The sequence below is a fragment of the Micropterus salmoides genome, unplaced genomic scaffold (assembly GCF_014851395.1).
Source record: "Micropterus salmoides isolate LMB-PRFRI ecotype aquatic unplaced genomic scaffold, ASM1485139v1 Ms_hic_scaffold_11, whole genome shotgun sequence".
In the NCBI taxonomy this organism is placed as follows: Eukaryota; Metazoa; Chordata; class Actinopteri; order Centrarchiformes; family Centrarchidae; genus Micropterus; species Micropterus salmoides.
In genome coordinates, this window is record NW_024040152.1 from 18,188,440 (window position 1) to 18,249,387 (window position 60,948).

Here is a 60,948-nt window from a genome sequence, read left to right on the forward strand (position 1 = left end):
ATACTGTACCTACACATGCACTGATAAAGACACACATATTCAAACACACTACTCCTGGTCTCTCACAACTACCTGTTTTCAAAGAAAATAGAGCACTGCAGTGGCATCTGTGTGTATGCATGAGAGCTTGGTTGTGTTGGTGTGTGCGTAGGTATGGGGGGAAGGGGTTGTTTGCGTTGAAGAGGATTCGAGGCAGATTCAGGTTTGGTCTCCAGAGGTTCCAGCATGTTTGTGTTTCTCTTTGTAGCTGTGAAACGGAAGCTGCAATAAACACTGGTCTTTCTACTTTGTAACATCATAAAGTGCGTTTGTTTGTTTGTTTGTTTGTGTGTTTATACAAGCACTGTCCTCATTTTCTCTTGCTTCGTTGCGGAAAGGCAGCAAAATCAATCATCTGCAGTGACGCAAATTAAATCAATTCCTTTGCTAAATTTTTCATGGTGTATGGTGAAGCGTTCACCTCCTACTACTGTATTAACAAATCTGAGAGCCACTTATCCCATTGTATTCCAGGAAATGATAAAAGATGTTATTGTTTCCTGGTTTTAACTCAAACATGTCTCTTCATGAAAAGATCAAGTTGGTAATCTCCCCCCTCCTGTTACTGCTCTGTCTTGCTTTAGTCAACCAAATCCTTCCTTAAGGCGCCGAAACTTCCTGGCTCTGTTTCGCCGTGATCCTGAAGACATCTTTTAACAGATTCCTTACTTCCACTCCTCTCTCACCTGTTTTCCTGCAAGAAGTCCATTCTGCAGGGTCCAGACAGCATTTTAAGGCCTTTCACCACAGCAGCTCCAGGGACCAGTCTGAAGAACACACAGCAAGGACTTTTAGTTGCTACTGTTTCTGTCTACAAATACACAGACGGGGAAGGAAGGGTCTCAAAATGGTGAGAATCAATGTTTCCACTTCAACTGAACAGACACGCGGCGGGCTGTTCTGCCAAGGGAGCTTCAACCCTGCAAATCTTTTTTTCATTTCTTTTGGATTCAGTTGAGAGTTTTGATGTCTCATGCTCTAAGTGGTATTTAGGAGCACTTTTCCAAAAAAGACATCCAGCATTCGGAGAAAGTGCCACCAACTGTTGCAAAACGATTGCCGGCATTAAACCAAAGATTCGTCTGCAGAAAAGTTAGCTTTTTCAGGTTGTTGCTGAGGTCCACCAGCACCTTGTAATCAAACTATCAGCATCGACAGAGAAGAGGAAACAATAGAAAAAGGTAGTTAAGTCTGTTCAATTAACTCTTATCTTATCTCATACATATTCATATTACAACAAAGGGAGAATGTTGAGCAATTCAGAAATTATGATGAAGGTGTGAACAGAACTGAGCTGATTACACTCCTTGTAAGAGTAACCTGCAAAAAAGTGCTGATTATGCACACTGTTGGGGGTAATGCTTTACAAAATAAGGTGTTACTGTAACAACATTACTTTTTTGCGAGTGGAGTACATACTATTCCAGTGTCAGTATACTGTACAGTAATTTCTGATTTGAGTCTGATTCTGATTGGGTTTTCATTTTCTAAAAGTTGTAATTTTATATTTTTATATTGTTTAATTTTGCATTATTTGTTTATTCCACTATGTTTCATTTTATTTTGTCATTGAAATTGTCATTTGTTACATTTCATTTAAACGTGATTTGTTTTGTTTTGATTTATAGTGTTGATTTTCTCTGCCTTCAACATATATCAGGTATCCAAAATTCAAGTGAACACAGCAGTCCAACCATTTGAAACAAAAATACCATTAAGCTGTTCATTAATTTTATAACGAGCAAAGAGCAATGTGTAATTCATAACTTTTTAACAGCATAAGAGTGCTAGCAATGTCTATGGATTATAATGTAAAACTGTATGTTACTACACAATACACAAAATCCAGAACAGTAACTGAGGAACATGGCAAGAATAATAGAATAATTAGAAAAATGTAAGCTAGGCAACATTAGAGAAACTAGAAAGAGACAGGCAGATTTTGAAAGTATCCAACTGAAAAAAACCTCTCCCCAAAGCAACTTCCCCAAAACACACGTTCATAAGCAAGGGCTGAGTGTGTGCAGGCAGACAGGTGGATAAATAGACAGGCAGACAGGCAGGTAGGCCAACCAGTCATTTCATTCGGACCCAATGCTCAGGCCGCTGTGCTTATTACAGTTCTGCAACAGCCACAGCCATTTTTGTGTCAGAGCATTCGATTTATTGATTGCTTTCGGGATGTAAAGAGACTTTAATCAGATAGAACAAAAAATGTTTCTAAAATAAATGGCTTTCCCTTGGTTTAGTAGCAACCTATTTTAAATAAGTTGGAATCAGGGATTACATTGTGACATGATAAATTGCTTAAAATTGTAAGATACAATGTTCCTATCTGTGAATCTGCATACTGATCACTTACTTCAGTGGTTCTCAACCTGGGGGTTGGGACCCGTCCAAGGAATCACAAGATAACTTGAGGGTTTTGAGATGATTCAAAGACAAAACATAATTCCACAACACAAAATAAGGTAATCTTTCTGTCTAATTCCTTTTTGTCTTGTGAGAAACTGGATACTTGAACCTCTTCAGGCCTCTAAAAGTTATTCAAATGAATCATTCCGAGAGGATATTATCATTCTCTGGTTGAACTGCCCAAAAGTCAATGACATATGCAACATGTGAAGAAGGGTTGCAGGTGATGATGAAGGACTGGGAACCACCAACTTACTTGATATTGATGTAGCAAGTGATAGCACTTAATCAAAAATTATACTCACTAGTGCACCAAAAAATAGCTTTTGTATTATACTGTGTACATATTAGTTAATATTTTTGTGTCTCCACAAATAAAGTAGTGCATCACTGTGAGTTGTTATTAAGAAAGAATCACATTTTGTAGTTACTTTACACAAGGGGTAACACAAATATTAACTGATATGTACATAATAAAGTAGTACTGGTTAATAACTGTTCACACGCAACTTAATTCTTACTTCAGAGTTTATTGTGAGTAACTTGGTGATTATCATAGATTCACAGATGAAGAGTAAATCAAATTTTCTATTTTGTAGGCAATCTAGCAGTTTCTTCTCAACCAAGCGGGAAGCTTCCAGGCAACGATCAGATGCGAACGTAGAAGTCCCTTAAACCTGCATTCTATCGAACGGCCGGCAGGGGGCGACTCTTCTGGTTACAAAAAGATGTCCGGCATTATTAGAAATAATGGCAAAATGACCCTAATTCTCAGCTGATTTATTACCTCAGTAAAGACTTTCCTGATAAGTTTATGGTCTCAGTCACTAGTTTCATGTCTTCTTCAATACAAAATGATGTTCATTCAGTACATTATGGTCCCATTTATTTTAAAATAGACCATAAAGCAGAGTATGCTTCAGGATGGGATTATCTATGATTGACATGTCGTTACCATGGCGACCTGTCAGGCTAGAGATGACTCGTACTCTCGGCACTGTGTAAATTTAACCAGCGACATTGAAAAACTTTGTTAGGATGTGGCTGTTCACTTTCTCTGGTGAATACATTTAGTTTTAAGACTGTTGTTCGCTAGACAAAGTTATCATCCCTGTTAAAATGACAGTTAACGTGAATTACAGTTGAACCTAGCTAAGCAAGCTAGCTAGCTCCACACACGGCCGTTAGCTCAACTGTCTCATCCAAATATAGTCACGTCTGGTGCCGCTAGTTGCAAAAACTCAACATGACGGCGCCCTATCGGCCAAACTTGAGGCTTCAAAACGGCAGTCCACAAAACAATGGGTGACATCACGATGACTATGTCCATTTCTTATATACAGTCTATGTTCTCAACATATATTCCTCGATTCACCATCAAGTACTAAGTAATTAGCTGTTACTTCCTGATTTGTTCCCTAGTAACTACTGAGGATTTTGTGTACCTATGTTACAATTCTGTTAAGGCTGACACAATAGCAGACATGGAAAACAACAGGCGTTGTAAGCGATCTGTTGGTGAGAAATCCTTGAGCAAAGAAAAAACACACATCAGCAAAAAGGCACTAGGCAATCACAAAAACACAAGAGAATTCACTGGAGGAAGTTTGGTAGAATGTATCATTGAAGGGATGATGGTGACGAGTAGCAGCTGAACTGGCATATTTAAGCAGAAAGTAGATGAGATGACTGGTTCCAGGTGAGTAGCTCAGCCAGGTGCACAGAATGGTAAGCGGCGCCCACACACACACACACACACACACACATACACATTCACAAGGACACACAGTGGATGAGGGGAAAACAGGGAGACATAGAGATGACACTGAAATCACAGCCAAAGCTGTGACAATCTAACTGTTATAGATCCTAACATCAAACCCATCAAACATACAAACGTGGGCAGCTGCTGCGTGGCTCATCATGTATTACATTACATTTATTCATTTAGCTGACGTTTTTTATCCGAAGCGACTTACAATTGCTATATATGTCAGAGCTCGCACGCCCCTGGAGTAACTAGGGGTTAAGTGTTTTGCTCAGGGACACATTAGTGGTTGTGTCACAGTGGCAATTGAACCCAGGTCTCTCACACCAAAGACATGTGTTGTATCCACATTCAAGACACATGATCATGTTTGAGCTGCACACACAATTTCCTTTTTTTACATTTTCTCCAAGTGTGTTGTATTGCAATGTGATGTACCTGAGCTCCCCAAGGCAAAGGGCCACAGCTGTGAGGTCTGCGGCTGCTGTACACCACCCTGTAGCCAGACTGGAGCAGACGCAGGCCTAGAGAGCGCCCTAAAGTCCCCTATCCCGAAGATACACAGGAGCTCTGGCACAGGGGCAGCTGCTTTGCCCAGGGGATGCAGTGACACACTCTCTGGCTTCATCTCGTCTGACATGCCACTCACCACTGTCATGTCACACACTGAGTTTGGATGGTCATTGTTGCCTACTTTATAGTTATATTGCTGTGGAATGATCTGTCACTGACCTACACATAGCCTCACCCTCTTTGTCTTTGAGTGTGCACAACAGCATGTGATTTTTAACCTGTTTCTAGCCGCTGAGTCCATGGGAGGGTGGGGGGGTCATGTGTATTTTGTCTTTTTGTCACTGTGTCATCACTCCACCCACCAATCTCACAGTGTATTTATATGTTTTATTATTGCCTGTGCTTTACAGAGATTGACTGATAAACCAAGACTTTGAAGTGTAAATCTTATTAATGAGGAACCATCTGTGCTCTGCGGACATAACATTAACTTCTGATTCACATTGTTTAACATTCTACCTTTTCTTAGAAGCACACTTAGACTGCTTTAGAAGCAAAATCTAGATCAGGCAGAATTTGACTTTCACATTTCACAGGGGGAAAAAACTTATTCTGCTGCTTTCCAGGGCTGCCGTATTCTATTTCTTCTGTTTCCACACTAGACATGGTGCCATGTGGGAGATCCTGCCCCACAGATTCATTATCATTTCAAAACCCACTGTTCCGACCAAACGACTGGAAAGAGAATTTGTGCAAATTTAGTGTTCATGTCCCCATGGATAAAACATCTGCAAAGTTGTGACATGAACAGACTCAACAGAGCAGAAATGAAGCTTGGCACATATGTAAGTGTTTTGTGTGTGGCTCTTTTACTTTGTATGAATGCATGGTTTTGCTTGCAAATGTTCATTTGTGTATGTGTGTGAACATGCATGTTTGTGAGAGAGAGAGAGAGAGAGAGCGTGTGTGTGTGTGTGTGTGTGTGTGTGTGTGTGTGTGCTGAAATGGGTCAAGATGATCAGACCTGAACAGAGTCTCAGCTGTGATCCACAGCACCCGGGGAGTCGGCTCTGCAGACAGGGCGACTACCTGGCTGTAGAAATGACACATAGCATCACATCAACTTTAGTGACTATTTGCACAAAAATACGCTCCTCACCATAAAAGCAGCCTCATTGAAATCACAATGTGCAAATACACAGCCAGCGATATTTATGGCAGACAAGGAGTGCGATACCTCAGGAGCTTTTACAGTCAAGTCCATAACTAAAGCATTAATGTCTACCTGGGGGGATATCACAGCAAAATAAGAAATCATTTTATGCCTAACCTTTAAGGCATCCATTCACTTGTAGCACTGTTAGAATAGACCTGATAGCAGATCCACTCCGATGACTCATTTACTAGCTCTGCCTCTGGGACATCTTTCTTTTCTTTTCCTCTCCTCTTCCTTCTCTCTCTCTCTCTCTCTCTCTCTCTGTCTTCTTCATATCTCCACTCTCCATAGAGCATCACCCTTTCTTTCTTTCACTGTCTATACTCTCTCTCTCCCCTTCCAATCTTTCTCTAAATGAACAGCTATTGAATTAATTATGGACCTTTAAGTGAAGCTGGCTGTAATGGTGTCTTCCAAGGCCATGTCATCTGTTTGTCTGTTTAATAGAACAAGGTAAAATAATAAATACAATTTTTCTCAAGGTCATCAACATGACATGAAATGACACGTGTCAAACACTGGGGGCAGCACACAATGGCTAGTCTGCCAGAAATGCACCCAAAACAAATTGTGGGCTGATAGGATTCATTCCATCATATTGGTTTCATTAAAGACGCCTACAGAAAACAGTCAACAATGTCTTGACACCGTCTTATGTCCTCTGCCTCACGTCTATTAAGTGCATGCTTTGTGTCCTTTAAATCCCTTGAGCGCATGCAACTTTGCCAGAAACAATGCAAACTTTCCAGAATGCAAAGATGATACATTGAATGTCTACTACTGACACAATGACCATCACAAATATTATCAGTATTTGGTTTGGTATGATGACATTTTTAAACCTGCATTAATTCATGTTTTAGCTACTAAGGGGACAATAAGCTTTAAAGACAACATTTACATATTACTACTCTATAAAGTTGTTATGGTGAACATGTTAGGAAACACTGGCTTAATTGTGAATTGATTAGGCACAAAGCAACATTAGCATTCAATTGAAGTTTCTATGCCCCTGACAAATCCAATATTTACTCTCCATTTATCTCTTTTTTGCCCTCCACGCTTCACCGCTAGCAAGTGCCTAGCGAGAACCAAAGCTGTAAACCTGTTAAAAGGTGCTAAAACGTAGAGTTAGGTGATAATTTCCTGTTGACCCCCTTTCACATTACACATGGTCAAAAAAAAAAGCTTTAAAGATAAGAACTTTAACTGTAACCCATACATGTCAAACCAAACTAACTTTGACATGGAGCTTGTTAAGGCCGCTGCACTGCATTGGATGAGGCAATGCTTGAAGGACTAAATTCAGTGCAAAACTTTTACCAGTTCTTCCCTGTTTCACAAGCTATGCCTAATCAGCTAGTGTGTAGCCCACATGTGTCTCCAAATGTGACACACACATACGCACACACGTCTGATAGGTTCTTCAAGACCTTCCACAAAAGTCCAGAGAGGATTGGAAACCATGTGAGTATTTTGTGCTTATCTGAAAACATCTTGTGACATTTAACAGTGATCCGCTCTGGGACATGTAAACATCATACACATGCTGAACTGCCATTTTAAAAATGCCAGGGTGGAGTTGCTCACGTGAAAAACTGAGCCCAAATGTTGGCAGCTTTGTATGTGGTCAGCCTGCAGTGCATTGCTGAAAATACTTGCATTCAATAGAGAACAGAAATGAAGAAATCTCATTTGCAACTCTCACTGACAACACTGCAGTGCATGCACTGTGAAGTGCTATGGTGCTGAGGGTCAGTTCCTGAGGGGAACCATTTGGGAGTTTCCAGCTGTCAGAAGGTACACAGAATCATATGAGACCCAGTTATTAAAGATAGCTTTGAGATACAGCATGCATGTTGTATGTAGTCCCATGCTGCTATAATGCACAAAGAACAGCCTGCAGGATAGATGATTTCTGAGGGATTTCTGTCATATGATGGCTCCTACTGTAATGCATTAGGTATGAGGTTCAGATTGAGGTTCTGACTGAGCTCAGGTTTTGAGGTTGTTGAAAAACCAGACAGAGAGAAAGACAGGAAGGCACAGAGAAATATGCTGTATATACAATGAGACACAAAGACAGAAACAAAGAGAAAATAGCAGAGAGAGAGTAGGACACAGACAGAGAGACAGAAGGAGAGATGCAACTTAGGAAAGCAGAAATTATGCCTCAGTAGAACAAAGATGCTTGTTATAACCAGAGTTTCCCACAAGTATTCCCAGAAATATTCTATAAATATTCCATTACCAGCTTTCCAGACAGGCACACTTGGGATGTTCATTATGAAACATTTAAAATAGGTTTAAGGAGAATCAAAAACAGTTTGGATGAAAGTGTAGCCTATTTCTGCAGATGTTCATCTTGAAATTGCTGCTTTAGGGTTGATGAGATAAATGAATTGTTCATATGCCTGTGTATAGTATGTGCACATGCATTTCACAATGTTCTGGGATCTATTATGTGACTTTCCGTGTGTCATTGTGTATGCTTGGAGTAACATTATCATCATGTCCCCAGCAGGCCTACATACCGTATAGAAACATCTCCAAACACAGAGAGCCTCATCCTCTATCTCGGCTTTAACAGGATGAGCATTGACTGCATGTTTGAAGTTCAGAATCTTATCTGGCAAGCCAAGCGGCAGAAATCAGAGGGGGGGGGGGGCTGCATGAAACTGCAGATTTAGAGATTTTCCTCTCTCGTCCAACGCACATTGCTGCTGAATTATATGGCCTTGCTTATTTCAGAATTCAGCCTTTTCAACAACAGAAGGGACTGTGGTGCTTTGAAAATGTCTCCACAAAGACAACGCTTGCATGGGATTGTCTTATCCTCTCCTTGGACAACAAGCTTTGATAATCTTTTTGCCTCAACTAACTTTTTCCTCCCCCCTTCGACCCCCATCACTCTTTGTATGATCTAAGATGGATGAAACTGAACAGAGCCATTTCGGTTGCCATGCTGTGAGGGTTGAGATTGAAATCTGATGTATCTGTGTCATTCTATATAATCATATCTTTGACAAACAGCTGTGGTCTGCAAATAGCATGCATCCACACAACTCCTCCCTTAGTGACTGTAGGGAAATCGGCAGCCCATTATGAGGCTGAAATAGGCCTTAAGAATTTTTCGCCTCATCTCCTCAGCCTTACCTCCAGTCGAGTGAAAGAGCTGACAAGGTAGGAAAAAGCTGACATAGAAGTCTAATTCTATAAGGATGAAAACCTCATACTCATCAGAGGTGCAGTTTCCCTGCTCTGTATTTTTACAGCAGGAAGGATGAGGGAAGAAGAGAGTGGGCTAGGCAGCATGCAATTTGCACAAATTTAACGAGCAGTATGGTGATTAAATATGGTGATTAGGTAAACTGTTGTTTCTATGTACATTTTTACACCAAATCTATAGTTAACAAGAGAGTACAATTCTCCTAACAAGGAAGGATGCCATTTGTTCTCATTCCCCTTCAAACTGTTTTCAGGGATACAATGCCCAAATGAGGCTTCTCACATAGACTCATGATTGGTGAAAAATAATTATGAGCCTGCAGCAGGCCTAGATCAGTAACGTGGTAACTAAGTTTAATTTATGCCTGTCATGTCAGCCTAGTTGTCTATCTACTTGTCTCCCTGTCTTGCGTGTATATCTGTTTATTATAAACTGAACTATTTATGTAAGTTAAAATCTCTCGTTTTAATACCATTATATATTTAATGGTCATTTGATTTACATTTAGTGATTACCTCTCTGTGTAGTTGTTTTCATTGTTAGTGGCAGAGTCCACCATTCCCAAGCTTGATTTAAATTGCCTTCACGCAGTGTATAATCCGGCAATAACAGCCTCACTGTTTACTGTTCACTTTCTTTAGAGATGTATTAAGATATAGCTAATGCAAACAGATCATTCGACTGCCACTGGTTCACATTAAAAGTGTTCAAATGGGGAAACACTGGGTGGCTTTTATTGTGATGCAGCCACAGGAAATACTATCAGCCACAGCACTTTGTGCTGACCACAGGTGTTTATCAAAATGCATCTGCAAACCTACATTTATTAATATTAAATAATAATGATATATAGGCTAATATATTTTTGGATCAGTTTTAAATATTTCAGGTAATTCAAGTAATGCAACAAGAAGGAGCAGCCACATTGAGCTGTTAGATAAAGAGCTGCAGGTGACAGGCTGCACAGCTCATGCTATTGTGAGGGAAACTACTTGTGCAGTGTGTAGCATGAAATCAGTTTGTTGCAATTATTACTGACTGAATGCTTTATTAACAAAACATGAATTTGTTTCCTGTGCTGTAAACAGACACACCAGTTTCTCCTCTGTTATATTTCCTTCAAAGCTGCTCAAGGAGTGTCAAGGTTGTAGCAAAATCACTGATTACAACTAAAAACAAAATGTATTAACAATTAACAACACTTTTATTTACAACTTATCAACATGTTTTTTTAGTGTTACCAGAAATGTAGGTAAATCTGAATCCAGTGATTGTAATTGTAGCAATTCAATTATGGCTTTGCCTGGAAATGCCATTTGTCCCTACCATCCTTACTAAGTTGTACGCCCTTGTGCGATATGAAATATGCATGTGAACATCAGTTCAAACTGTGGGTTGTTTTACATGAGTAACTGTCATTTTGGTGTTGATATTATCAAGGCAGACATCTCTCTCCATACACCCATGGAACTATGTTTTGTGGTGATTTCCTACAAACCACAACAAAGTTAGTTTGAAAGATGTTGCATTTTCACCTTGTGGTGTGGTGCCACCTCAGTTTGAATATAAACCAAGCTAAAACAGTAAACTACACGGAATTTAAATAAAACTCTAATAAAACTTATGTTCAATATGAAAATGTATTTGTTTGTCAGTCTGTCTTTATATTTACTGACAGTGCATCTGTCACTCTGCCTGCCTGTTTATCTGTCAGTTAGTTTGTCTGTGCGTCTGGCCTACTGTCTTATCTCTCTGTCGCCAGTGGATGTGGCAATTCAGAGAGAAACACAATTTTCAGCGATATGCTTTGAATTTAAGTGCATTGTGATGTTAATGTAAGAGCTTTGTTACTTAAATTTCTCTGTAATTGCAAAAAAAAGAAGAAATTTCTAGTAATTCAGAACCATCCAGCGTTTCCAGGTCTCGTGCTTCCCTCGAGAAAATACAACCATACATACTGTCAGCACTGATAAGACATACCAGTCTTTTGGTGTATTCTGCTGTCTCATGTAGGTTTTTAATAGAGAAAGAGAATTATTCATTGTCTTCTACAGTACACTAATCTGTTACGTCTGTAAAACCATACTTCTGTTTGCCATTCTATGTGTTTCTATTATGTTCTATTGTGCTGAACATTCCTGCACTTTCATTGAACAATGTGTTTCAAAATAGCAGATGGCTTGCTAGAAGCGATAAGAAACAGACATTTACCAGATAAATGAATAAATAAAAATGATGAGGTGTAATATGTAATATTCATATACTGCCAAGATGCCTAGAACACAACTGTGTTTTCCTCTCTCTCTGTCTAACTGTGAGATTCTTCTGTTGTGAAGCATTTCACCTGCAGTACATACACACATACCATTTTAATGGAAAATATGTCTTTACAAAATTGGTATTGAGTGTGTGCAGTAGTATACAATGCTTGCAAAATTGAAGTGATAATCAGTTGTTATACAGTACAGTACATTTCTAATTAACCCTTCCATTGTGTTGGTCGAATTGGATCAAGTTTCCTCTCTGAGTAATGTAGTTATTTTAAGCTGTGTCATAAGGTTTCATGATTTTGTCCACACAGGGCATCTGGACACACAAAATGCATATTGATATGTCCATCCATCCATCCATCGTCAACTGCTTATCCTGCGTACAGGATGGCGGGTGATTTAACACAAAATTATGATAATATACTGATCAGCCATAATATTATGACCACTGACAGGTGAAGTGAATTATCTTGTTAACATGGCACATGTCAGTGTGTATTTGAGTGACTTTGACAAGGGCCAAATTGTTATGGCTAGACGACTGGGTCAGAGCATCTCCAAAACTGCAGTTTTTGTGGGGTGTACAGTGGTCTACAATGGTCACTCAGTACCTATCAAAAATAGTAATAGGAAGAAAAAGCAGTGAACCGGCAACAGGTTTATGGGTGGTCAAGACTAACTGACGCACTTGGGGAGCAAAGGCTGTCCCGTTTGGTTCGACCCAATAGGTGAGATACTGTGTGTCAAATTGCTAAAAACGTTGATGCTGGTCCTGATATGTAGGCAGAACTGGACCACAGAGCAATAGAAGAAGGCAGCCTGGTCTGATGAACCACGTTTTCTTGTGTGTGTGTGTGTGTGTGTGTGTGTGTGTGTCGTACCTGAGAAACACGTGGCACCAGGATGCATTATGGGAATAAGGCAAGCCGGTGAAGGCAATGTGATGCTTTGGGCAATGTTCTGCAGGGAAACCTTGGGTCCTGCCACTAATGTGGATGTTACTTTGACTTATACCACCCGCCTAAGCATTGCTGCAGACCATGTACACCCTTTCATGGCAACGGTATTCCCTGATACTCAGTGGACTCTTTCAGCAGGATCCTGCGCCCTGCTTCAAATAAATGGTTACGAAATGGTTTAAAACAACAAGTTCAATTTGTTGACTTGGCCTCCAAAGTCCTCAGATCTCAATCCAATTGAGCATCTGTGAGATGTGCTGGACAAACAAGTCCAATCCATGGAGGCCTCATCTCGCAGCTTACAGGACTTCATTGATCTGCTGCTGAAATCTTAGTGCCAGATACCACAGCACACCTTCCACATCTAGTGGAGTCCATGCCTCGATGGGTCAGAGCTGTTTTGGTGGCAAAAGGGGGACCTACCAAATATTAGGCAGGTGGTCATAATTTTATGGCTGATCTGTGAATGTACTATTAGGGATGTATAATCACCTGTAATTAGGTGATCATTTTGGACCGGGAACCCAAAATGAATCAACATGAAATGAACACAACAAGAGGGTTAAATTACTATAGACTTATATTTGGTCAGACTTACAATAAATACTTGAGAAACAGCTGTTTGAAATTGAGCTGGTTTTCCGTGTTTCAGTGTGTGTGTGTGTGTGATTGTGTGTACAAAATATATTTTGAGAGAGGCACAAATAATTAATGACTTGTGGCAATCATGTATTAGAGAATTCAAGCATGAATGATGTGTGTAGAAGTGTATGCGTGCATGTGTGGGTTGATGAGGGTTTGTGTGTCATGAGTCGACGTCCTTGCTCGGAAGCTAGGTGAAAAATGCAGTGCATGCAAACCTGAAATGGCAGGTGTCGGCAAGAACAGGTGAAAATCACACACTGGATGATGCATTGTGCCTGTGTGTGTGTGTGTGCCTGTGTTTGTATGAGATGGAGATAGTTAGACAGAGAGAGATAGACTGTACAGGATGCAGGGAAAATATTATCTGACAAAGGATGGCAAAAAATTCTTGGTGTGCACACTAGTTTATATTAGATTCTATTTCCTCCAAATATATCCACTATGATGTCCTATGATGTGCTATGAAATGACTCTAAATGCTAAAATATTCCATTTGATAAAATTTACCCCATTTAGAAGGGCAATGTAGATGGAAAAGGAGGAGGAGAGGGAGACATGCAGTTTAAATTAGCATGAATTGCAGATTATGCATGTGTGCAGGAACATGTGTGTGTAAGACAGAGAGAAGAGAGAAGAGAGAGAGAGAGAGACAGATAGACAGACAGACAGACATAGCACAAAGAGGAGGAGAGACAGTTTATACAGTATGCACAGGGTAACTGCTGTGTGACCATGCTGAGGGCAGTGAACTCTGACCTGTCAAGGGTCATGAATGGCATTTTTCTGATTGGCTTGCAGAAGAGAAAATGTATAATTATTCTTGTTCATGACCTTCATATTTAGCAGAAAAAATTTGAGGCGCACATTTACAGACACAGGCAGAAACACACACAGTATTGTCACAAACACGCTCCAGTGTTTTCTCAATTTTGAAACCAAGTATTTGGCACCATTCTAAGAGCTTCCTTTTTCTAAACATGTTTTTAATATACCTTGCCACAGAATAGTTCCTGACTTTTGATTGAGAAAAAAAACACTCAGAGAAGAGCCTTTATAGCATTGAACTGGCAACCTTCTGGTAACAAGCTTGCTTCACTAACCTTTAGGCCACCACTATCTAACAAACTTTGTGTGTGATTGTGTGCATGTGTAAAAGGGATCACTTGGTATAAAACTATTTCTTACATTAAGTGATCCATTTCCTAAGAATGTTTTTCCCCACAGCATGTGGTTCATGACATGTTTGTCAATGTGTGTGTGTATGGGTTACTAAGGACACTAATCCCTCTGGCTTTGTCCAGATCACGTATTCTGTCAGGTAGCCTTGGAGATTCAAAGAAATAGCCTATGGAACGTCTTTGTGTCAGCAGAGGAGTGTAATTAGTCTCTGACTTCCTGAGCTATAGATTGACATTTAAGTGTCACTCCTCTTTCTTGGTGTGTTTGTGTGTGTGTGTGTGTGTGTGTGTCAATGCACAAATTTGTGTGTGTTATGAGGATTCAGAACTAGCAGTTGTATTTTGCTCATACTGCCTGTATATATATTTACACACACACACTGTACTAAAGCCTCAGGATGTGATTTCCCCCCCTATCATGTCTGTGGCTGGCTGTAATCTTACTAGATAAGTTATGACAGAAACTATGACATGATATCATATCATCATGGCTGGCAGACCCCTAACAGAGACCGCCTGACTCTACTCGATACTAAATGGATGAGTAAATATGTATTGTGCAGTGTATCTTATCATAATGTATGGTGATGTTTTGTATTGAGCAGAGTTGCATTGTTCCGCATCATATTGTATTGTATGGTAATATTTTGTGTTGTTTGTGGTAATGCACTCTGCATTTTGGAAGATCGTTTTGTATTGTGTGTATTTCATTGTGTCTGTCCTGAGGTAAATTTACCTGACTGCAGCTGACATGTCCGGAGGACCTGAGGACTGTCTGTAAATGTTAAGGTTAGAGAGACGCAGTATTCCTTTATGTACATGTGCATTCCTTCCCTTATAATGTGTGTGTTATTGCATGTGTGTGTGTGTGCTTGTATGTGCGTGTGCATGCTTTCTCAGCGTTAATGCCATGGAGGAATGTGTGAAAGCTGTCAGAGAACATCAGGTTCCTAAAATAGACACTCCCCATGGGAAAGAAAGGGGAAGAGAGAGAGAGATTGTGGAGTAGGTACTCACATTTGCAAGACAGAAAGACGGTGACAATGATTAATTATAGATTAGAGATTACAGTAAACAGTCAAGCAAATACATGCACACAAACACACATTTACTCCAACACACACATGTAAACAGATACATTCACACATCAGTAAACACTCTCTGAAAAGCCTCTTGTCATGGTACTCGAGAGGAAGACCATATGCCAAACGTACAGCAGCGTCTTCTCATCATTTGAATAAAATATAAACGAGACTTTACAAAGTAGTCAAAATATTGAAATGAAGAGTGAAGTAATAAAAGTCCTCTATAAAAGATGTTACAATGTGTATGCCATTGAAATAACAAAGTAATGTGCAGAGGAAAAAAGACCCAAGGGCATCTACATAACCTCCAATACTTCAGAAGTCTAAGTGCACTAAACTGTGGATAACAAAGATTTTCTTTTTCTAAAAAATGGCATTTACTGGGTTATTTACAGCCCACCAATCCACCTTACTCTGTATTCCTCAACCCCATAGAGGAAATATTGTCCTCTTGGAAATGGAAAGTTTACAACCATGCGATCAGATGTCTCTCTTGGATGCAGTGAATGCTGGCTGTCCGGACATATCTTGCAGATGATTGTCAGGGATGGATCAGGCATGCAAAAAGATTGTTATTGCAAAAGAGGACATATGGTGTGATGTGGATGAGAACTTGACCAAATGCAGAAGACAGGGTTGACAAGCACTGTTGTATTTCTATATCTGTAGGTATCCTATACATGTATAATGAATCTATACACATTTGTTATTAATTGCATTACTGGAAGCCTACTGAAGCATATTGCAGCATTTTGTATTCATTTCTGTAGGAAAAACTCAACAAGTCCTCCAACCCAAATGACAAAACAGGTCATTTGAATGGACAAATGACCTATTTTGTCCCAAAAGAAACACAAACAACTGTTTCCCGTACCAATCCAGTGACAGGCCACCGGACCTTAACTAGCCTACGTTACTTAAGTCATGTGACATTAAACATGTGGTTAACATTGTGAAACGGTTGCAGTTTGGTTAGGTTTCGGCAACAAAATTACAAAACTACTTGGTTAGGTTTAGGAAAACATCATGGTTTGGGTTCAAATAAGTACATTATGTAAGTCATGTGACAGATACGACGTGACTTCACACATGTGACAGAACTCACGTTAATCATGTGACTGAAGACACATAACTCAAGTGACAGAAATCAATAATAGCATTTAACTTAAAATTCAAAATAACTGACCATTAGTTTCACATAGGACTCAAACACTGTTCTCCTGTGTGAAAGCCCTGAGTTTGCCCCATCCATCCATCTGCTTACACATAATTTCTCACTGTAATAAATCAGCCTACTTCCTCCTTTGCTAACGTCATATGGTTACTAGAGGTCACTGCCACAATAAACGTAAATATGTCGTAAGTGCTGAACAAACAACCTATTTGGTCGTGTTTTCTAGGGAGGACAGGCTGGAACTACTACAAGGCAGTACAAATTCATGCAGTAAAGAAGTACTATTCTTTTTGTTGTAATGGACTTTGGATTATGTAAAATAAAATAAAGGGCACACAGAGAGCAAAGACCTCCGCCAAGACCAATGGTCCAGTCTTCTATGATATGCAAATCTGCAAGCACAAGCACTACATGTGTCTGGATATATTTCCAGAACTATTAGAATTACAGTTAAATATGGTTGTATGTCTTTATCTCAGCATATGATATACTTTGCACAAGTTGGAGAATTCAGAATTCTCGATCAATCCATCAACCCATCAATCACATGCCTGATTGGCTATTCCTTACATACTTGTTGCATTTGATCCATCAGTGATGATTCACTCCAAAATTGAATGGGTTCTTCCTAGGAACAAGCAACAACCTTCCACCAAGTTTCATGAAAACCAGGATATATTTCTGTAATCCTGCTGACAGACAAAGAAACAAACAACTATGTGAAAACATAACCTCCTTGGAGGAAGTAATAAAAAGCTACTTCAGAGTGATGCATATTGTCTATGTTACTGTTGGCAGACAAATATTGTCAGTGTTAAGATACAAGAGTTGATCCTGAGATGTGTATGATGTGTTTTGGTTGCATTAGTGCAGTTTTGTTGTGAGATAAACTGTTGTGCTGGGCTTCATTTTGGTAAAGAGAACTTTGTGAAAATTGCTAGAGTTGTGTTATCCAGTGTATCACATAATTATGCATTACATTCCCATCTCTATGTGAATTTTTTTCTTCTGATCCTGAGATATTCAATTTATTGCATAAGCTAAACATGACAAAACGTTCCTGTGACAGCACCATCGACAGCACAGTTCACAGATGTTGAGTGCAGTTCTGTTTTTATGGTATGCAAATGCATTGCAGACTTTTCAGATTGTATCTGCACATTAACTGCTATAACAAGCAATGACCATGTGACATTGATAAACATACATATGAGCTTGAAGTTCACTGTGATGGATTAGACAACTCAATTTTCGTATGTCTGCTTGTTGATTTTTGCATTATACAAAAATATAAATAGGAAAAATACATCCAAAAATCTAAAACACAACAGCATGGTTTGCAAAGTGATAAGCTGTGATGTAAAGTACGCATGATTTGAAATGAAAAACCGCTGGTATGGTCCTTTAAGACGATCAGCTTAAACGGACCTCACTAAGGCAATTCTTCTTTTACAGGGGCACAGTGAATAAGCTGCAGTGGCTCGTGGGTCAAGGAAAATACCAAACCATTGAGAGTGATTCATGACATGGTGACACATTTCATAATGCTTTCCTTCAGTGTATCCTTGCAACAGAGGTTTTGTTGTCTATAGATTATATTTTGAAGGTGCATTCAACATTCTTCATGTGTCCCTCTTGTGGGTTTTTTCCTCCATGCTGCTATTTGCCTTTATTCTCACACCCAACTTATACCTTCTGCCTGTAAAAAAAAACTACAATGAATTTTAATTTCCTAAAGTAAGTATATAGTATGCAAAAGAGTCATTGTGTAGGTAAAGGGTGAGATGGAGGAGAGACAAGAGTTAAGAGACGCTTTAAAGATGACAAAGAGAGATCAATCCTCTACTGCAATATTAGACAGAAATAGGAAAGAGTGTGTGTGTGTGTGTGTGTGTGTGTGTGTGTGTGTGTGTGTGTGTGTGTGTGTGTGTGTGTGTGTGTGTGAAAGAGAGTAGAGAAAGAGAGGGGGCTCAATGATCAAATCATCATACTCTTCTGCCAGGCAGTTGATGAGGGAATGTAAGCCCTTGCTATCTTGGTTTTTCCATACCAACCCTCTGCTTTCCATGCAGGAGTGGTGGATAATTAAAAGATAGAGCAATAGTGCGGGAGAGCAAGAGGGCCACTGTCACCTCGTCTCTGCTCTGACATAATTAAAATAGAGACTTTATGAAATCATTCACAGGATTCCTCCAAATGCAGTTTTTTTCCACCATGCTCATTCCATCAACAAAAATCTTTTTTACACACCATGACTGCTTAACAACAAAGAAAATAGGACCCGTTAAAGACAGTGGATATTTTATGGGTGCAATCATGGGAGCCTTTTAATTGCTTCAAGCTGAGAATAGAGAGGTTCGCTGTGTTATTGTAGTTTCAATATAATCACAGCAAACTCCTCCAGGGAGAAGTTACCCTGGTTATTTATTGTACTGCTGTAATGTTGGCTATAATTTGTATTTCTATTACTTTTGAAAAGATAACTGTGCATGTCTGCATGCTTGGTTGTGTAATTGTGTAAATACGATTCTTGTCTGGCTTAGGCATATATGGTTATTGAGGGTTCACTTTCAATATTGCTGTCTTATCGACTGTGCTGTCATGGAACTGGAAGTTCTTTTTAGTTTTTTTTTTTTTTTCAGGTGAGTTTTTTCTGTAAGATGTTCCATTAAAGTCTCTTTTGCATTTTGTGCTTCTGTATAAGACTCCTTTGCAGTGCCAAAGCAATTTGAAATCCCACCACAATAAATATGTTTAAATTAGAAAAAGGTTACTTATTGTTTAAAGATGTATGTTATTGTACAGTATGTCAACATTAATTCAACTAGACTGATCAAGAGAGAAGTTCCACAGTAATTCTGTGGGAGGAAAACCCATGTTTTACAATATGAGTAATTATTTATTACAATAGGATTCCTTGTTTAGGTGTGAGGACTGGTTTTAAAGATTCCTGCATTTTACGATATTTTGAGGAAAACTTGCAGAGCTACGTCAGCTCTACCATGGGAACAGATTAAGCTCTTCATTGCTGCTTTTTTGGTCTCCCTCTTTCTTCCTTTAAACCCATTGACCACCCCTGATCACCTCGTCCACCTCTCTTCGGCCTCAGAGATAGACAGATCGATTTTGTCTGAAACTCAGCTCTCCCCATGTCTTTTTGAGTACCTTCACATGTCCTTCCCCATCCTGTCATCCTGCTACCATTCCCAGAGTACCCCTTTATAATCCCTCTGTCTCTCATTCGCTCACTCTGCTCATTTTCACTCTCTTTCTCTCTCTTTCAGTGTACAGCCTCTGCTAGCCTTAGGATGTGTGTGTGTGTGTGTGTGTATGTGTGTGTGTGTGTGCGCGCGTAAGAGAGAGAGAAAGAGAGAGTACTTCTAGAGATTTTCTAAATCCCAGGTAAGAGCAGAGCTTTTCCGCGGGAGAATTTCATTTCAACACCTCTCATCTTGCAGAGAGAGCGGGCGGATAGGAGTCTCCCAGTTATGAATCCAATAACCATTGTGTGTGTGTGTGTGTGGGGGGGGGGGGGGTCCCTGTTTATAGGATTGGAGGTTACTCCCATAAACTCAAACTGAAGGTCAAAGAGAAAAAGAAAGACAGAGACAGGTGTGAGAGAAATAGAGCAGGGGGAGTAAGGCTTTTGCGTGTATATGTGTGTGTGTGTGTGTGTGTGTGTGTGTGTGTATTGATGACGGGGTCAAAGAGTGAGTGTGCGGGGGACTGTAGAGTCAAGGTGGCATCATGACACACAGGCACATACTCACTGTCTATATGTTAATAGGCTTGTATTGACATATAAGCATGCATGCTCTTACACACAAACGCACGCTGTAGCTGAGTGGGGAAGAGTGTATTGAGTTAGAGAGCTGAGGTCAGCTCTAAATCATTACAGGTCACCATGGCAGGCCTGGCTACCAGATTAGATTAAAGTCTAGCTGATAGACCCAGCAAAGCGCAAAACACACAAACACACACACTTGTGCATGGAATAAACACAAAAGTGGATACCCCGGCACATTAATCACTGTGAGCCTGGGTGTAATGTGGTGTGATGTAGCTTTGGTTTCTTGTACAGAAAGAGAAGCAGCGTCCTGACCCCTGAACAGTAAACAGCCATACAACAGATAAAAGCCGTCCCATTGGAACAGACTTTTGGGAAACCAGCCTATTAGGAAGTTAAACAGACAGATTAGATTAAAGCAGCCTGAGACGGGTCACTGTCCTGGTCCTCTGGCTCCAGAAGCTCTCACCACCAGGACGACACACACCAGGACTCAGCCACGGATACTCGCCTGTGCTTAATTCTCTATAAAATGCGACTCTTTTCTTGAGATTAAAAGGTGTTTGTGTGTTTATGCCTGCGCAGTTGGATGGAAGAGAGGACAAAATGTATAGAGGAACAGCGGCTGTTTGTCTGCATGGCATCTCTGCTTTCAAGCACAAGAAAAACACTATAAAGCTCCCTTGGTGGGCTATATGTTACTTCAAGCAAAGGCGGCTCCCAATCTCTGAGTCTGTTTTTAAAAGAACAATAGAGAGAAAGAGGAAGATCTCCCCTTCCCCTGTTTCCTCCCCACTATCTCTTTCTGCCCCGGCTGCTTGCGTATCTTTCTTTTTTGGGTGATGTATGTCCGACCTTCAGTGGTGAATTTGCCGTTTGCTGCCAAGTGGATCTTTAACTGCTTCCATGATTCACATGACCTCACTTCCTCTGACCCTGCTAGGCACTGCTCAGCATGGCTGGCAGCCAAGAGCAGAGGGGCACAGAGCCAGGCCAGATAAGGGTTTCTCCAAATGAGCCTGGACCACTATGATAGCTCTCCTCCCTTCTATCTCCTCTCCTCTCCTCTCCTCTCCTCCACGATTATCGATGTAGGGTGGTGGAGCCTCTGCTCTCCATAACACCATATTTAATCTTAACTGTCATTGCTTTGAAGTACAGTAACTATAGACGAGAGGACTCTTGAGGGTGCTCCTGTGTTTGACTAAAATTAGCTGAGCACAGTGTATTTCCCATTGTCCTGTGGGACGAACCGGAGACACCATCAACAGACCTTATCTATTATTTACACAGCACCACTGATATTACAATAAATAAGCAAACTGCCGTTCCAAACAACTTTCTGCTGTCACAAACAAGATAAACCTATTCATATACTTTCTGGAACCCAGACACATCAGGACCTTTTGATCCAGTGAATAGTATTTTGAAAAAGACTTCACAATGCCAAACAAGAATGGGGTTGATGAGGGTAGTAAAAGTTCATGGCACACATGCAGTCACAGACAAAAACAAATAATAATAGAAGGAAAGAAATGTACAAAACAGGCCCTGATGGATACACACACTTGAGATTGACGTCATTCATTCTGGTGTTGTGTATTCCTGTATGGGCGCTAACTCTGAGGGCCATTACTTTCATCTGCAGCACAATATGCTGATTAGCTTCCAGGGTGCAAGCCAAGGGAAGGAAGAGGGCTGCAGAGGGGGCAGGTGGAGGGATTTTGAGATATTTAAAATGAATTTCTGTCAAAGTGCATTAAAACCACTTCTTGAATTTCTTCCCCACTGGAATTTGGCAGTGGGACTTGGAGCAAATGCATGCAAATACAGATACAAACACACACAGACAAACTGAAAGAGAAATATACAAAGACTTGTAAATACACACTTTATCCGCATATGTATGAGGGAGAGTTGCAGTCTCATTAATAGTGTTAGCACAGCAGCGCACCTTCATGATCCCTATCTTTCTCTGTACATCTGCCTCTGACACCATTTCACTTTAACTGCAGGGCCAGCAGGGTTCACTTCAGGACAGAGAACAACTCATACACTGTCCATATATCAAAGACATATCAGACCACTTTACCAGAGGGTGACTAATTGACCACCGCCCAGGAGATCAAGTCCACATCCAAAGGCAGGTTGTCAGCTCTGACAGACCCAAGTCTGGCCCTCATCCCATATTTTACCCTGCGCGCCTCTCTGCTTTATGCTGAACAGAGCCATATTCAGAGATGAGCTACTCCACTCCTATTCTTCTGGGTTCTGTCTCAATGGACCCTTCTGGACAGATTTGTCCAGCTTCTTATTTCCTATTTACCTCCCGTTATGCAGTGAGCTTGCACCTACTCTGCTCAACCATGAAACCAAAACTAAATATAAATCATCCCTTCTCTTACTCTGTCATTCTTATAGCCCCTCCACATTCTCTCATTTGTTCTCTTTATTTTTCCTTCCAAACCCCCAAACCCCCCTCTGTCTTTCATATTCTTTGTTTTTTGCACTACACCTTACACAAACACACAACTCTAATAAATTGTGGCACTGGTAATTACATAGAACCCACCGGTAAATTTCACTTCCATTTACATTTAGATTACAGAATATTTCATTCCTATCAATCTGCAGTGCAAGACCAATGTGTGCATGGCTTCGCCCATATGCAGACACAACTATTGGTATGGCATTTTCATATTCTCACTGCTGCATGCACGGACACACACGAGAACAGGCAAAGGGGTGACACCCAAAAATACACATACACAAACTGTGCAAGCACGTGGAAGGGCACACGTACAAGTAGGTAGACATACACACACATGGCACGCATTCATGCTCACACAGACACGCACACACACACAGACACACACACACTGAGCAATAAATCTCAATGTTCACCAGCACACATGGACAAATGCACATATTAGGGCAGTATATTCTAATTTCAATGCCCACATAAATATGTGCACACACACAAACACACACAGAGGAACTCATAGCTGATGGTATATTAAAGTCAAATGATTGATCAGGTATGTTGTGTCCATAAACTGAATGTTGTTTTGAAAGAGCCCCAATTTACCTTGAACTGTGCAATATTTATCTGATGAAAGAAAGCATCCTCACCCACCCGCTCTGTGGGACTCTGTGGGACTCTGTGGGACTCTGTGGGACTCTGTGGGACTCTGTGGGACTCTGTGGTTTTCTTTGTGTGAGCGGTAAAAAAATTTTTTTTTGTTTTGAATATTTATCTGCTTCCACACTTTCACCTCATCTTTTGCATACTATTTACATGTGAATGCTGTGGTGTGTCTTTGGAGGTAACATAATCCTGTCCCACACACAGACACGCCACACGTTTATTTTCACACACACAAACCACTTCTGGATCATAATACATTCAGATGCAATCTCATCCACTGCGCATAAAAGACAGCAATATGCGGCCAAAAACCTAACTGTAATATTTCAACGGTTTATAAGGAGAGATGAGAGGGAAAAAGAGCCAGAGGCAGCAGCTGAGGAAAACAGATACCACCAAGATCTTGCCTTCTCTCTCTCTCTCTCCTTCTCTCTTTTTCTTTCTGTCTGTCTCCCCATCTGTCTATCGCTCTGACTCTCCCACCCACCCACTCCCCTCCTCTCAGTATTACTGCATCATTTCCAACAGTAATGAGTGCACCAGGAGCAGGGAGATAGCAAGGGAGCGGGGAGGTACTTCAGGGAATTAGAGTGTTTAAAATATACACAACGGTTTTCCTCTTGTGAATGATCAGTGCAAATAGTCCCCCTCCTTTCTGCACATACACCCAGTATAACCAGAAGGTACTGAATCCCACTGCACCACATACCTGCATATTATGTGCTTTCTGATCCCTGACATTATTAGCAAATACAAATACTTTTTGCAATCAGTATCAAGGAGCGAGTATGTTCGTACCACTGTTTTTTGCATTACCTGATTGTTCAGGATGCACTCATTACTGCTGCTGTTTCACTCTCAGTGGCACTCCAGGACACAAAAAATACATTACCTAGCAGTGCTTAAGTGTATGAGACATTAACTAAAGCTTTTGCCAGAAGATAGTATGGAGGTAATTTCCTGCGTAAAATTGGTTTCCTTTTTCTTGTGCGAGGCAAGTGTATTCCCAGGTGGTAAAGTGGCAGGGAGAAAGCATAAAGAGAATGTTTCCATCACTGACACAGGACGCGTGCAAGTGTCTGTAGGTGTTCATATATGTATGTGTAGGTGTCTGGGTGTGGACATGAGTGCGCTGATGTTCTCTCCACCTAGACAGGTTTATTGCCATTAGGGAGTTGTGCTGATATGATCTGTTGAGGTTCAGCCCGGTGGTTGCAGGAGGATATTGGAGCGACGGGGTGATGTTAGAGTTTAGACTGCAGAGCAGCAGGAAACCGACAGGCTCATGATGCTGGCCATTGGGACAGATCAGCATCAGTACAGTGTAAACAGCCACACACTTTTACACACGTATAAATACACACTGTTGACCCTCAGGGTTGCAATGAACTGGCAAAAGATCCTGGACAGCTTAACAGAAAGTACATCACTGGAGAGAGTGGAGTCCAATAAACAGAGGAAAACTGCTGTACTCAGAGCATGCAGACCTACAGGCTCGTGCAAACATACATGATCAGCACAACAGGGCTGTAGCCAGCATTTTAGAAATACTGAAGTCTAAGTACCTCCTTTCCTCAGGAAATCTTGCTCAGACACTAAAACTTAAATCACAACTTTTTAATTGTAATTTTTCAGTGATCTCTTCAGTTATATTGTCTGAAAACTTTATTTCCCCACGTAAAAGCATCTGTCCTGAGAAAACCATGTATGGCCAACTTTCCAAGGGTTAAGAAAAACAGTCCTGATTTCAGCTTGGCGACAATACATTTATCAGATTTAATGAATTTCTAAATGTCCCAGAGATGGAGCTACAAGGCGTTCACTGGACAGCGATCCTGCACAGTGTCTGGAACACATGTCTGCTAGGGAAATGTATTTATTTATTTATTGTATTAGATACATTTAGTTAAGAAAATACAGGAATCAACCTGTATAATGCCCACCAATGTAGAATGTAAACTCGCCCCAGGTTCCTAAAACCCACAAGATTCACAGAAAAATATGACAAGACCCCTGTGTCCTCAAAAGTAGCTGCGGACATGAAACATATTAATACAAAATAGTATATAGGTAGAAACTATATTTCTTACAGACTTCCCTTTTTAAATTCATACCAATCACAGAGATAAGAGGTAATAAAAATGATGATTTCATGATAACACTTTGAGATTACTGAGATGTGATATGTGCAAGAAGCCTGTAACTTAACATCTGAAAGATGTCCCTAAAGGTTTTGTGCACTTAGCACTTAACTGGGAGTTCTAGGCCAATATCTGCTTCACAAAGAATTCAGAAAACTCAAATTTTAATAAAAGTAGATCTATAAACTAAGAAACCCAAGGTTAGATTTTTCTGTATCTTAAAATATGTGTTCTCCTGTTCTATATTATGTTTATTCAGTCACTAGAAACAGGCTTACTAAAAAGAGGGGATGTTGTTGAGGTCCCTTCAGAAGAGCTCAACCTACTAAAAGACCTAAGATCTAAGAACAGGCACATACAAACACACGCATGGTCTCTGGACACACTGTGACACATGTTTTCTCTATATATGTTTCTCTCTGTCTCACAACATCACACACAGCCATGGTACACTCCACCGACCATTAAAGCAGAGGGGAAATCCATCACAGGGGAACACCTGTCCACAGACTCCTGAGAAACCAGAGTGGGTCACCATAATAGTTTAAAGCAACATGTAAAGTGCCTCTCATGTACGAGGGCATGCAGATAACAGCACCATCATACATTCTCTCAGTCATAACAGATCAAAACCAAAATTCAATGTTGCTTTGAATAGCATAGCTCTGAGGCTAATTCATGTAGTGATGCAGGCATCAAAAAGGGCCATGGTTTGAGAGGGCTGCAAAGTGGCAGGAACCTGGCCCTGAGGACTGGACAGAAACTTGGCAAAGTGTAGGAAAATGCTGCAGAATGAGAGAACGAGTAGGTTGCAGAGGAGCAACAGTTTTATAAAGAGTAGGAGGTTGTCGAGCATAATATGTTTGCAAAAGCTGCAAGAGCACAGGGATCAGCTGTGTTTGTATTAGAAGTGTTTGGAAGTTCAATTGCCTCAGAAGCAGTAATAGAAACCAAAAAGTTTTTTTTTGCAAGGTGTCCTTCGGGTGTTTGTTGAATAAAAGAAAGATTGATAAAATATGATAAAAAGAAAGTTTGGTTAGGGTTCCTTTTTTTATGTGCATCAAAACAACAGCTGCACCTTAGTTTTCTGTTATTTTGATTTAGTCACTGGAGGAAGATATTTAAAGAACCTAAAGCTGAATTGATAGCTGCATTAAATCTAAAGACTGTTGATGTGGGAGGGTAGCCTATCCCAGTCAGGCATTTTCTGTTGCACATATCTCATCTACAGTGACAGGTGTTCTGCCTTAAATAAAGCTCTTGAACTTGATAACAAAATGAAAGCTAAGTTGATGGATATATCTCTTTGCGGTTGCACACATCAAGTTAAAAGCAGCAGAAAGAAGCAATGTGGACTCTACCCACGCTGTGACTTGTCCCCCTGTGTCCTTTTACCTCGTGTTTACATCTAGAACCCAGAGCTGTCTGTAGCTTTCAGTGTTGACGTTGAGCACAAAAGGCACCCTAATCCCGGGCTGAATATGCATGACTCGCCGCGCAGTGCTGTGGGTGCTCGCAGTTTAATAGTTTCAGCACCGCGTTGGTGAACAGCGCCATACGCCGTTGAGACAGACTGAGGCTCAGCTGCAGCCAGTTCCGAGCTGCTCTTTGACGGCACCCGGCGCAGTTTGACAGGCCGAGCCCGGAGAAAGAGCCTTTTATCTGTAATCAAATCGTTACCCCCAAGGTTGCAACTGATAGAGATTTCCTCTCCCCTGACCATACCGAGACCTTGTAAAAGCATGGCGCTTTTAATCTGACGCCCTCCAAAGGAAAAGAGAGAGGGACAGAAGACACGAGGGAGGGTGAGAGAGATTGACATAAACACGTTGTCGGTGGCTCATTTACAGATATTCTCAAAGCATGCATAGTGACATACTTCTTATAGGCTAAATAAAGTTTATCCCCTTTCCTTGTTCCATTCGCATAACAAAACCAGAAAAGAGAAAAAGAAACGGAAAGAAAGGAGAAATGGGAGACAGGAGTCTGGTCCAGCGCAGCCCTCGAGAAGAGAGGCAGACACACACTCATAGAGGGAGAGAGAGAGAGAGAGAGTCTTCCTTGAGAAAGAGTCTGAACCACTTCTGCCTGTCTGCGGTGGAGCCAGATAATAAGTAGCCTACAGGAGTGCTCCGGGTGATTTCCCGTCCCACGCCGTACCGCGGAATTTCATTCGCATTACGGGTGATTTTAAACCCGGTTACAATCAATAGAGATTAGAAGGGAAGGAAAAGGGTCAGATGTTTCTTTTTCCTTTTGCTCTCTTCTTCGACGTGCGTGAAGCGGAAGCGCACCTGCAAGAGTGTCTGCTCCCCTTTTCTTTACTGAGAGCCCCAATTGGGGTGCTGCTGCTGCTGCTTGGGCAAGGCTGCGTACACTTTACAGACTGGACCAGTGGACTGTAAAAAAAAAAAGACAAAGATATTGCCTACAGAGAGAGAGAGAGAGAGAGAGAGAGAGAGAGAGAGAGGAGGTTCGACCTACACAGAGGGTGAATAGGAGAGAGAGAGAGAGAGAGAGAGAGTGAGTGAAACAGAGACTGGATGGATTCCTCTATTCCTCTGGCACTCCACAGGCGCTCATTCATTTATTTAAGCCCGACTGACGACAGCATGCCAAGCGCAGACTCCAGCGGCAGAGCTCGGTCAGTATAACATCCCTGTCTCTCAGTCTGTCTCTCAGTCTTTCTCTGTCCGTTTCTGTTTTTAGTTCTCATGCACACAAACACATAAGCAGAGCATTGTCTCCCTTTTGAAATGCAGGCACACACTTCCCAACAGAGGACAGGAGTGAGACATCCTCCGTCTCACCGGCCTCATCGTGCTCTCACCTGCGCAACATCCGTGCGGGACCCGACTATTGGCGCCCTCCGGGACGCCACCGACACTCAGGACCCGACGCAAAGGAGCCCGGCATATGGGCCCAAAGCCCCGTGAGGTCCCAGGGATGGCGTGCAGCGCGTGTTACTACCTGGTTATCAGTTCAACACACCTGAGCAATGGACACTTTCGACGCGTAAAGGGGGTCTTCAGAGGACCGCTGTGTCCAACCGCAACCAGTGATTCACCGGTAGGAGAACTTGCAGATCTTGGTAGATTTCCCTAGGTGTGTGCGTGTGTGTGCGCGCGCGCATGTTTGTGAAGAGAGAGTGTGAGGGTTTGTGGTTTTGTTGTTGGATTACCTCATTTGAGTCACTGAGCTTGAAAAAGAGTCTATTTTAGACACATTTTATTCACTTTTCCTTGGGGCTAGTTCATTTTAGGGGTTAGGAAATTAGTGTCATGATGGGAAGTTGCTGTAGTGTTCCTGAAGTGTGTAAGCAATGTGTGCAGGGCATAAGAAAACAACAGCATAGTTAGTTCCAGTGGCACTCTTTTACTAAGGAAGATGGGGATGACAGAGGTAGAGATTTTTTACTTTTTCTTTTCATGAGTCATAAAAAAAGATTTTTTGGTAGAGGATAGTAGATGTGAATATTTTAAACCTAGGAGAAATTGGGTATCCAACCATGAAGCAATTGTCCCGCCATGCCTCCTTCTCTCTGTCAGGCCTATAGGAATTAAACAAATCAAATTACATTAATGCTTTCAGGAGGCGAAGAGTTGCCCAGCTGAAAATATCCCTAATTACCTGGGGAGTAATTGTTCATTGTTCAAAGTGTATGTTCATCTGTGATTGTGTGTGTGTGTCCTGTCCAGCCTAGTATGGTAACTCCATGACCTTTCCCTGGTGCCTGTGGTTCCTTTGAGCCACCAAACTGGCATTTACTTGTAAACTGGATCTGGCTGTGTGCGTGTGTGTGTGTGTGTGTGTGTGTGTGTGTGTGTGTGTGTGTGTGCGTGCGTGCACTTGCAGAGACAAAGAAAGAGTGTGTGAGACAGAGAGAGAGATAGGCAGAGAGGGAGAGAAACAAGGCTAAAAGAGAAGCAAAGTAATTGACAGAACATGTAAATATATACATGATATTTTGGACTGTGAATTAGGGTGTGTAGCGTGTTTTGTAGATTCAGGAGCTGCTCGGAGGGTCTCTGGTAATCACACATTATTCATGAGCTCCTAATGTGAGACGAGACAAACTGGCGGAGCTGATGACAAGTTTGATGAGAAAGGAGGAAAGGAGCAGCTGGCATGTGTGTATGAGTGTCTATGTGTGAGCATGTGTGTGTATGTGTGTGTGTGTTCGTACTCTAGTCATTACCAGTCTGTCATGTTCGGCCCGCGCTCACTATGTGATGGGAATGAGCGAACAGCGTTGAGCAGACACAGTCATACTGACAGAGATGCTGCACAGAGTCATATTAACAAATACACTTGCAACTTTTGCACAAACTCACACACATTATTTCAAGATGGGCTAAAAGACCACAAGCTAAACAAGATCATTACTGTAAATTCTCAATATGTACTGTATGCATATATCTAAATTTTCTACAAATTAGGGCTCCCCTTTTAAATGTGATCATTTGAATCATCTGTCTCAGAGCCTATTCTTCTCCTTGTACAATCATCAAATGCTCAAGTTTCATCTTGTCTCAGAAACAAGCCTAATTTGGATGCACTTGAAGCAAACCGACTATATTAGACATATCTACATTTTTAGACTGATGAATGCATTTGCCTACTTTTCAGACAGTCACTAATTTCTGCCCATTTTAGCATGTTATGAAAACTAATTTGAAGACACTTGACACTTGTCTGAGATGGTGTTGTTTGAGAATGGTAATCCATTATAATGTGCCACATCTTTTCAATTTTTGTCAAATTTAAAATGTAGTTACAGTTACAGGTGAATATTGAAACCAAGAAGCTTTTGAGAACAGAACAAAATCTGTCAGTAGCATTAAGTAGCCATTGAATGGTGTCATGTATCTATGTAGAGTTAAAATGATTAGTCAATTAATACATTTTGTGACTGACAGAAAATCAGTCTGCAACTATTTTGATAATCGAGTGAATCTTTTGGACTGTCAGACAAAACAAGCAGTTGGAAGACCTCATCTTGGACTAGGAAATTGGGATGGGTATTCAAAATACCACTGGTGGGTGATTTGTTCAACCTTGCGAAACACAGTCTTCCTCTTTTGTAACCACCTTCTCAAAATGGTTAATATTTGCGCATATCCAAAAACCTGTTGATATCCAAGTCTTTCATAATGTTTAAAAGTGTTTCTCCTTCTTACCAGAAATGCGGGATTTTCTTTTGCTCATGCATCTCTTCCCAAGCCTTGCAAATAGATGGCTAGCTGATTTGTATAATGTAAACTTCTTAAGAATTCTCCTAAAACCTGAATAATATTGGCATATACCACATGTCTTACTCGGAAAATGCTAGAAGACCTAATTTGGAATATCCGAACCAAATACATGCAAATTTGTTTGCAAACATTGTCACTGATTGCAAGTAGTTGAATTGTCATATTAAAGGGTCAAATCAGACCTGACATTGGAAATTAGAAGTTCATACAGCTGAAATGCAAATTTACAACGTTTTAGTCTAAATATCATCAAAAAGTAGAGATGCCATCAAAGGAAACCACTCAATAAAATAACTTGAGCAGCAGTAATTGAAAATATTCCCTTTCAGCAGGAATATCAGGATTTAAGTCTTCACCCCGATAAAGTGTCCTTGATCAAAACATGAATTGAATCCATACCAGCTTCGGGGTCTTACTGGTTCAACTATAGCTGACCTCCATGTGGACAGAGGCAAGTAAAAATAGATGTTCACATTATGTTGAATACATCTCTCTAAGCTGCAGGCTTACATTAATAGGTGTCATTTATGGTAGGAAGGACATGTAATTCCAAGGCCATGTCCAAACTAATGTAGATAAATCCACATGTGGAAAGTCTTCAGTGTTTTGAAAATGCTGGCTGAGTAGGTATGGAAGGTCAAAAAAAAGATCTGCTTTCAGATTTATCCATATTAGTTTAGACACGGCCCAATTTATGGGCCTGTCAGCATGATAAACAGGCAGCGCTTGTGGTCAAGTAGTTCAAAAGTGACCTCTTGTGTGAGGTGAAGCAAAGTCCTTCAGGGGGTGAGCTTAACACACCTCTTCAAGACATGCAGAGCAGCATCTTTTGCTCCTGTCCACTCCATTGTAGAAGATGCCAGCTAGCACAACATCTGCTGCTGCTCTTTGATTCAGCTTAGATCAGCAGAGTACAAAGGATATTACAGCTGGGATTTGTCGAGGGTAACGTCTTGTGTCTTCACTTTGACAAGGCGATGCAACATTAAGACGAGGCACCTATGAGTGGTAAAGAAAAGCCATCTCGACACACAGCCCCCCTCCCCTTTCTTCTTCCACAACAAATCCACTTGTGTTTGTTAAGACTTTGTTTTTTAGTTAGCGTCTCTGTGGACTGCTGCAGTATGTCTAGATTGGGATTTTGCTCATTACTACTTTATCATCACTAATTACTCATTGTGATAGGTCTCTCGGACGTGTCTAAATTTTGGTTCCCATATGTATATTAGCGCTTAATCTTCAGCGATGAGTCATTCTTCAAACTCTCATTAACACTTCAAAGATTTTTTGTTCTTGGTGTCAGCATAGCGGGAGGACAGGAGGAGAGACGCAGCAACGGAGAGGTGTGTGCAAAGAGGACAGATACAGCCCTAATGCACCCCTCAAATCAGACAGATCCAAACAGATAGCCTACATCCCTTCCATTTCTTTTGCTATCTCTTGTACAATCGTGGACAATCGTGGACAATCCTCCAATCCCGTTTCCATCTATCTCTCAATTTCCCTTTAGAAGCCCTCCCTCTGTAGAATATTATAACCTTGTGTGTGTGCATACTTAACTGCTCATCCACTGAAGACCACTTTGATGTATATTTCACTGCCGTTGCAGAAAACACATGAATCGTCAGCTGTTCAGCACAGTGTCAAAGTGAGTGCCGGCGTGTATGTGTGTGTGACTGCGTTTGTGTTTTCATTGATTCCGCAGGGAGCTGAACAGTGTTTATGCAAATGAGGTGGCATTTAAACATATGCCCTAAACAATTATCTTGAAACAAGTATTTAGCTGCACAAAAACACAGTCATGTTCGGAGTGACTCAAGTACTTAGCTACAAATATTAAGCCATCATGAGGGGACAGAGGTGAGATGAGCCAACTGGTTTGCCATTTGGCGCGCCAATTTGCTCACGGCTGTAAACACGATACCCAGGAATCTTTGTGCGTTTTAAATGATGATCATAATAATAAGTGATACAGGCTTAGTATCAAAGAACTCCCAGGGGACAATCAAGCTGGTAATATCGTCTTGACATTTATGAAGTGCGACAAATGTCAGAAAGAAAGGGATTAGTTCAATGTGAGTTTAAGATAAAAAGGGGGTTTTTTTGTGATACAAGCTTAAAAGCGGCTATAGAGTTGTTGAGTGTTGTCAGAAAAGCTATTTTAGAGTCAAGGCCCCTAATGGTGCAGTCACTCACATGCTGTTAATGCACACACACACACACACAAACACACACACACTAACTCAGCCATCAGGCCCTAGAGGAGCAGTTTGAGAGTGAGCAGGTGAGTGCTGCTGAATACTAAAGTCCTGTATGACTGGACCATTCCTGCTGACCACTGCAAAGTGCTCCCACTGATCACCACTAATGTCCTCCATCACAGTTTACACTCAACACTCTGGAGAGAGTGTGCGCACAAGCGTGTGTTGGGGAGAAAGGTGGATAATTGGGACAGATGGGGTGAGATAGGATGAAGAGAAAGAGGAGGGAGAGGCGGAGAGCAAGACAGTTGGCATCGATTTTAACACTCTCTCAAGCCTTTATTGACATTTCATTTAGCTAATGAATTCATTAGTGCTTCATAGCATAATAACCTCTACTTGATAACCAGGATGGTTCCCCGGGGAACATGCGGTGTCTTTACTATGTTGCCTCAGTATTTTCTGACTTTTACAAACTCATTCTCAGCTTTCTTTGATTTTCTTCCCTCCCCCCACCTCTGTTTCTTTTACCTATAAGTTCCCTGCCTGTTTGTTTGTGCTGCATTGCGTAACTTAATTACCTACTGTACTTACTTACTGTAAATGAATCAGTTGTTCAAGGTAACATAACCTGCCAGCCTCTCAGCAACAGTGCAGCCCCAGGAATGATGGAGAAGAAGAGGGAGGCACAAGATGCACACCAAATTCATCTCTACCTATGTATAGGTGTCTTTGTGCTTCTTTCCAAGTGCGCTCGCAGGCTTTGTGATGCTTGTTCACCTTCGAGAAGGAGAATTTACAGATGACTGACTCAGTCTTTATTTGTGTCTCTTTGACCTGCTGCTTACTGGAAACACAAGCATGCACACAAACATGCACAGCCTTCACTTGCATGAATTGAAGGACTAATTTAACCTTTGCAAAAACTATTTAACATCACATAATGGATGTTTCACCCAGAGGACTTATGTCTGCAATCTCCATTTACACTAAAAATTTCAGCCAGGCTTTAAAACCTGGTTTATGAATTGGAAGCATTTATTTATTTGTGTTCAGCTCCGATGCCTGAGAGGTAAAATCTGCTTCTGTGGCATAACTGTATGGATGTCTGAAAGGCCGAGCTGACCTGCGTGAGCTCTTTGTGGGTTTGTCTTGTTATTACAAGAGTAGCGAGGGATGCTTCTGTTGATTGAACATTTTTTTCATGAGATCTGCAAAACTCTGGTATTAGAGGTATGTTGTCATACACACATACATGCATGCATGTGCACTCGCACACGCACACACACCTACACACCTACACACACACACACACACACACACAGAGGCAGAGCAGATGGCCAACCTCTCATTTTGTATATTACCTTGGGACAGATGTTTGTCTGTGTGGTCATTAGTGATCGCAGCATCAGATAATTACCTGGAGACACACCAACACATAAACACACACACTCAAATACAATTAGTGAGTGTTTGATAATTACAGGATGTTTGATGAACCATCTGGAACAGCAGCTCAGGTAGAAACTGGAAGAAATGCCCAAAACAAAATCATGCACACAAAACACTCAAATCATACTTATCAAATGAGGATCATTGACCTGGGAGAAAAAAAAATGAGGATAGCAAAACGACAGGTGATAGATGAAGAGATTAAAGAGTTTCTTTGTTTCACAGCCATTTGGATGTCATGTTTCATTCAAGCTTTGGTCTTCTTTTATTCTCCTGGGTCTGCATTCTCTGCCTCTGCCTTTTTTCTGTTTTTTAAACTATCACTGGCCGCTGCCGTCTGTAGGGATGGAGGAAGAGATATAGCTTTGCTCTCATAGCTTTGCTCTCATCCGCCTCTCCCTGACACCCCTCTTATCTCCCCCTCCTATTGCTTTTGTCTCATCTCTCCAGCCCATTCATTTTTTAGCAGGTCAAGGGTTCAACTGTTTAGGTCTTTGAATCTTAGTGTGTGGGTGTGAGGGTTTGTGTTTGTGTGCATAATTGTGTGTACAGTGTGCCTATATGGAAGTTTGTGGGGGTGTGTGTGTAGGCAATGGGAGTAATATTGCAGTAGCAATATTGCTGAAAAATCCTTGAAGGAATGAAAGGGTGCGCTTTATTTGGTGGTCAGTATTTCTGTTCTTCAATAACCTCCATTTTACTCTCCAACTTGGAGCCCTGCTTTCATGTAGGAAAAGATGTGGGGATACAATTATAGCTCCATTCACTCTGGGTGTATACAGTATGTGTCTGCATGCACATGTGGGTGTACATGTTACACGTTTTTGCACCTGCATGCTTGAATGCCTGGGTGTGTGTCTCCACCACTGACACACGGGCAGGGGTTAAGAGCAGCTCAGACAAATTAATTATCTCTTCTCTGGAGGAGAGATGACTCACAGAAAGAGAGGCTGTGAACCAGCACCTCCTGCTTGAGCAGAAGCCCAGGAATTACTCCCAGCCCAGCAGAGACCAAGGGGCTTTCTTCTGAATAAAGCAACTTGGATTTCATCCTCAGCATGATTTTCAGATCACATTTTTCCCCACTTTTCATGTGCATAAAGCCGATTTATAAAAATAACTGCGACTAAAAGAAGTCGAGCAGGCACGTTGCATTTTTAGATCAAAGTGGCTGAGGAATTTTAATGCATATGAACAAGTTTCACTTCCCTGAAATCGTTGACATAAGATCAAGGCTTTCATGTTTTGCATTGCTGTGGCTTGCACAGAATAGGCAGTTCTGGTGCAAACTGCACTGCTGGGTACATCAATCCACTCACGCAGACTGCTTAAAGTCATAGCCTGAATTTGGAAACTGAGAGACTGAAATAATAATTTAAAACGTATTACTGTTATTGTTAACGTATTATTTGTGTTGATGTTGAAAATTTAATTTGCAGATAATTTGTCTAGTACTTTTTATTGTTATGAATGCGCTTGATGTAACAAAAAAAATTTGACTTTAGTAGATCTAGGAACTTTTGAAATTTCATTCAGTCTTTGACATAAAATAATTTGATTGCAAGCCATTTTTCTTATCAGTGGGGCTTTGTTTAATCTTGAGGTGAGACTTTCATGTTTCTGCTATTTCAGCCACAGCCTCTTACCCCTGACCTTTCACTTTCCACCTCTGACCTCTCATAGATGGCCCTGGGGAAAACTAAGCGAAGAAAAGGTCAATGTTAGGATCAAGGATTCAGAGACATGAAAGGGTATTATTGAACTATTACCTTATTATATCTCTGTATACCAGGGACTATAATGCTTGAACGTTTACACACATCATAGCCTACAGTAGAATTCACTTGCACATACACACTTACAGGAAGGGAATAAAAAAAACAGCAAGAGCACAAGCAGGGCAAAAATGCATGTAGTATTATAATAACAATGTGTGTTCATTCTGGTGTGCTCTCATGTTTATGTATCACAGCAGATAGGAGCTACTAGGACATTCTGATGCGTGGGGTCGGTCATGCATCTGTAACGGTGCATCAAATTATATCAGACTTACCTCCAATAGCAGCGCGAGCCATGACGCAGACACTAATAATTCATGCCATTTGCTTCAACCAGCCTTCACATCAGCCGTGATGGAGCGAGAACAGCCCACCACAATTATCATGAGCAGCAGCATTCCTGTGTTTAGCAGATTGAAGATGCCAGGCGCTCAGCTTAGCACTGTGCAGAAATGTCCTGGCTGCGTGCTGCCGCCATGGCAGGATCACAGTGGTTTGCAAGCAGCCTCCAGCTACCAGCCACAAGGCCTTGGCTACCTCCTATAGATGGGCATGGGGCCTATTTCCTCTGTCTGTCTGTTTGTGTATGTATGTTTTGGCGTGATTGTGTTTGCGCGTTTCTGCATGAGTCTGCTATGGGGCCTTCTTACCCTTGCTGTGAGGTATATTCTTACCCTGTGATACGGGATTAGTCACAACACTGAATGGAAAGACATGGAAACAGCAGGAGGGGAGGAGAATGGAGGAGAGGAGAGGAGAGGAAGGGAAACCCCACAAAGATGAGAAGAAATGTGTGGGTGGATTGTGTGAGTGCATGTGTGCCTGCATGCCATGGGTATTCATCAATTTCCCTAAGATTCTCCACGTTTCCTCTGCCATAAAACCCAGAGGCAAGAAGAAAACACAAACTCTGTAAGATCTGCTTCTCTCTGCCTCTTTCTCTCTGTCATTCCTCCTGCTTCAGTCTCTTCTCTCCACATGTGAAGTTAGCCATAAGTTTGTGTGTGTGTGTGTGTGTGTGTGTGTGTGTGTGTGTGTGTGTGTGTGTGTGATTGTACAGATTACATATGCAAAGCATGCATGTCATCTAGCAAATGGAAACAAATATAACGTGAGATTCGGAGGATGTCGAACATATTATATATTCTGTGTTCGCAAAACGAGTTAACTTGTATGACAGAAATGTGTGTTTTTGGAAATGCTTTGAAAAAAAGTGTGAGCCATGCACAGCACCAAGCAAGAATCTATGAACTTTGTGCTTGTGGCTGTATGTGGGTGTGTGTTTGTGTTTATGTGCGAGTGTGTGAAAAATAGCAGCGTGTGATTTATGTAAATGAGTGTCATCGGCCGAGGAGGAGGCAGAATTCCAGGCCTGATGAGTGGCTTAATGATTCATCAGCCTAGCTGAGGCAGGCATCAATAATGGATGACAGAGTGGGTCATGGAGGATTGCTCGCCCCTTGATTAAAGTGCTCCACAGCTAAACGCCTCACTTCCTCCCTCTTCTCACCCTACCTTCTGCCAGGATAAATACAGAAATGTGCCGTACAAGCACACCCCCGCATACTCGGTCACACACACCTCTTCCTCAATCTCTCTCCGTACAGCTTTATGTCATCTCACCTCTCACATGCTTAATAAGCTCTCATCCCTCCCTCATCTCCTCACTCTGCTTCTTTGGTCTTAATCCAATCACAGCAAGTGAGAGAGGGAAAGAAAGGGGTAGAGAGAGGCAGTGAGAGAGCTGGAGAGGGGGAAAGAAGAAGGTGGAAAGTGTGGGAGAAAAGAAGAGAAAGCTACAAATGAATGCTTTATAATTTGTCTGTACAGAAATGGAACCTTTCACTCTGGAGATAAGACAGGAACATAAATGCTCTTTCTCCACACATAGAGCGGAGGGAGTCATTTTCTCTCTGTCTCTCTCTCTCTTTAAGCTGTATGTGGGTGTCGGTGTGACAGGACAAATCTCTGTCTATTAGGAGACATAAACCTCTAAACCCTGAGCTACACGGCCATACATACTAATGCAGCCATACAGAGGGTTGGATAGAAGCTGGGAATGATAGCGAGGACACACTGAGAAAGAAGGAGATGTGGAGAGCAGAGATGGAAGGAGGCAGAGCAGGATGTTGAAAGCAGAAAGAGTCCTGGCGGGATTTCAATCCCTGGCCAGCATGGAGTCTTAACTGCTACACAATCACACAGCAAAACCAGCTTTAACAAAGTTGGACTGAGGTGCACCACAGAGGAAGTTCTGTTATTTGTGCATGTGTACTGTGTGAGTGTGATGATGTCGTCTGTAGTATCATTAGCCATCCACGCACTCAAACTGTAATATATGCCAGAGAAAAGATCACTCGCTCTTATTGGACACGCTCGTGTTATCCCCTGATAGAACACAAGAATCACACACGCAAATGCTCACCCACACGCCAAAGCTCCAAAAGAAACTGCAATCATAAATGACTTAAAGAGAGCAATTATCCCTCAATCTACCGACAACAGCTACCCATCGTTGTCTCTCACTTGTCCTCATTCCCCCTCAGTCTGTCACACCCCTCGCCCCTCATCTGTAAGTATCTGAGTTGGCGAGACGATTTAGACGAGCCTTAAGAGTGTAGCGTGTAATCTACGATTGTAATAATCCTGTTCTCTTTAAATCTGCCACTTCCCAAACTGATTACCTTCATCTTCTCAACTTGTCTTTCACTCTAATCTGTATCATCACACTCTGACAGATTACAGTTTCAGTTTGATCACTTCAACAGATAGAGCCACAATCCTCTTTGAGGCAGTCAATCAGCCTGGACAGACAAGTCCAGTACATTATGTGTGTTTGGTGTGTGTGTGTATCGACTTAACTACACTGTATATCTATTTATCTATGAAGGGTTTTCATTGTGTCTGTAATTTAAATGTCAAGAGTGTATGGTCTACATAATTCCATTTTTCTGCCAGCTGGGAGAGTAAAGCATTTATTACTGGAGATGACATTTGAGAGAGGAGAGGAGAGAAGTCTGATAGGGACACAGACGGAAGGGCATATAACTGACAAGAGCTTTTAATGCATGAGAGTGGAAAACAGACATGAGAGAGAAACTCCCAAAATATTTTTCTATTGTAAAACTACTACGAAATAAATCAGTGGTGGAGTGATGAGAGAGGAGAGGGGGGAAGCATAAGAGACAATCAGATCTCACCACTCTATCCATTCAAGGCTCTTCTTATGTCATTTTCACCTCTGAGAGCAGCTGTGGAGAGAGCATCAAAGAGGAAAACAAGAGGTGCAAGAAAAACAGACTGCATACAAAGCGTACTTACAGTACATGTAGAAATTGTAGAGAGAAAGACTGAAGTTCACCTCTCTGTCCTTTGTCTTTCTGTAATTGGCTGATGATGTTCTCCTTAATGTGCACTTGGAGAAAGGGTGGAAATCCTTCGGCTTTTAGAGAAACAAATGCAAGTCTCTGAAGAGCACAGCAAGTGAGTGGTAGGATCATTAAAATACATTAAAAGCCACAGAGGAGACCACAGTTTGTAGAAGACTTGGGTATTTTAGGAATTTGCATGCATGCTTTCCTGCATTTGTGCTTCTGCCTTGATCCCACCCAACACAAATTTTATCCACAAAAGGTCTGGAAAGAAAGTATGGGTCATGTTCACTGAAGTGGAGAAAATGTCTTAAAATGTCCTCTGCTTTCTTTTTTGGTCTGTAAGCTATGCTCTGTCCTGGTGAATCAGTTTAACTTGTCCTGCACGAGCCAGAGGCTGAGCACACATTGTGTTCAGGATGACACGAATGCTGAGAGATCGAGAGAGGAGGGGGAGGATGTGGAGAGGTGGGTAGATTTAAAATGTGGCACCGAATAGGACTGATCAATGATACAGCGCATGAATAACTCTGTGAAAACATGGGAGCCCTGTTGAATGGGGAGGAGAGATGGAGAGAGATAGAGAGAATGAAGGCAGGGAAGGGTGGGCAGATCAGCGCAGGGGCTCCTTGGCCTTGCATTGTGATAGACAGGGAATTAAATTCTGATCGCTCACTGAGTGATCGTTTGGTTGAGCCTTGTGACTAATCATAGATTTATGACTTCAACAGGAGAGCGGTGCGATTTGTTTGTGCCACAGGCTTCCTGCTGTTGCCCCAGACAAAAGCAGTACAGTTATTTTGAGGCTTTTGAACACACTTCTCTCATCATTTTTTCCACCCTCTTTAATATAAAAGTCCAGACACTTCGCTGTTGCCCTCTCTTTTTTATTGATAAATTTAGGTCTTAAAATCTATCAGCAGCATAGATGCCTACAAATGCTGACTGACTTTTAACATCTGTAACACAGTTTAACTACTGTACACAGAGCATGAAACCAGCACTTACTGTGCAGCCTCTAAGTATTTAGAGGTCGTTTTTAAGGATGTACTTAAATAAAACAATGACTACAAGGTTAAAGTGCTTTAAGTGTGTTTAAGTTTCTGAGTGAATTCATACTCATAGTGAGTGAACCAAGTAAAAAATGCAGATTTCAATTTGAAAAATAGTACATATTTAGGAAAGTATCCTTAACATGAAGAAAAACTGATGAAATTGTTTTAAGGCAGAAATTGTGAACTTTTATTAACTGACTGATTTACGGTTGCTGCACTACAGGCCTGACAGAGTATTAACAGGGAAACTACCTATGGACCTAAAACTTCAGGCAGTCACTGACTGAAAAATATTTGCAACAAAATGTTAAAAAATTATTAATTTAGTAAAGTTCATGTTTACTGTAATTGCACGGTTACTTTTGGTCCCCCAATATTGGGAGTTATGTTTAAAAAGGGTTCCTATACAAAATATCTGATTTTTATGTAAACACCCTTTAAATTAAGAGGTGATGTCATCAGGGTTATCCCAGACTGGACTTGAGACTTCAAGTTGATAACAGAAAGCCTGCGTTATGAACTAATGGTCTCTGCTTTGCCAATTATGACCACTGTTGTTGTTAGTCAGTTTTTCGCAAGTCCCTCAATTTTATGGTAGTGCAATACAAAATCATTGGAGAAACGCTTTAAAGCTCTTTCTCTTTGGCACTTTCACCCATAGACATTGCTCCATTTCAAATGCCATACACTGGACTAAAGACACAATACAATAAAAAATAAACTATATCTATAGTTATTTTTCTATGTAGTTTATATATATTCTCCCTCAATGGTGAAATTTAAAGTGGAGAACCAGATTTAAGATTACGTAAACAAAGGAGTCTGTTTAAGGATTAAATCCAGGGAGAAGCACTGCTCGTTTCAACAAGGCACAGAGGGCACAGGGCAAATTAGCAAACATAATCTCTTCAACATTTATTTATTCAGTTTGTTTCCTTCATGCGGCTCAACTTAAAAGGTCAGAGGGAGGTGGAACATTTGTTTTTATTTTGAGCAAGACACAAAGAAAAGGAAGAGAATCAGACAAACACTGGTGATTCATGGTGTAGAGGCCGGTGCTGAAGATAGCATACAGTGAACACAGAAACACAGTGAGTCATGACACAACTGACTTGGGATCATTGGAATAAACTTTGTACTTTTCCATATATATGTTAATCTTGTATTCTGAACTATTTTAGTCTGTCTAGTGTATCTGTCACAGAGTTGGTTGCTGGCAGTGTGAGATGACATCGCTTACTGGTACTAACACATCTGTCCTTTTGGCTGTAAGAATACCCTAATGGCAGTATCTATGGTCAACACATCTGCGTATTTGGCGATGGTTGCTCTATGTGCTTGTTTTGGCCATACTTCTAACTGGCTTTAATGCTCTGGAGCAAACAGCGACCCACAAACACACATGTAAACACTATCAGATGGTTTCTCATAGACAAAAACACAGGCTGAGACGCACATGCAAATGCATGCACATACATCACATGAATAAATGGGTGAGTACTGGCCATAGATCCAATATTAAAGGCATTCAAGGGAGATACATTAGGGCTGCAAATATCAGCTCATTAACACTCAGCTATCCTCTGTGGTAGTCTGTTTTTGTGTGTGTGTGTGTGTGTGTGTGTGTGTGTGTGTGTGTGTGTGTGTGTGTGTGTGTGCCCAAGTGTGTCTGCCACTGAGATCTACAGGTCATTACAGTAACAAGCAACTTAGCCCTCAGGTCAGCTGTGATTAGCTACAGAAGAATGGCCAGAAATCACACCACGCCGCCAGAATCTGACACGGCCGGACTCTGTCCACTTGTGCATGTGCGAGCGCACGTGTGTCTGAGAGAGAGGATCACAGGAACAATTTAGAGACAGACGACGGACAGAACAGAGCAGCCAATACATGTAAATGTACGGGGGGGGGGGGGCGCGTGGCAGATTTTCTTTTTTTTTTAACCACAAGTGGAATTGTTTCTATTCATTACAGTGGCCAAGTTAGGGTGATAATTATAGCTGGAGATAATTAAAGACTTAATTGGGCTTGATAAACAGTTATGAATTGTTTATTGAATTGTTCTCACAAGGCACAGTAGCAATTAGAAGTTCTCTGAATTCATAAACGTCTCCTATTCACAGTTTGTCCCTGTGTCACGCTTCTCTTCCCTTTTCTTCTCATCTCCCCTCCATGTGAAAAGAGAGTGACAGTTCTTGAGCCAGAAGAGGGAAATACTTCACCCATTAGATACCACACTTTCCAAGATTAATTTAATCTTCAAATAGGCAGGTGGCCTTGATGTTTTTGAGAGATCTTGTCGTGGATTCTCCAAATGTTGCTTTGTGAAAAGCAACACTGTGAAATTCCTGAAAGTCTGTATAGAAGTATTTATTGCTCATTTTCATGTTTCATAGTTTTATATTTCTTTATTAGTCGCAAAATATGAAACGGTAGATTAAAATACAGTAAATACAGGTGATAATAAAATTATGTGAATTATAGGTACATCATGTTATTGTGGTTCACCACTTTTTGTCAATACTAATAAAGTAATCAATACTTCTACTTAATAGGTTTCATAGCAACATGAGTCAATTAACAGAGCTGTAAAGAAGCAAAGTTGAAAGAAAAAACAATCTTAAAATGATACACAACAGACTATTGTTTCCTCAAAGTAAGCCATCTTCATGAAGTTCTTACTTTTTCTACCCCCTACAGTGGACGTTCCCTTCAGTAGAAGTTAATATATTTGAACAGAGAGAATCTGCTACCACAAGCTATGTTGTTACAGGGCTCTCTTTCCTTCTCTTCGTGGATTTATTATGCATGCTGAGTGCTATTTTGACCTATTTTTTTGCAAGTTTGGATATGTTTTCAATTTCATGCTGAACCAAGATTGCAATTAAAACTTGTGTTGAAATGCTGTTAACAATTATCACATGTGATCAGTTTCATCTCTGTATGTCCACGCCAACATACAGTATTTAGTAAGTCTGAGGGGGCACTGATAATTCACTCTCTTCTACATAGTATTCAAGTCTAATTATGTTCACTTATCCACACATACTGATAAAAAGCTACTTTATCAAATTCTCCACACCTACTTAACAATAAAAACAAAAGCATTGCAGCATTTCTACATCAACATCTCATACTTTATGTATCTAAATATTATCTCATCAAGTGAAACTGGCATTTTCACATCCCATTTGTTTAAGCCTATTTTAATGATCTCTCCCTGCATTGTGTCCCATCTAAACATCCTGTTTTAAAATGAAATGCATCAAATTATGGAAGCAAAATGCTCTCAAAGTGCTGTGTCAGAGTGACTGCACTGTAATGTCTGTTAGCATCACAAGTCCTCCCTTACACTCTCTCGAGGTCCAGCCATCCATGAAAATGCTGTTCAATATTTAATTACAACCAGCAAGAAAGTGACCAGTGAGACAAGTGAAACAATTTTGCTCAAGTACTGTAGATGACTGAACACTGTTTTAATTCTTTATTTTAATGCTTGATGATTGAATGATTAAATGTTAAAACATAATTCAGTCCCATTAAAAGCCTTCTGGTTATTTCCCACTATCTTCATCAGTCTGAGAATTAAACTGAGCTTGATTCACAGTTTTTTACCATATTTGATTTTCTGTTTTAAAAAATCACAACCACTTAAATCAACAAGCAACCATTAACATGTATTCTGTTGACACAAAATGTTTGACTACTAACCTTGCTTCAAGTGGATGTCACATACAGTATGTATTACACATACTGTGTATCTAAAGCCATAATTACAGAAGTATACAAAAAGCCTGTGCTCTATCTCTTTTTAAAGGAATTTTTAAAGGAATTATTTTTGTGTTGCGTAGTTTTCTTGTTGTGAAATGATTTGCTGTGAGAGAAATTTGAATGAGTGAGCTGTAACTGCCTTCAACAAGAAGTGAAAAAGAAACATCTAAAAAATATAAACCTGCCCTCACATATACATCCAGCCTCTCTCTGTCCTTGACAAGGCTCCACCTGCGGTCAGCTTACAGTTTAGGTGTTAGAAAGCGTTAAATTATAATAGTGATAAGTTATCTAATGGATATCTGATTTTCTGTGCAGATCAGCAGTCTTGAAGGTCAAGCTCACCATATGATAAACATTTGGTTATGTTTATTTTTCATAAGCCTCTGCTAAGTATGCTGACAACTAATAAGGATTACATATTTGATTTTATATGTTATCAACCAAGAGGTCAGTTTATATCGGTGTGACAGGGTGAATGCATCAGAAAGGTCCTGCCACAGCTTCAATTTGCAGAACTTGAGGTTCCTCAAGAGACTTTTCTTACTGTAGTATTATGAATGTATCGTATATCATAAGTTTCCATAGCACACATTTTCAAACACTGACAGACCCCGTATGTAAAACACTTTAAGATCAAGACAGAGAATTACATGCGTGTGTATCTGAAACTCTTATTTGTGGTGTGATTTCAGCTATGAAGAAGGATAACATTACAAAAGAGAAAAGAACAAGCATTGACATACTCACATTCAGCCTCGCTCAAACACTCACACACATAATCATACAAACAATCACTGTCCATTCAGGTCTGCAGATATCAATTGTGCTTTCTCTGTGAACTGATTTATGCTTGTGAGGTAAATTGAGGTCTAGATTAATTTAGCAGTGGTATATCAGTTTGACAGCACGCGTGTGACTGTGCATGCATAAGTGTTTGCGTGGATGTTCTGGATGTCTAGATGTAATTCTGCGAGCATGTATATGCATTCTGTGTCAGTGCATGATTGTAGAAATCATAGGAGGTGTATACTTTTAAGGCAAATCAAAGCTCTCATGTTTGATTTTAGCACACAGCAGGTAAATTGGAATGGCATGTGAGGATGCCTACAACATAAACAAACAAACAAATCACACACACACACACACATCCGCACACACGCTCACACACAAACACACGCACACCTTTTCTAATGTACATACACCCCATTTTCCATACATATTCTTCTTTGCAGAATAATAATCCTGGCAGAATGCAGAGGGGTGAGAAAAAAAAGAAAGGGGTAGGGGGTACAAAGGTAAGCACGCACAGAAATATCTACATGTACACACATACTGTGCAATGAGTATACAAAAGCATACACTTAGACTGCTCCTATGTAATCTTGCATAAGACCAAAGGTTGACAAATACGCAGCATTCATTATCTCAATCTCATTACCCCAGCATCACTCAAAGGAAGGCTGCTCTGGGTGATTGGATCATTTCCTGGTCGTGGCTTAAGCCTGCAAGACGGATCAATACCATGACGCACACACACACACAGATCAACAGGATCGATGTATATTAGTTACCTTTCTGTTGATTTTCAGAGTCCTATCAGCCTGGTCGTTCTGTAGCCTACACTCTTCTTCATCCATTATGACGAAACTGGCCTGAGAAAGGACAGTTTATTCCCTGTATGTGTAGATGTGTGTGTGCAGTTATCCGTTCCCAGAGCATTTATATGTGTGAAAACTGATGGCAAGTACAACAGGGATTGTTAGACTCGGTGGTATCAATGATGCTGAGGTGTTTATGCTTGTGTGTGTGTGTGTGTGTCTACGGGGGCAGGCAGAGGTCATTTTTCCTGTTGCCTGCATTCCTGTCCTCTCTCTCACTCTTCCTCTCACCTCTGTTCCTGTGTGCAGGCATATTACTGAAGCAAATTGGGGCCAATAGACTCTGTCACTGCATGACCCAGGGCTCACCAAACAGAAAAGGAGCCAGCCAGAAAGAGAGAAAAAGGCAAATAAAGGGGATAAAAGGGGAGATAAAGGAAAGGAGAAAAAGAGTGAGTTGGAGGAGGAGGAAAAAAAATCTGGGACAGCACAAGAGTTAGCAAAGAGAGGGAGACAGAGGGGGGAGGGGGGTGGATGGACGGAAGGAAGGAAAGAAGCAGAGAAGGAGAGAAAGAAGTGACAACCTCAAATTAAATTCCCATCATGTCAGTGTAGAACAGAATTCAATAGTGTTTATTGGCAGCCCCCAGCCTGAGGGAAATTACATTCTGAAGCAGAGCAGGGCATGAATGCACACACACCCCTGAACACACACACACGTGCACACACACACACATTCAAAAGCAAGCACACCGATTCTACACAACACTGTGCATGTCCTCAGACCAAAATAAGAAGCCCTCTGGCTGATGTGAGCATGCAGACAAGCGATTTATCCCCTGAGGTCCATGTGCCATTTGCGCAGTGCATGTGTATGTGTAGCTGCCTGTCCACGTGCTATTTACATGCCTTTATATGTGTGTGTGTGTGTGTGTATTTGTTTCAAACTTTCTCCTCTTCACATGCAGTATTATACCAATGTACAAAAGTCTGTTGCGCATCGTTTTGCTCAGTTTTTGTCATTGCCATTACAGTACATACGTAGGGTTTTATTATAGTGGCTGTATTAAATGTGTCCCCAGGCGCAAGTTGCCATGAGCACAGGGCTTCAGTGCCTTTGCCCAACCTCCAGCAGCAGCAGCAGCTAGGCAGCGTACTTTAATGGGAAGACGTTTAACAGTTTTATGCAGAGCACATGTAGAGGCTATTACTGCTGATGTCTCCGGGATGCAGATTTGCTCTAAATGGATAACAATCTGCCATTCTTCTAACCCTCCTCCCCCCACTTCTCTTGCTTTCTATCTCTGCACCCCTAACCCTTAATGTCTGCCTGTTTATGCCTCCATCTTGACTTTCTATTATTTGTCTCCCCCATTCCCTCCAACGGTCTCACTCATTCTCTCCGTGTCTCTCTTTCTCCAGGAGCGTGCAGAGAGGGCTTTGGGCTGCTCAGTGGAGGATCTGAAGGCTCTTTTCTATTGTGAGCTGTGTCACAAGCAGTACCTCAGACACCAGGAGTTTGACAACCACATCAACTCCTACGACCATGCACACAAACAGGTACATGGGATGCACTCACACTACAGCTACACACACACACACACATACATAACACCACACAAGCAGACAAACAAGCTGACATTTTTTATGATCTCCTGTCATGGAATTTGGGTGTGTTAGCAGTATATGTGTTGATGGAAAGCTATTTTACATTTCCATATCAATCTGCCCATTGGGTACAGTTTCTAAGCAGGTAACAGTAGGAGTGTGACAACTGCGTCATCTCTTACAAGCCCACACACAGTGGTGGAACACCTCAACTCGAGGTAGATACACACACACACAAAACATACAGTGTATATACTCACACACAACACTGTATTTATAATTTAGATTTCCATTTTGATAAGATTAACTGCATTAATCTTATGCGGAAATGTGAGAGAAAAAAACTACATAAAATGAGTCTTTATTATGTATAGTTTAATGTCAAGCATAAAATTTTAATGGATGTACTACACTATATATATCTTTCATTCATTCATCATTTGATTTTGTTTTGGGCTTCCACAGACCCAGCTGCTGTGAGTAGAATAATTTTTAATCTTTTATTCTTATAACATATATTAAAATATTAAAACCCAATATGTATAACAGTACTTAAGTGATAAATTATCAAAAAGCATTGCTATTACACCAAATGAGAAAATGTTGTATGGACTGCATATGCATGAAAAAATATACAGTCCCCTCCAAAAGTATTGGAACGGTAAGGCAAATTCCTTTGTTTTTGTTGTTCACTGAAGACATTTGGGTTTAAGATCATGAGGCAAGAGTTCAGAATATCAGCTCTCATTTTGTGGTATTCACATCTGGATGTGTTAAACAACTCAGGACATACCACCCTTTGTTTGAACCCACCCATTTTTCAAGTGAGCAGAACTATTGGAACATGTGACTGACAGATGTTTTTTGTTGCCCAGGTGTTGCCTTTTAGGTTGATTGTCCAAACATTAAATAGCTCTGCATGACTAGTCTAAGTTTTTATCCTTGGTTCAACCTATAAAGACTGCATTTCCTGTTAAAGAGGATAAAACCAACATGAAGACCAGAGAGCTGTCTATGGGAGAAAATCAAGCCATTGTCAAGCTGAGAAAAGAAGGAAAATCAACCAGAGCCAGTGGACAAACATTGGGCATAGCAAGCACAACAATTTGGAATGTCCTGAAAAAGAAAGAAACTACTGGTGTACTGAGCAACAGACGTCCAACAGGTCGGCCAAGGAAAACAACAGTAGTTGATGACAGAAATATCATGAGAGCTGTGAAGAAAACCCCCAAAACATCAGTAAGTGACATCACCAACGACCTCCACAGTGCAGGAGTGAAGGTATCACAATTCACTGTTCAAAGAAGACTCAGAGAGCAGAAATATAGAGGCCACACCACAAGATGCAAACCACTCATCAGAAAGAATCAGAAGGCCAGATTTAAATTTGCAAAGAAGTACAGAGATGAGCCATAAAAGTTCTGAAACACAATCTTATGGACTGATGAGACCAAGATTAATCTCTACCAAAGTGATGGAAAGGCCAAAGTGTGAAGAAAGAAAGGAACTGCTTATGATCCGAAGCATACAAGCTTATCTGTGAAGCATGGTGGAGGTAATGTCATGGCTTGGGCCTGCACGGCTGCTTCAGGAACAGGCTCCTTAATATTTATTGATGATGTAACTGATGATGGTAGCAGCAGAATGAATTCAGAAGTGGACAGAAACATTTTGACTGCCAATTTACGGAGAAATGCATTGAAACTAATCAAGAGGAAATTTATCATGCAGCAGGACAATGACCCAAAGCACACTGCCAACAAAACAAAGGACTTCATCAGGGGAAAAAAGTGGAAGGTTTTAGACTGGCCAATCACCTGACCTTAACCCAATAGAGCATGCATTTCACCTCCTTAAGAGGAGACTGAAGGGAGAAACACCCCGAAACAAACAAGAACTGAAAAAAGCGGGGGTAAAAGCCTGGAATAGCATCACAAATGAAAGAATGCAACAGTTTGGTGATGTCGATGGGTCGCAGGCTTGAGGCAGTTATTGCAAGCAAGGGTTATGCCACCAAATATTATTATATGTTTTTTACTTTAAGATTATTTGTTCCATTACTTTAGCTCACCTAAGAATGCTATGGTCTAATACAAACGGTTATAATGCTTAAGTTGTTTAACACATCTAGATGTGAATACCAGGAAATGAAAGCTGAAATTCTGAACTCTTGTCTCATACTCATCTTTTGATCTTAAACCCAAATGTCTTCAGTGAACAACAAAAACGAAGGAATTTGCCTTACCGTTCCAATACTTTTGGAGGGGACTGTATGTTCCTTTTGCTTGCTTAAAAGTAAATTAAATTCACAGACAAAGATACATAAAGTGTGTTATCCTAGATAGCGATGTTTGGGGCCGGTTAGACCTCTGAGGTTAGAACTGAGCTGTAGTAAAACTCAAATAATTAAAATAGCCTTCTTTGGGATTTGGAGGGGATAATGCTGCGTAAAAAGTACTGCCAACACTGATATAGAGCACATGAAAATCAATTGTATTTCTTATTTCATTACATTGGCTCCCTGTACATGCTATCTGATTTCAAAATTCAATTTTTAACTACTTATCACCTCTAGTTACTCGGCATATACCTGCTCTGGCTTGAAGGTAACAAAATGCTTGGTTGACTCATTCAAAAGTAAACTCAAAACTATCTATTCACATCGGCCTTCAACCTTATTTAGTCTGCCCTAAGTATTAAATTATGGCAACCCAGCTTATATTCAGTTTTATGTGAGCATGGTTATGTACATTTTTGTATATGTTTCTGTTTCCAGGTATAAATGTACAGGAGTCTTATGTGAATATTGTGTATTGTTGTATTTTACCTCACTTTCTATATAAAATATAATAATATTTCAAATATTTTGTTTTTAATGTTTTATATGTAATTTCACTCACTTTTATACATTCTTAAATATTTAGCAAATTTTTCTAAATCTTCTTTTATTTTATGTACAGTCCTTTGAAACATACTTTCTGATATCGGGTTGTAATAAACTTTGACTTGACTTGACAATTTTACCATGTTTGAATGTTTTTAAATGTTTTATTCTCCAAGTCCCAAATTTTTCATAATTCCTTCTCTAGGTTAAAATTTAGAGCAGTTTATTTGTATGTACCTGGTACATAAGGATGCTGCTACAAAATTCACTTTATTCTTCAATTTTACAATAAAAATGAATATTCTGTAACAAATAAAACATGGAGCTATTAGTCACAGCTCAAGTATGATTCCATTATTCCAGTTTGGACAAGATGAGGCCAGTGGACCAGTAGTAAAAGGCCCGGCAGCAGGTTTCCTCCTGCGTTCTGCTTTCACATCCATTCTCATACACAACCTCCACTCTGGACTAACAAACTGAAGGTTCTGTTGATAGCAAGTTCTCCTACAGCTATGTGCTGTCATGCCAAAACATAAATTCACATACAAAAACTTACAGACATGCACTTACTGTGTACACACTCATCCTCTCTAACACAGGCGATCTCTCAACCAAGCCAAGCCGCTTCTGAACGCCCACACTGTGCAACATGAAATAAACATTAAATAAGACTGCTCCTTCACTGTCATTGTTCTTTGTAAATGAATTGAAGCAACTGCAGGCCAATGTTAATGCTTTGTTTTAGCCAGCGGCAGGAACATGAAATAAACTGCATGAGGCATGACAGTAGCCACTGGCATTGTAGGAACACACAGACACATACAGGCAAGCATGCACACTGCCTGCCCAACAGACAAGAGATGAAATTCTAGCTGAAGACCGCTGATTGCGTTTATGTGTCCTTTCCTTGTCATCGATTTACGGATAACATTTCTGAATACAGCGCTTTATCAACATTTACTGCCGATTACAGAAATTGCTCATTATAACAGAATTACACTCCTTTTTAAATAAAAAGAGCAATCAGCCCATTAGCATGCCCCGTCACATGCTACCTAAGAATACATGATCCCTCATTCTAAGGCCCTAGTGGATATGAATCAACTCTGACTCATCCATAGTTGCCTCAGCCTGAGCACTCCTTAACACATCTAAAGGAATATTGATCAAGGCTTTGACAGACGGATTGAGCTTCACAGCACATAGCTAGACTGGCATGTTGGAGAGCAGGAGCAACATCACTTCCCGCTGTAGGGGACATGACATCATCTTTGAAGACAAAAGTATTCGCTTTAAAGTGGGAAACGGAAATATCTCTGCCCTGTGTGCTCAGTGAAAATGGTTCTGCGTGTAATATTCTGTTTGGCTCTAAATATAGCTACAGGTTTGCTTGCAGTGGGACCTGTTTTTAAGAGAGAACAATAACCTGGCAGAGTGCAAATGCAAGAGGAAGGAGGAAGTATTCATCTTCATATATTCCATCTATTATAACGACTCTGATCTTTTCTTCCTCCTCTTTCCTGACTCTGTCCGCAGCAGTTCATTATGCATGCCTCTCTGCTTGAACATGATTAATATTTCCCATAAAATGAGTTTGGCACCAAAGTGCCTCAAAGTTCCTTACTACACACACACACACACACACACACATACACACACGTGTATGATCACACACATCTACAATGCACAAGCACCTGTACTGTAAGACATGTATGTATGTTTAAAGGATACAAACCTACAAGTGCTGCTCCCTAAGCACATACTTAATGCTGTCTTCAATGAGCTGACAGTGAAATGTGAAGCACTGAGCGATAATGTAAAAAGACACACGATTGTGTAAGACTCAGCAGAGATTAACCTGATGACTGTCAGCTACTGCATAAGATCTGGGTGTGAAAGAGAGTGAGTGTATAAATAAATCTGATGTCTGAGGGGCTTATCTGATGTGTGCATGTGTATGTGATACATACTGTATAGGGGGATAATAGCGTAACATAATCTAAAAGTGAGAGTGGTGTAATCCTGTTGAAACTTATACCAATATATACAATAAACAACAAATCCTGAATGTATAAACCATGGCTAGATTGCAGATTGTGAGGTAGCTAAAATATACTTGGAAGCGAGAGAGAAGAAGACAGAAGATAGGAGGGATAATAGTGCACAATACTGCAGCTATTCCCAAACTTCTTAGTCCCTTCTTAGCCTTCAGACACACACAGACAAAAAGAAAGACACCAACATGCATACACACACACACACACACACACACCTGCCGAGCATGGATAAAGGAGGGATTAAAGTGTGTCAGAAAAGGAAACAGGAGAGAGAAGCATGAATCATTGTTTCCCTGGGTGGACTGGCACACCTATGGCTATAGACACACGGTTTCACACAAATACATACGTGCACTCAAAACGCAAAACAGAGCTAATTGTAATTTTTCTGCAAGTGAAGGCCCACCATTTTACAAAAAAATTAAATCACTCTCACTGTAGAGCAGTTATATGTTAAAAGGTTATGTTTCTTGCAATCATGTACACACATGCACACAGATAGATCTAGCATTTTTCCAAATTAAATCTCTGGCCTTCACGATGTCTCCCATGGAAAGTTTGCCACTGATAAGTAGCCGTGCCATTGTGTTTTGGTAACGTGGAATTTCAGCATCAGCAAATCAATGGCTTTGGTATACTCCAGCTCAAAAGCAGATGTCATTGGATCAGACGTTCTCTCAGACCAAGCTGTGATGACTTACGAAGGGTTGAACATTTTAGAAATCTCTGTGGCAAGAGCGTCATCATCATTAAATCATTAAATTACTCATGTCAGTCATCTCAACTGTGTCTGTAATCTGGTATTCACCAGTTGGGTTGTGTTTGCTCTCAAGCTGTGTGTTGGAGGAAAGACGCTTTCTTCCAGGCTGAATGGAGTTAATTGGACATGAGCTTTGGAGGAGAACATCTGCAAACACTGCTGAATGAAAGAAAGCTGCCTGCAGAGAGCTTCCTAAAACTAATCTTGTACTCTCTCTGCTCCCCTCTTTGTCCCACTGTTGTGTACTCTTTCTGTCCGTCCCTCTATCCCCCTTAATTTTTATTTTCTGCAGAGGCTGAAGGAACTCAAGCACAGGGAGTTTGCTCGCAATGTGGCCTCAAAATCATGGAAGGACCAGCGCAAACAGGAGAAGGCTCTCAGACGCCTGCACCAGCTTGCACAGCTGCAACAGGATACTCAGCGGTGAGTGGGAGGAGTGTGTATTTGTATGTGTATGTGTCTGTGTCTGTGTCTGTGTGTGTCTGTCTGTCTGTCTGTCTGTCTGTCTGTCTGTCTGTGTTTGTGTGTGCGTGAGATGGGACCAGGGGCAGGAGTCCAGAGGGGTTAGAGTGTGTCACATCCAGTCAACGTTTTTTAGATGTGATGGATGCATCCACAGATGTGAGAGCACTCAGTTTTCCTTGATAGGCCACAGGTGAAGTAAACATAAAATGCAGACACATTCTTGCTGACAGTCTGAGAGAAAATGCTTTGTAGGAGGGGGAGATTGTGATTTAGAGAAGAATGAATTGTAGCATAAAAAGTTTTTTTTTTTTTTTTTAAGTAAATAAAATGAGTGAAACAAGTTGAAAGATGAAAACTTGCCTCCAGGTTCGCACACCTAAAGCAATCAAAACAACTGATTAAAAAAACAATACATCACACAATAATCAACTTGATTGCACCTATTCCCTGTGCAATTAAATGTGTTTTCCTATAATCAGGTGATGATATGTGAACAACATACTATGACTACCAATATCATGCGTCAGCATTCTTACTTTGTTTTTTTCTATCTGTCTTCTTTCTTTGTTTCTCTCTCAACAGCATAATTATTGTATTATTAAAATAACCTTAACAATCTCTGCAGTCTATCTGTGCTACTCAGGCATATTTTATACACATTCATCATTCATGATGCTTTGCTATCATAAATCAATTTAAAGCTGAATTAAATCAAAACAAGCCAAGCTTAAGTGAAGTCAAGTTAAATCAACTAAAATCAAGAATATGTCTATTACCTTCTGTTGCAGAGTCCCAGGAAGAACTTATGGACTAAGAAGCGCAGTCAGGGCTGTGAGCCAGCAGCAAGATAGACACCAAAGAGACCACAGCCCTGAGGACAAACCTAAACTCTTCAACCACACTCAGAGACCCCCTCCTACGCAACCCAGGACAGCTCCTCTCAGCCACCAGCCACAAGATCCATGCCAATTTCCTTCCCAAATACAGCTGGCCACTGCTCTAGCAGAGTCCCCACTAATCACACATCCGGTATCCAATACAGACCCTCCTGCAGTGAACCCTCAGTCTTGTCTGGGCTTGTATCCCCAGCTGCCTCTCCCTGGGCGGGGGAGAGTGGGAGGCAGGCTTGGGGTGTCCTTCTGCTTCTCACGAAGAGGGCCCCGGCTTGAGCCTTCCGCCTCTGTCTTCTCGGACCTAGAGGAGGAGGAGAGAGAGAAGAGGGAACAAATGAAAGAAAGGATAAAAGGAATAATGGAAGATATTGACAGGGAAATTGGGGCAGCAGATGAGAGGAAAAACGGCGCAGGTGAAAATCATAAGTCCAGCTCTGACAGTGTTGGACCAAGTGACATGGGGCCAATCCTCACAGAGACTGCCAAAGAAGAGGAGCAGATTGAAAAAACAGACATATTGAAAGAACCCTCTCCTATTTCCAAAGCAGCACCTGTTAATCTGAGCCAAGATACACTATTCTTGCCATCACAGACCCAGGTGACTATATGGGGCACAGCACTAGCAGGGGCACACATGGACACCGAATACACAGATAGCGAGACAGAGAGAAAGCGAGAAACAGAAATAAAGAAAGAAACAGAGGGGGGTAGGGAGGGGAGTCAGTATATGTGTGTGCTGGGGAAAGATGGCTCTACCTATCTGAGATGGCCTGTTAATTTGCTTAAGTTCACCAAGTGTCAACCACACATCTGCTACAGCTGCAACCCACTCTGCTTGAACTCCCATCGACCAGAGCAGCTCATTGAGGATTTGCAGGAGTCACAAAAAAATCAGTTGTGTGCTCTCTCAGATGAATCAAATCCACGTGTGCCAGCTATTCTTACACCAGAAGCTCATTCCTGTTTACAAAGACAGACAAGACAAGATCTGAGAGCACACAGACAGGAAAAAGCTGAGGAGAATTTCAAGGCAGAGCAACATATCGATATAGAGACAGAAGCACACCTGTTCCTAAAGAACAAAAACCTTTCATCATCAGAAACAAGACCAGAAATAGGAAGATGCACGCTAAGTATGGAGAATTGTGTAAGGGCAGCCTCCCATCCATTTGACCCCACTCATAGTGACAGCTCTGACACAAACTCCCAGAATCCTCTGGGTGGCAGATTAGGGGGTGCGAAAGGGATCAGGGAGAAAGCCACCACAGCCCTGAGCTGTAAATCAGAGTCTGTCATCCAGCCTGGCACACAGGGGATGTGCATCAGCCCGTCCAGGTGTGAGTGTGGGAGTGAGACAATGTGCAAGTGTGCCAACGTTCCACAGCCCTATGTGGGTGTCTCAGAAGTGTCACGCAAAAAGAGGAAAGCCAGCACAAAGAAACACAAGCTGGGAAAGAGGAAGAGGGGCGAGAAGAAAAAAGCTTCAAACAAGCAAAAATCAGCAAGGTGCAAAGTGAGGAGTGTTGTCTCTACAGTCAACACTGGCAGAGAGAGGAGAGGAGAAGCTGTCGGGAGCTGGGGGAAGAAAAGGAGGCAAAGGGAGATGGGGGAGACGAGGACGAGGAGGAGGAGGGTGAGGAGAGCAGGGAGCAGCTGTCTCCTGGGGAGATGTGAGGCTGAGCCAGTATCTGTCTCTGTCAGGAAGAGGAGGCCTCACAGGAGCCACAGTACTGAATCCCAGTCACTGCCAGACAGAGAGCAGGCAGAGCACTGCAGTGTCTACTCCCAGCTCACCAGACACACAGCAGACACAGACACCAAGGGGGGGGGTGAGCGAGACGGAGATGCAGTGACTTTTCCCTGGCGGTCTCACTTCTCCTTACACTCCTTCTCACCAGGATGCAACTCAAAACTGTTTTGGGAAAGGGGTCACCATAGCAACCCCAGGAGTTTCATTGACTGCTGTTACCCTGACAACAGCTGTGGTTGCAGCCTAGCGAGAAAGAGAAAACTCCTCCACAGGGACAGGAAATTCATTCATAGTAAGAGGAAGAGTTTGAGGCATCGTGAGGTCTGGGAGGAGATAGAGAGGAGCAGGAAAATGCGGGAGAGTACAGGTCGCAGAGACAGAGACCTGATTTCAGATGCAGAACAGTGGGAGTGGATGGGAGGTAGATGTCCTGGAGGTAGTGAGGAAGGCAGGTCAAGGACTGGGTGGAGACTGAGGAACAGAGCAGTGGAGTGGGATCGGGCGGCAAAGTTTAGCTCCAGCCCTAGCAGCTGGGGCAGGAGAAGCAGACATCTTAGCACAGAAGATGTAGACTGGGACAGGAGCAGTGTGGACAGATGGACATGGGGTAGCAGCGACAGCTGGGAAGACAGGGGGGGGCACAGATCCACGTCAGGCTCCAGAACAGGGGCAGACAGCAGAGACAGCCCGGGCAATGTGTGGAAATGTGCAGGCAACAGACGCTCAAGCACGAGACGCTTCTCAAGCCCTGAGTGGTGGACAAGTAGGCAGACATACAGCCCCCAGAGTGTGATCAACACACGGGCCAGCAGATGCCACAGCCCACGCTCCTGCAGCCCCTGTAGCAGCTCCTGCATGTCTGAGCTAAGCTGGAACTGGAGCAGGAGCAGTACCTGCTCGGGAGTCATAGCGGATGGGTTGACAGTTGGCTCCTGTAAGACGTTCTCAGGAGCTCCAGGACTTTCATCCGAGGCCCCTCAGGAGGCAAAGAAACAGTGCAGCCCCACGTCCACTTCATCCAGCCTTACCCCTAGCTCATTTTCCCATTCCTCACCCCACAAATCCTCTTTAGCTTGTACAGTCCCAGGCTTCAACACGCACCGTTGTGACACAAGTCCTTCTCAGCTAAATGAGCCCTATTCACAGTCTGACCTTGGCCCTGGACCCTCTGCCCCTGTAACAACAAGCAGGTCAGACACAACTCTTCCAGGACTATCCTCCAATAAGGCTCTGCCACTGAAAACAGGCAGGGTGTTGCTTCTCCCTCTCATAGGGAAACTACCTGCAATCCAGAGAAAGGCTAGGAGGAAAAAAAGGCTGCTGGAGAAGAGTCGAGAAAAGGAGGGAGAGGAGGAAGAGGAGGCTAAAGGCAGTGGACTGCATCCTGGAACTGTCATCAACAGTCACAAATGTCCTCTGGACATGGCTGAGTCAAACTCCAGCAGCATGCCAAATCTCTGTCGGTCGCAGATTAGGACTGATGACAAACAGACAGGTGGAGAGACAGCTCCGTCAATCAGCTTTACTGCTGAGGAGATGGACAAATATCGCCTCCTGCAAGAGCAGGCGAGAGAGCACATGCAGAAAGTCCTGGAACAGGCACAAGAGAGTGCAGATACACACACAGAGACAAACTACACACACACAGCACGGACGGAGAATGGTAGGACTTCAGAGGAACAATACACACCTGCACCCTTGCATAATCCACAGCCTCAAACCCAGTCAATTCACACGGACACGATGCAAACACAAGCACAGCACGCCCTCCAGCTCAGTCTCCCACTTCCACATGTGGCACCACAAGAGAACTTTACTCAACCCATGGCTCTGGGAGTCCCCAACCTCCCCACTCTTCCACCATCAAGCCCTCTCTCCAGCCTCCATCATATCATTTTACAGCACACAGCCCTCTCAATGTCCCCCTCCTCCTCCTCCTCATCCACCTCATCCCCTTCTCCTGCCATCCATCCACACCCAGCTCAGCTCCCTCACCCCCTTCCCCCTCTCCACCCCTCCCTCCCTCACCACCTACACCTCTCTCCCTTCTCCATATCCTCCCTGTTTCCCTCCATCCTCCTGTCCCACCATCCCATCCCTCTCTTCCCCCAGTCCCCCGCTTTTCACACGGCCCCACTCGCTTCGCTCTCTCCAGTAGCCCTGCAACACTTGAACCCACAGTCTTTCATGGACAGAGCGTGGCCAGTGAGGTTTCAACAGAAGGCGTTGTGATTTTCACAGAGTGGCTGCCATGTTTATTAATCTTCTTTGGCAACACAGACTATTGGGGGGTGGAGGGCGGTATTAGGTTTGGACAAAAGCCTGGTATTTGAAATGGGGATGTGTCAGTGCTTTTACCAGCACCAAGTCTTATTCACATATACCTTCACACGCACACACGCATGGATACACGCAAACAGCCCAACTACTGACTGTTTTCAAATGAAAAAGAGTTTTTCCATCTAGCCTCTGCTATGTTGCAGCAGACAGAGAGAAAACAGACTTTGATCCTTTGCTTTTCCCGTCATTCCTCATTCAGGCCCAGAATAAAGGGAAAGGTGCACCTGCTATTCAAAGACAAGCTGGGCTTGTGTCATCCTCTCTCTTTCCTTCTGAACCACAGACAGACCAGCTGCCTTTTGAAGTATCCTTCATGCCAGTGACAGAGGTGCAAGAGAAAGTGATAATACTCTCCCCTTATCTCCATTTCATACAAGTTATCTGAGTTAGAGAGTGGCTTTCAACAAACATAAATAACGTTCCAGGAACTGAGGGTGGCATAGCACAGTCATTTTAACCTTGGTGTATACTGTATTTGCGTGTGTAATATAGAGGTAATTCACACACACACAGTAGTGAGGAGAACAACTGCTTTTCATATCTGACACGTGTAAAGACTTGTTTTGTCTCTATAGTGTAAATATTCTGACAGTGAGTGGTCAAATTAGAACCATGGAAAACAATAAAATAAAAGGTGAATTTAACCTTGACCAGTAGTACAGTGATTATTCCCTCAATGGCTTCATTCATACAAACACTTAAAAGAACTTTTCATATTCATATGTAACATGTAACATTTCATTTCCACAAGGCACTTAACAAAACAGTTGTTGAGACAGCAATGAATGAATCTGTTACATTAAAACTTGGGTGAAAATAAATGGGCTTTAATGCTTTTTCTCATTCTGTCTGATTCGTGTTGATCGTGCAACATGGTGCAACACATTCCACATAAAGAATTAATATTTTGTGGTTTATTGGAGATGAATCGTGAGATATTTTTCCCCTCAACATTTATTGGAGTAAGTTTTACATGCCAGAGAAGGTGAATTACAGTGTTTCACAAAAAAGCAAAGATCTGAGAAAGGTTTTTGTAGCAGCAGAACTTAGATTTTCTTATTTCCTACACTGGTAATCATCTCACCTTAAATTTATCTCACGATTCATCTCCACTTGTGAATGTACTGATCCCCAAGTTGAAAACCACCATCCTACGGGGTCTGAAGAAAAAATAATGGTAACACAAGACTCAGCGTGAAAGTGTTTATGTGTCAGTCATAGAGTTAGATGATGCCCTTCAAAATGCACCATATTTGTTTGTACTACAGTGTGCCGTTCGTCATTTTTATTGCTAAACACACAAATCATTTAGTCCAAAGATGCATTCTGCAGATGCATTTCGTCCAGTTCAACCACTGGTTCACTGTACTGGGGATGCCCAAAGCCAAAAAATATCCACTCAGTTAATCTGAACCAGGCAGTTCTGAAGTGTATGTTGTGCTTGAATATCATATGTGAAGTAAAAAAACAACTTCTTGCATAATTAATGAAACATAGATGAGTTTCTTACTTGCATGTCTTGCCAAAGGTTATGGTGGTTAGTAACTGTTGCTATGCATCCATGTCTGGTGACTGAAGGCACGGATGTATTAAAGCTGCTTGCCAAACAGTTGATCGCTGCAGCGGCCAGCTCTCAGGGAGCAGAACAGAGAACAGAACAGAGCGGGATCCAGATGGTCTACAGACTTTGACTACACAGAGTGCTTTGAGAGATTGGATTGATTTGCCCTCCATGATATCAGTGAACACAGCCCAGCACACGGGGAGGGCTCCAGCAAGGGGTGACATAAATACAGACACAAAATGTACACTCCCAGTCCCGAGGTGTTGGCTAGAAATATAAGTCAACCCCTGCAGAGATTCAGTAATTAGAGCACAATTCCTCTTTCTCCTCCTCCTGACCATTGAGCTTGTGTGTGTGTGTGTCTGTGTATATATAAGTGTGTGAGTTTGTGAGAAACAGAGACAGAGAATCCCTATCTTTCTCCACAGGACCGGAGATCAAACAGACTGTGTGAAATATAGAGCAGCAATAATTAGCAGCTGTTACAGCATCAAACCTCTCCATCTCTACCTCTCCCTCTCTCTCTGTCACACACACACACTCACACACACACCGTACTACCCTGTTCTTATCCCA

General features: G+C 41.6%; 1 protein-coding gene across 1 annotated transcript; it reads left to right on the forward strand.

The window, feature by feature from the left end:
- The first annotated feature begins 28,356 nt into the window (after positions 1-28,356).
- On the forward strand, positions 28,357-59,619 carry LOC119897693 (G patch domain-containing protein 8). Its single transcript, XM_038711582.1, has 4 exons — positions 28,357-28,636; positions 47,474-47,611; positions 53,653-53,783; positions 54,614-59,619. Exons 1-4 carry the CDS (start codon positions 28,484-28,486, stop codon positions 58,698-58,700), a joined length of 4,509 nt encoding a protein of 1,502 aa, XP_038567510.1. The 5' UTR covers positions 28,357-28,483; the 3' UTR covers positions 58,701-59,619.
- The last annotated feature ends 1,329 nt before the right edge of the window (positions 59,620-60,948 follow it).

Coding starts and splice junctions, on each gene's coding strand:
- LOC119897693 (XM_038711582.1), top strand. CDS start 28,484: ATGGGCCCAAAGCCCCGTGAGGTCCCAGGGATGGCGTGCAGCGCGTGT. Junction 28,637..47,473: donor CCGCAACCAGTGATTCACCG/GTAGGAGAACTT, acceptor CTCTTTCTCCAG/GAGCGTGCAGAGAGGGCTTT. Junction 53,784..54,613: donor CTGCAACAGGATACTCAGCG/GTGAGTGGGAGG, acceptor CTTCTGTTGCAG/AGTCCCAGGAAGAACTTATG.